Source organism: Glandiceps talaboti, chromosome 8 (assembly GCF_964340395.1).
Source record: "Glandiceps talaboti chromosome 8, keGlaTala1.1, whole genome shotgun sequence".
NCBI classification, from domain to species: Eukaryota; Metazoa; Hemichordata; class Enteropneusta; family Spengelidae; genus Glandiceps; species Glandiceps talaboti.
In genome coordinates, this window is record NC_135556.1 from 9218301 (window position 1) to 9290389 (window position 72089).

The window sequence follows — 72089 nt, forward strand, 5'->3', positions numbered from 1 at the left end:
AATCAAGGTAAACCGACCTAATCCGATAGATTATAAGAAGCGAGTAAACTTAAACTACTGAAACTGTGTTGGTAAAAGAAATGACAAGTTCTTTTGTCTAATATACGTTAAACTTTATTACCAATGTTTCGACCTGACACAGGTGACAGGAGGTCTTCATCTTCAGGGTCTAAAAGCAATAAAAAAATAAACGAAACGAAAGTGTGTAAAATAAACAAAACAATCGATAACAGAGGTCTACTACAATAAAAAGTGAAAAAATGAATATACAAAGTGATAAAAACGCGGTAAAAAGTACTGGAAGAAGTTGAAGACAAAATTTGAGATGTACATATGTAAAACCAATCATAAAATCTGGTATAAGAATGTTAAAAATGAAGAAGAAACAAACTAAAACTTACAAAGTAATATATTGTGTCTAGCTAGTAAAAACCAGCAGTGGAAAATGACAACTGCTGGTAAAAACTAAAAAAAAGTCAATTGTACAAATGTTGCATTGCCAGTGTCCTAAAAGACGGACTGGATTAGCTTTTCCGGTCTCCCTTTACCCTTTTACCTAAGAATGTAAAGTATTTCTTCTTTTTTCAATGCTGTAACAAATGGGTAATAAAATAAATGATAAAAAATACCACAGGTAAAACGGTGCCCCCTAAGTTATTACAAAACAGAAGTACGAGGATCCCCAGATGTGTAGTAATGGATATAGGCTAAGTTAAGTTCAACTATTATTTTAAGTTCAAGTTGTTTTCGGCAACAAATTTAAACTTACTTAAAACTGTCCACTTTGGTTTTAACATGTTAACATCCCGAACGTCTCAAGCATACGGATATCTTCAGACTGATTAACTGACGAGCACAGTCTTGTTACCATTACAAAGCCGTAACGATGCCATTGAATTATGATAATCATGTTCTCATTTTGTTTTTTACGCATCGAAAGAGGTTGTAAAAAGCATTTCAGAGTCTTATTAAGGAAGAAAAAGTGAAAGGTTTGCTAGCAGCCAAACAATGCATGACGTCAATTGATCACAAAACGCAAAACAAAACACAGTCTATTTCTCTAGGGCTCTTTTTCATGTAAAAGGTGCCGCTGCAAGCCTCCATACATAACAACGAGAGATTTCTTTACAAATATATGTGGGCTTTGCGAAAAAGGGGTGAACTAGGAGATACTTATTATTAGTCAGCACGGTCACTATCTTTCAATCTTGATTATGGGCAGAAACAGCATCCCACATGATAGCTAGTGGGGAGGGTGTGTGAGGGGGTGTAAAATCTACTCCCATGGTAAAACCAAAAAAAACCCCACTCCATGGTAAAAAAACAAACTTCCATGGTGGTGAAACAAAAAAGAACTACTCCCATGAAATAAAAAACTACTCCCACGGTAAAAAAAACTATTCCCATGAAATAAAAACTACTCCCGTGGAAAACTAACATACTCCCATGGTAAAAAAAAAAACTTTGGGGGTAGTTTTTATTTCATGTGAGTATTTTTTTTTTTTTTTTTTTTTTTTTTTTAAAAAACCTACTCCCATGAAATATAAAAACTACTCCCATGGTAAAAAGACTACTCCTGGACCAATGGTAAAACTAAAAAAAAATTACTCCCATGGTAAAAAAACCTCCTGTTCCCATGGTAAAAAAACAACTCATATGGTTTAAAAAACACTCATGTGTCATCATTAAGCTTCCGCAGGTTTCAACCTGTAAATCTCTAACTATCGTTGTTGTTTTTCTTGTATTAATCACAAACATGGTTTTAGCATTGATGAGATATCCATGGTTTCAGAAAACGCGCACAATCAATCAAACGTTTGACCTAGTGCTTTGACCCCGGACTGAACATCAATCGCGCTCTAACTCTGGTGACACTGCTGACCTATCGATCGACATGCCTCCAATACGACGTAGAATCAACCCGTATATCAAATCTGGTTACCATGGTAACAAAGCAAAACAAAAACAAAGTACTTAATTTAATGCGTGATATGGAATTATGGTCAGTATGTAAATTTCATGTGAATACCATACCAGTCATAATGCTTCCAAGTGTTAGTTTCATTTCGAGCAGTTGAAATCAAATCAACTACGGAGAAAATTAAAGAAAAGATGCTGAAATTACAGCAATTTTGTAAATCTATTACAGCAAGTCGTAGCACCTTCTAAATTTAGAGGAAAATAAATCAACAGCAATACGGACAAATATCTGTCAGCTGATATTTGGGAGCTTGGCTTAATTCAATGGGCATTTTTAGTATACACTCCGTATTACTCTGGGACCTCAGAATTGAACCCTGTCGAATTTGTTTTCGGAAAACTAAAGAAGACACTTTCAAGACCAGAATACAACGCTTTAGCAATATAGACCTTCATCTTGCCGTTCGCCAAGCTCTATGAGAAATCAAACCGTCAGATGTATTGGGTTATTATCGTAGTGTTGGGTTTTTAGAAATTAATCTGTAAGACTACCTTCCAGCGGAATATTAAAGCGAACAGACTATTTGTGTAAATTTCTACAGGATATAGGTTTTCTAATTCTCACATTTTCATGAGCCATGTTTGGTTTACTTTGTAGTTCATTTACGCAGTACTGACATTATGGGCTTGAATATTTGAAACTTTCCCTCGTTTGTACGGATTTCGGTAATGATTACATGACTCTGGCCCACACACACCATGGAAGTATACCCTCCATGCACACACGGCTTACACGAACGTTTCACACAGTGACTAAAGTCATGACAGTTGTAGAAATACACACAGCGATGGCACTCTAAAAAGTGGATTGAATTTTTATGAAGTATTAAACTTTATTTCAACTTCTGAAAAACAAAACAGTTCGATGTGATAAATAAAACCCCACCGTCAACAATATAACATGACAACTTCAAGTGAAATTGTTCGCTGTAGAACATTATACTGTACAATGCAGTTGTTGTAAAAACACTATCCAATGAATATTACTGTACTGGAACAGTTACAAATTATTGAACCATGAAACACTTATCAATAATCAAAATTATCTCTAAATTTGGAAGTGGCTGTTATATTGTTTTGATGAACGGTATGGTATCATACTATCTGCTTCATGTGAACGATCAGAAAGAGTGATGTCATCACTAGAGTTAGAACTAGGATCGACCTTTGACCTGATTATCACACTACTAAATACAAACATCGAATGTGGTCGAAACCTTGATGCATTAAATTTCACCAAACTGGCATTTGACATGCAACATTATGCCATTATGAGATCTATTCATGTAAACTTTTTGTATCTTCAAAACTTCATAAAATTGTAGACTGCAATATGTTAATGGCTTTGTCATAACTCACTCACTGTTATCATAATGTGAACTGAACTGAACTTAGTTTGAAATTCTTTGATAAGAACGAATATCAACATATGAACATCAAAAACAAACACTTATGATTCAAGTTTGAAAATGTACCTTTAGAGAACCAACAAGCAACACAATAAAATTCAGTTACTATAACAAATCTCTTTTTTGAAACTCAAAGTATGCCATATGATTACAGTAACTTCAGTAAAATCAGCCACTTCTGATCACATGGTGGCTATAAAGGGCAGTTTCTGAATAATTGACTTTACAAAATTCAATGATTATGGTCATAATTTTGATAATATTTGTGAACTGAAAAATATTCAACCCCAAATTTGATAATTTTCATACATTTGACATCCAGGCATAAGTTTATCAATTATTATTTTTTTTTTCAGAAAGATTGTTTGGATGAATGCAAATAACTGATAATTTTCCATTTTGATTATTTTAAATGGTTTGTTGTGTTCACCATAAAGCTTTGTATGGAAGCATGGTTCAACATAGATAACTAATTTTTTAATTTTAATGATAATTATTGATTATTACCAACAAAATAATTACACATGTTTACCAGTTGAAAAAAAAAGATACCACGCTGTAGTAATTAATTGGTGTGAATTACAGAGTATAATCAATGTCACCAAGTATAAAGTATTTGGCATATGTCACTTGTTTAGACACGACAGGAAACAACACTCTCCAGTTCAATTGTTCTTTTACCCTAACATGTGGGTCATAGGTACAGGGTTTGGCATCCCCTTATCAATATTGCTATTATGTTCAGGTTTAACATATACTAGAAAGTCTATGCATGGAACGCAAACTGTTTTTGCTATTATATAAAATACTAGTAATTCAACTGACAATCTAATTCTCACTTCAAATATATCAAGTTATCCTTCATTCCAGATATCACTTTAGAATCTCAGTAGAAGTCACCCTTTCACATAAAAATGTTTACAAATCCCAAAGGAGACGAGCTGATTCATATAATGCTAACCGATTGGTTGTATTTCCATTTTCTACATTTTGTGTCTGTAGTGAGGGTGATGTTTCGACTGACTGACTGACTGACTGACTGACTGACTGACTGACTGACTGACTGAGTGTTTTCAGGTAGACATTGTGAATTGACAGTTACAGTGTTTCCATGGTTTATCATACTTGTAGATCCTACAGGTGGACATAGACTAGAAGCTGGCAGGGTGGTAGATCCTACAGGTGTGCATAGACTAGTAGCTGGCAGGGTGGTAGATCCTACAGGTGTGCATAGACTAGTAGCTGGCAGGGTGGTGTATCCTACAGGTGTGCATAGACTAGTAGCTGGCAGGGTGGTATATCCTACAGGTGTGCATAGAGTTGTAGCTGGCAGGGTGGTAGATCCTACAGGTGTGCATAGACTAGTAGCTGGCAGGGTGGTATATCCTACAGGTGTGCATAGACTAGTAGCTGGCAGGGTGGTAGATCCTACAGATGTGCATAGACTAGTAGCTGGCAGGGTGGTAGATCCTACAGGTGTGCATAGACTAGTAGCTGGCAGGGTGGTAGATCCTACAGATGTGCATAGACTAGTAGCTGGCAGGGTGGTATATCCTACAGATGTGCATAGACTAGTAGCTGGCAGGGTGGTAGATCCTACAGGTGTGCATAGACTAGTAGCTGGCAGGGTGGTAGATCCTACAGATGTGCATAGACTAGTAGCTGGCAGGGTGGTATATCCTACAGGTGTGCATAGACTAGTAGCTGGCAGGGTGGCAGATCCTACATGTGTACATAGACTAGTAGCTGACAGGGTGGTAGATCATATAGGTGTGCATAGACTAGTAGCTGACAGGGTAGTAGATCCTACAGGTGTACATAGACTATTAGCTGGCAGGGTGGTAGATCCTACAGGTGTACATAGACTTGTAGCTGGCAGGGTGGTAGATCCTACAGGTGTGCATAGACTAGAAGCTGGCAGGGTGGTATATCCTACAGGTGTGCACAGACTAGTAGCTGGCATGCAGGTGGTAGATCCTACAGGTGTGCATAGACTAGTAGCTGGCAGAGTGGTAGTTGCTACAGGTGTACATAGACTAGTAGCTGGCAGGGTGGTAGATCCTACAGGTGTGCATAGACTAGTAGCTGGCAGGGTGGTAGATCCTACAGGTGTGCATAGACTTGTAGCTGGCAGGGTGGTATATCCTACAGGTGTGCATAGACTAATAGCTGGCAGGGTGGTAGATCCTACAGGTGTGCATAGAGTTGTAGCTGGCAGGGTGGTAGATCCTACAGGTGTGCATAGACTAGTAGCTGACAGGTTGGTAGATCCTACAGGTGTGCATAGACTAGAAGCTGGCAGGGTGGTATATCCTACAGGTGTGCATAGACTAGAAGCTGGCAGGGTGGTATATCCTACAGGTGTGCATAGACTTGTAGCTGGCAGGGTGGTAGATCCTACAGGTGTGCATAGACTAATAGCTGGCAGGGTGGTAGATCCTACAGGTGTGCATAGACTAGTAGCTGGCAGGGTGGTAGATCCTACAGGTGTGCATAGAGTTGTAGCTGGCAGGGTAGTAGATCCTACAGGTGTGCATAGACTAGTAGCTGGCAGGGTGGTGTATCCTACAGGTGTACATAGACTAGTAGCTGGCAGGGTGGTAGATCCTACAGGTGTGCACAGACTAGTAGCTGGCAGGGTGGTAGATCCTACAGGTGTGCACAGACTAGTAGCTGGCAGGGTGGTAGATCCTACAGGTGTGCATAGACTAGAAGCTGGCAGGGTGGTATATCCTACAGGTGTACATAGACTATTAGCTGGCAGGGTGGTAGATCCTACAGGTGTGCATAGACTATTAGCTGGCAGGGTGGTAGATCCTACAGGTGTACATAGACTATTAGCTGGCAGGGTGGTAGATCCTACAGGTGTGCATAGACTATTAGCTGGCAGGGTGGTATATCCTACAGGTGTGCATAGACTAGTAGCTGGCAGGGTGGTAGATCCTACAGGTGTGCATATACTAGTAACTGGCAGGGTGGTAGGTCTTACAGGTGTGCATAGACTAGTAGCTGGCAGGGTGGTAGATCCTACAGGCGTCAACAGACTAGTAGCTGGCAGGGTGGGATGAAAATCAGTGACAGACTGCAGGTGTACTTGCTCAAGTACCTGTTGGAAAAAAATCAACATGGCCTTGCGTAAATGCATCTTGTTGTAATCTAGTTTATACACTACTTCAATTTGCATGTTCCCTGGTATTTGGTCCTGTTCCCGGTGTTGGGTATTGCCACCATATTGCTGACTTCTGCCTTGGCTATAAATGTTAGGTATATGCATAGGAAGTGAGTAGGATAGCCCTTTATACATCTTATCCACGTTGAGTGAATAACCTTTATTCTATTGTGGTCCAATGTTTTGTTCTGACCAAGCTGTTTGGCGTTGGCTGTGACAATATGGTCTCCATAGTGAACATACTTTTACGTGGTCTATGGGTATCGTCACTTTCATTTCCATCCTCAAATTTATCCGCATCAAATGCCGAATCATCAGAAAGAACAATCTTAGACATAAGCTTACTTTGCTGTTGACGTGCAGCCTTCTGTTCCAAGGTCAATTTTTTCAGAGACGGGTTTGTTTTTTCTTGATCGACAGTGCTGCTGTCGAATTTCTGTTGTTGTTCAGTTAAGATATATATTTGTTGTTGCATATTTGACAATGCAACGAAAAAACCACTCCCATGGAGTCAATACAATCCGTCGCTCTACTTTCACGTTCTTCTTCATACGTCTTTATACTCTCTTCTATACCAAGTTTCAGAAGTAGTTCATCTTGCTGTTTTGTCTCCAAAACAACATCGCTTTTCAAAGTTCAGAGTTTTTTTTATCTTTCTCATAAGTAGTAGTAGTAGTAGTAGTAGTAGTAGTAGTAGTAGTAGTAGTAGTAGTAGTAGTAGTAGTAGTAGTAGTAGTAGTATCTAAAGCTGTCTTTTTCCATGCAGGCGGTCGATACAAAACACAGCTACAGGCCAGGTATCGCCTACATATTTTTTTGATTCACATTCACAATCGGATCCATGGCAAATTTCATCTTTCCTTTCAATGCTAATTCAACGATGTTAGTTCTCGAATATGTTCACACTCTGTTCACATTCTATGAATACTCCAGACTGCTCAAACGACGTCTCTATTGAAAGTCATTAATTACCACTTTTGCTTTCCACTTACACGGAGCATACACATGTAGATGTGTCATAAAATTTGTAGTAGGCAAGTAGAAATCAAAGCCTATTTGTTACATTGCGTACAAAAGAAGTGAGTATCAATGGTAGATGCGAACCCAAGGATGGAAATCCACAATTACAAAGCAATAGAATGTACCTATCACCTGGCCTGACTATGGGGTGAGATCCCCGCCAAATTTATAGATGTATTTAATTGACACAATTATTTCTGTATTTATTCACTTCTTTATTTTAATAAAATTAATGTATTTACTTTATTGTCAAATTAATTTATTTTATTATAATTATTTCTGTATTTATTGATTCACTTATTTATTTTAATAAAATAGATGTATTTACTTTATTGTCAAATTAATTTATTTCAATTATTTTTATTAAATATTTCCACAATTATTTCTGTATTTATTTATTCACTTATATATTATAATTATTTCTTTATTTATTCACTTATTTATTTTAATGAAATAGGTGTATTTCCCTTGTCAAATTAATTTTAATTATTTTTGAAATATTTCATTATTTATTTATTCATTTATTTATTTTGATTATTTCTGTATTTTGTTCTTAATTTGCAATTTGTTCTTGTTATTTTTATTTTTCTATTATTCAAGATCAATTATTTCACTTATGTCAAGAAACTTGCTTATTTAATCATTTACCTTTATTTCTTAACATTCAATTAGTTTTTTTAAAATTTATAATTCCGTTATTTAAGTCTGTATTTTGCATCTGATTTCACTTTTCCTCACAATTATTAAGATTTGAATTATTTATCGTATTAAATCATTTCATTATTTCATTTGCCAATTTAAACATTCTCAGCAATATATTTTAATTATGATGTTCTCTTAAGCTTATCATTAAATTATTTTTTCAATTCAGTATTTTGTTATTTAAGTCTATATTTTGATTCTTATTTGTGCTTTTCATCAATTGTAATTGTTTAAGTTTAAGTTATCAACTTGAAATATTTAATTTATTCACTATGCTTGCAAACCATGTTCCGGGGCCAAAGATATGTCATTCATGACGTAGTACACTGTTAGTAAATCAAGTATCATGAGTATGGCGGAAAGTGTACGACAGTACAGCGACTGATCTCCATGACATTTTACCGGAAAATTATCCCAAACTGGAGGAGGGGGGGGGGGGCGGCTATGAAATTTGCCGCACGCATGTTGATGGGTGGCATTTAGACTGCATTGCTTGCCCGGCGGCACGGCACTTCAGATTACCCATACGGAAGACATAAACAATGTTGTTGGTTCTACACATGCATTACGTTGTGTCATTTTTGAAGAAAATATCTGACGGCTATCGCGTCGTCCCAGCTGTCCCAAAGTAATCATTAAAAAGAAGTAAAATTTACTCAGTCATGAATTTATTTGTCTCTTTCTTTTTGCTCAAAAGCCAAGGTTTAGTACACATAATTTACCGAGCTGTGGTCACAGTCGCTTGTAAACTGTTATTCCTTTCCTAAATGGTTTTATTCTTGTCTATGACGGTCCTAATACAGAACAATGACGTTATTATAGGGATTGGCGATATTCTTATAAAATCGGTAGCGATGTCATACCCCCTACATACATACAACACCCGGTATTAGGACCGTCATAGACAAGAATAAAACCATTTAGGAAAGGAATAACAGTTTACAAGCGACTGTGATGGTAGTGTATTGAAAGTACAGCACTTGTGCAAATGTTGAAGAAGATAAACGAATCCTGTACATGCGTACATGATAAATGGTTGGAAACTATTCACCGGGGACCCCGTTTGGTGGTAATTACACGACGGTTATAACCATTTCAATTCAGCAAAAATACATCCACTGAAACGCAACTGGATACGAATTGAAAGAAATTATTTCAATTAATCTATCGGCCTTCAACAAAGCGTAATGGCAAAGATCGTGTTTCTTGCAAGCAGCTGACAGTATAATTACTAATTTAACCATGACTGTGAAATCTGGGTAATGACGTATTCAACATCCCATGTTTCTTGGCTTGATCGCTTTTATAATGTAGGGAATCAGTGATCTTAAAAGTTTAACATATGCTGGGCGAGTTTCTCTTCTTGTTTAGGTAGTCTTCAGAATTTGATAGATTTTAAACCATATCGATTGTACAATTGTTGGATGTACTGCAGGTAGTAAGTTGCGACGTGTGGTCAGTTTCAAACTAATTTGACGATTAGATGTATACCTTTTGGACAACTAGTATTCCGGGATACGCACATTAGAAATGCTATTATGTCTGTGGTCTATGATTGACAGTACAAATATGTCAGATTTTGAACAGAAAATGGGAAAACACAGATGTTAACATTATTTCAATTAAAAGCCCGTTGTATGAAATGTATAAAACATATTTGGTATATCAATTGATTTGTTATCACGATTACAGTTTGTATGGTGTATATCATCCCTCCGACGTCTAGATTTTACAAATCAGTTTTAGTCTATATATAGTCATATGTTTCAGTTTATATACGGTCACGTGTTTCAGTCTAAATATGGTCACATGTTGCAGTCTATATATGGTCACGTGTTTCGGTCTATATATGGTCACGTGTTTCAGTCTACATATAGTCATGTGTTGTAGTCTATATATGACCACGTGTTTCAGTTTATATATTGTCTCATGTTTCGGTCTATATATGGTCACGTGTATTAGTCTATATATTGTCACGTGTTTTCAATCTAGGTATGGTCACGTGTTTTGGTCTTTATGTGGTCACGTGTTTCAGTCTATATATGGTCACGTGTTTTAGTCTATATATGGCCACGTGTTTCAGTCTATGTATGGTCTTGTGTTTTGGTCTTTATGTGGTCACGTGTTTCAGTCTATATATGGTCACGTGTTTTGGTCTATGTATGGTCAGGTGTTTAAGTCTATGTATGGTTACATGGTTTAGTCTATATATGGTCATGTGTTAGAGTGGTCCGTGGTATTACGATGAATTAGATTCATATTTATAAATGTATATTAATTATATTCATATATAATGTATATAAAATTAAGTGCGGATATTATTGAAATTAATGAAATTAATACATGTGTAATATTCATACCAACTTCAACTTGAAGAGGCTATTATTTCACGTAATACTGATTAATTATCATTTTAATTAATTTAAATTGACCTTCTCGTAGTGTCACATAACTTGTGTTAGTATAGTATAAGTACATACATTTACTCACAGTTATAAATTTTACTTGTCTTATTTCTCACTCAAAGGCCAGAATATAATATTGTTACATGATACAATTTACGATTCCAGGCATATACATCACATAGATTTATAAGCTCAGTCACCATGATGCATATGATAGTCAGTTAGTGATCAATCGTGATTGGAGAGAAGTGATGCAAATACGTCATATGACGTATCGTAGGCCCCTGAACATGGTTTGCAGGCATAGAGAATAAATTAATTATTGTATTTTGGCGGAGATCTCACCGTAGTTGAAGAAATTTATTCACTGTGCTTGATAACCATGTTCCGGGCCAAATACGTTGCACGTTGCAGTCATAGGACGAATCTATGGCCCCGAACCATGGTTTTCAAGCATAGTGAATGAATTACTTTAAACTGCACCGGTGAGATCTCCGCCAAAATAAAATATTTATCAATTGTAATTGTAATTGTTCAAGTTTAAGTTATAAACTAAACATGGTTTGCAGGTATAGAGAATAAATTACTTTAAACTACGGTGAGATCTCTGCCAAAATAAAATATTTATCAATTGTAATTGTAATTGTTCAAGTTTAAGTTATCAACTAAACATGGTTTGCAGGCATAGAGAATAAATTAATTATTGTATTTTGGCGGAGATCTCACCGTAGTTGAAGAAATTTATTCACTGTGCTTGATAACCATGTTCCGGGCCAAATACGTTGCACGTTGCAGTCATAGGACGAATCTATGGCCCCGAACCATGGTTTTCAAGCATAGTGAATAAATTACTTTAAACTGCACCGGTGAGATCTCTGCCAAAATAAAATATTTATCAATTGTAATTGTAATTGTTCAAGTTTAAGTTATAAACTAAACATGGTTTGCAGGCATAGAGAATAAATTACTTTAAACTACCGTGAGATCTCTGCCAAAATAAAATATTCATCAATTGTAATTGTTCAAGTTTAAGTTATCAACTAACATAGAGAATAAATTACTTTAAACTACTGTGAGATCTCCGCCAAAATAAAATATTTATCAATTGTAATTGTAATTGTTCAAGTTTAAGTTATCAACTAAACATGGTTTGCAGGCATAGAGAATAAATTACTTTAAACTATAATAATAATAATGGTGATGAAAAGAGAAATCAGATGCAAAATACAGACTTAAATAACGAAATTATTAATTTTATAAGCAAGTTTCTTGACATAAGTCAAGTAATTCAACTTGAATTAATAATAGAAAAATAAAAATAAAAAGCAAATTAAGAACAAATACAGAAATAATGAAAATAAATATAAGTGAATATATAAAGAAATAATTATAATAAATAAGTGAATAAAAATGAAATTGTGGAAATATTTAATAACGAAATTATACATTCTAAAAATAAAAACAAAAATAATTATAATAAAAAGTGAATAAATACAGAAATAATTGTGGAAATATTTAATAATGAAATATAAATTTTAAAAATAATTACATAAATAATGAAAATAAAAAAAGTTAATAAATACAGAAATAATTGTGGAAATCTTAAAATACATTAAATATATTTATTTTGACGGGGATCTCACCCCATACCTGACCTGATTCCTTTCATTTTTCCACAAATCAATTACTTTACTTTCGCTTTTTCTTGCTGTGGTATTTTTTGAAGTCGATTTTTCGTCAAAATAATACGCTCTTGGATATCTTAGGTTTCCACAGGCGTATTACCACCCAGAGCAGTCTTCAGTTTTCGTGCACCGGTATTGACTTCCAGCGTGTGCAGACAGATATTTGTCCGTATTGCTGTTGATTAATTTTCCTCTAATTTTAGAAGCGTTGGTGCTAGGACTTGCTGTAATAGATTTACAAAATTGCTGTAGCTAGCTGTAGCTTCTTTTCTTTTCTTTTCTCCTTAGTTGCTTTGTATCTTTCTTTTTTCTTTTCTGTGTTCACTTCGACCGATGTCTTTGCAGAACGACGCACTTTCACACTTCGGAAATTTGCAGTTCAACACCGGGCTTAATTTTTGGTGACAATTTCTGCATGACAGGTCGTGTTTCGTGGTTGTAGTTGTAGGCCGAAAGGATTCCTGCATACAACATAGGTCTTTTTCTAGTCTTTGCAAATTTTCGGCCCTGTCCATATCAAATTTCACTTTCTCATTAACGTATCATTCTGTGACTGGACGGATTGTTGCGTATCACTTCTGTGTGACTAGACGAATTTTTGCTGTGTTGTCGTTTACCTGTATGTGACATAGTAACTTCGTTCGTTGGCGAACGTGACCACTTCCCCTTGGAGGAAATATTTATTTCTGTTTTGGTCATGGTAGTGGGTTGATTGACAAAGTGGGGATTCGCACCAACATGCAGTTGCTCAATATTATTAAAAGATTCCACCTTCGAGTTAATTACTGCTTCATTGTCAGACTCAAGTGATGACTTGATTGCACCCTGCTTTATGGGGATACGCAACTTGGAAGACTCGTCTAGAATAATAATAATAATAATAATAATAATAATAATAATAATAATAATAATAATAATAATAATAATATTTATTTCTTTAAAAACGCTTTACATGTAAAACAAAACATCTGAAAGCGCTTCACACAACTTGGTAAAAAGAATTAAAAAACCATCAATAAAATACTTTCATTCAATAAAAAGGTGTGTCTTAAGATTTGATTTAAAAACATCAATATTTACGCTAAGACGGAGTGAAACTGGTAGCCGATTCTAGAGACGCGGAGCACACACCGAAAAAGCCCTGTCTCCATAAAAAACCGTGTTGGCAATTGGCTGGTGAAGTGTATGAGCACCTTCGGTAGAGGAACGAAGGGTACGACCAGAAGAACGGATTTCTAACAGTTCTCTGAGACAAACAGGGGACATGTTACTTAAAACCTTGTATGTTAAACATAGAATTTTGAAGTTTATCCGTTTTTGTATGGGCAGCCAATGTAAATTATGAAGTACTGGTGTAATATGGTCTGTTCGGGGTGTTTTCATGACTAGGCGTGCAGCAGCATTCTGAATTGACTGGAGCTTATGGATTTGATAATCTGGCAGGCCATAAAGTAGAGAATTACAGTAGTCAAGTCGAGATGTAACGAACGCATGCACTAATTTTTCTGTGGACTGTTGATCTAAAAGATTACGGATTTTTCCTATTTTCCAAAGAGCAAAGGACGCTGACTTACATATACTAGCAATGTGAGATGTCATTGTCATTGATGCATCAAGTGTGACACCAAGGTCTCGAACAATCGAAGAAGAATGAACTATGGCACTCCCAACTTGTATGTCGCACTCCCGTGGCCTGTCCCCATTTCCAAACTTCGAGGAGAATTTTATTACCTCTGTCTTGCCATCATTAAGTGCAAGCATGTTGTTATCCATCCACTGACGAATTTCGTAAATACATCCCTCAATTTTAATTAATTTAATAAATAGAAGCAGCCGTTTATGACTCAGGGGTATTTCAGGTAGAAAGTCTTGGATGTCTTCAGACGTTAATCGTGCAATAGCTCACAAACTCGTGTAACCAGCCTTTTTAGGGCCTCGAAATACTTGTCCAGACACTGGGCATGGTTTTCTCTTTTTGATATGCCGACTCCATCTTTTCTGTTTCGCGCTTCAAACTTTTCTGTTTCGCGCGTCAATGTTCTGCTTGGCAGGTTGATGTTTTCATTTGAAAATTTAAGTGACAGCTACTGATAAGTAGTGGTCGTAGGCCGTAGGCGCTGGCGGCGGCACCTTTTATTTTGTCCCTTGAACACTTCGGTAATTTCCGCAGTAATCATGTTTTACTTGTCTTATTCATTCTTTTACAGTTCATATCAAACTTAAAACAACATTTATAAAATGTGTACCGACTCTGATAGTGGTGGAATAGGGGGAGCAATGACATGTAAGTATACAATAGGCCTTTCCAAAACTTGCCATGGTGGCATGCGCACTCTACTTCCTGTCTGTGTGTACCTTGGGGCTATACATGATATAGGTTATTCGGTTAATCATAAAGCACTGCTGCTTTCCTCGATGTTTAAACAATACGAAAAATATCTCTGATTATATTTACACTTCTACAGAGTACCAAGGGACAAAGCTCTTATGAAACGGTATTATGAGGTAACGATACTCCAATTTGAGCGAGAGCGCTGTATTCTCAATTTCCTGTTTGCAGTCTGAATGGCCAATTCTTTTGTTCTCCGTTCTCTTGGAAATGGGGTAAAATACTGACAGAATGAATAGCAATCTCGATCAACAGTGCCGTTTCCACCACACAAATATACCAATATTTGTTGCGATTTAAGAACTTCATGGTGATTCACAAAAAAGAACGAGAATGAAAGTGTAGTTGGATATTTCAAGTTGTTTACGATGTATTTAAGGGAAGAGAACCCCATTCGTTGCGTCAAGGCTAAAAGAATGCGACTACACAGGCTCCGTATACATTTTCATTTATAAACTGAATTTATTCAGCTGCACATGGGAATTTGGAGTTACGAAATTGGCGACTTGTCGATTTACATTCCCGGTTTACATTATACATGTATCATTTGATATTTCCATTGGCAGGGCGACAATCCTCAGTCAAAGATAGTTTCAGAGTAGCTAAGAAGGAATTCTGTGTGGTTCACGTAACAAGATATCTTCTTAGCACAGTATATGTATGTTAGGCTAGACTGACTGGTCGCATTCCGAGTATGTATGTATGTATGTATGTATGTATGTATGTATGTATGTATGTATGTATGTATGTATGTGTGTGTGTGTGTGTGTGTGTGTGTGTGTGTGTGTGTGTGTGTGTGTGTGTGTGTGTGTGTGTGTGCGTAGCTATATATTAGTGTGTGCAGTTTTCAAAGGACAACCACACACTTGATATTTAAAACAGTGGTGATACAAGTTGAACGACACATATAATGTTGTAACTGCTTTGTTTTATAGCTGTCTTACTGGGAGGTATCATTATAATGGGCATAATGACAGCGATACCTATCACAATGATCGTCATGGGTAAGTCTATTCACACTTCTTCTCCGCTTTCCAAATATATGATTTTGATTTTTATCTATCTATTCTCATTCCCCAAATATTTACACAAAAAACATGACTGACTTGCAGAATTGCGAATCGTGTGTTATATGTTTGGGTGCTCAGAATTTCGTGTAATGATAATGTAATATTTGTTGGAACTAATTAAGCGGGTTAATTTTGTCTTAGGGACGGGCCAGTTTTTTTTCAGTCGGGGATGGGGTGGGTGGGTAGGGTGGGTGTTTGGGGTGATGGACTTTTCCATCGAGCCGAAAAAGTCACTGATTCCCCTCTCTGTAAAACCACAGGGGCCAGCAAGCATGTAATTGATTAATCGATCGATTGATCGATTTATTGTTTGATTTATTATTTGGTTGAATGATTGATCGATTGAAACTTATTTTGTGTTTGATAACATTGATCAATTGACTCCTTGACTTTTGTGGTGATATAAAACTTTGTCTTCTTCTTTCCCTGGCTACTTTTCTCTCTTTCAACTGTATATAATTCTCTCTTTATTGACTAAATAAAGACACCCTGTCCATTCTTCTTCTCTTATCTAAATTAAAACACCTCTAATCTCATAATTACCATGGATCTATTACTGCGAAAATTTGCTTTATGTCTTATCTTCTGGGAGATTATCATGCCAGACAAACAATCAATCATGCACATACTGGTATGTGCATGATTGATTGTTTGTCCAGTGTGATAATCTCCCAGAAGATAAGACATAAAGCAAATTTTTGCAGTAACCGATCTGTTGGATATTTTGAGATTAGGGGTGTTTTAATTTAGATAAGAGGAGAAAAATGGATAAGATGTCTTTATTTAGTCAATAAAGAGTGAATTACAGAGAGAAAACTAGCCAGGGAAGGAAGAAAAAAAAAGTTTTATATCACCACAAAACTCAATGAGTGAATTGATCAATATCACACACAAAATAAGTTATATTTCACCACAAAATTAATCATTCAATCGATCAATCATTCAACCAAATAATAAATCAATCAATAAATCGATCAATCAATTAATTAATTACATGTTCGCTGGTCCCTGTGGTAAAACCGAAAACAGGCTAGGTATTTCACCGTGACTTAGAGTGGTCAGCTGTCTCGCAAATGTTTTGTAAGACAGCACCATCATGTAATAATCAACATAGGGTTCAAATATTTTCTAAAAAGTTTAATAGCATGGGGGGGGGGGGGTCATAGGGGCCCCCCTAGAAGGTCTGGAGGATTTTTACATTTAAAACCAATTTTTAGGCTATTCAGGTTGACCTTTTCGGCATTAATCTTTCAGCTTTACAAGACGGCATCTTCATGTAATTAGTTAGTAACATATACATTGGGTTGGAATGTTTTTAAAAAAAGAAAAAAGTTTAATAGCATCTTGACAGTAAAAGGTAGAGGGAGGAGTTTGAGACAGTGATGTCTACCTCTAAAGGGGAGGGGTCACATGGGGTATCCCCCTAGAAGCTCTGGAAGTGTTAAAACCAATTTTTTAGGCTATTCAAACCCTTTCTTACAATAATTTCCAAGCCTTACAAGTCAGATCTACCATGAATCAGAAACTCTTTATAACTTACATAGGGTTGAAATTATAAAGATGTTCGTGAAAATTTAAATGTCACCATTGTATTAAAAGCCAACGCATCTGAATCTGATGGTTGTGTACGTAGGGGAGAGTCGGAGAGTTGTAATACTCTCTTTTAAAAAGGCATTTTAGAGTATCCACAACCTTTTAGGCAATAATTTCACAGCTTTAAAAGATAGTACCATCTAAGATTAGCAATTAATCTTTGTACATACTGTTAAAAAATTCAAGAAAAGTTTGATAATACTATGACAACAAAAGGCTGTTGCGTCCTGAGACCCTACACGTGTATTTGGCCTAAAGAAATGAACTTGAAAAAAATAAAAAAACATATTTAAAGTCTTGCATTTAATTTACTTCGACTTTGATAATAACGCTAAGGAAAATAGATAATACAAAATGCATTTAACGCATTGAATCTTTACAGGTGCCTTATATATGGACGACTGCCCAGCCGAAAAATACATACCCACATACCTGATCGTAGGTGGCGTATTTCAGTTCGTGGCATTGATTCTGTCGATGTGGAGCTCTCAAAAGAAGAGAAGTGGCAACGATGATGATGATGGTAGCACTGGTATGCTAGGAAAGTGTGTTCGCGTTGTATCTGCTCTTATCTATCTGTTTAATTTTGCATGGTTCATTGCAGGTAAGGATTGCTTACTTAAAAGTTTAATTTAGGGAAAAACTGACGAAAAGAATGAATAGGAAAAAAGAAAACATTGCTGCGAATATACAGATCATTTGAGTTTATACCGTTCAGCTGTTCTGAAGATTGTACAACCAGTTTCATGTTAGTGTTAACTGACTTTGTTTGATACAACTATGCAGAAACCAATAAGAAACTGTACATTCTACACAAGCAGTGAAATGAATCATTTAAACGTATAGTGCAATTTGACGTAGACACAAGGGAGCCAATGTTTTGATATCTGCATTTGATGTCTGCATGGTGTCACATCAACTCATTTTATTTAAACAAAATGTAGCAAGAAACTGATCCGCTGAACTTGAAACCGGCTATATGTGTGTATTTATAATTCTGTGGTTATTTTTTACGTTGCTAATTATGTAATTATTTCATTCTGTGGTCTTTTTACAGGCAATGTGTGGATCTATCGCACAGAACCAGATTATGACGACTCTACTGGAGGAAACTATTGTGATCAGACTCTGTATCTGTTCTCATTTTGGCTGATAACGACATCCTACATATTGATCGGATTGGGAGGCTGCATTGGTATAATCGTTGGATGCTGTATATGCTGCTCTCGGTAGAGGCTGAAATCAACAGTGTGACGATCGTGTCACCAATTCGACGATAAATGCTGCTAACCATAAGCTTAGGGGTGATATCAATAATTCAATGTAGGATAAAAAACTAAATTCTTATACTTAGGCCTAACCCCCCCCCCCGTCTTACTAAATTGGCCAAAATTGAAAATGCTTCAAACCACACAATCAATTTCAAATCAGTATGCAGCAGTATGTAGTGCTATGGATATAAAGCCAGTATGTAGTGAGTAAAAAGTAGTTCTTTTGCTGACACTTTATTCTTATTACCATGCATTTACTATCTTCCATTTCTCAATTCATCCATGTTTTAAAGAAATATTTGTACTTAGGGGTACAAAACATCTATCCAAAGTAAAATTTATTTTGTTGGATGAGAACTAAAATGGCACAAACCCCCACCCCAAAGTAAAAGAATTTAATTTTTGTTTATCCTACCTTGAACTATTGATCTCGCCCCTTAATTTTCACCGAACCAGGCCTACACTTGATATATTCCGCCAGGACAAACCTCGGGCCAATATTAAATTGCTGCTCTTTAATACACACATTGTCTAAATGCAAAATATTGAACTTCCATGCATAGTACATATCAATGCATGCATCAAATTATATGAAATTTGAAGCGTGTGTTCTTAAAATATAAAGTTACTAAAAATCGTTAATTATGCAACAATGAAAGAATGATAACTAACCAAGCATTTTACAATGTAACATAAGTATGTACCAAATTATAATATTGGAATTGAATAGTGCATTCTTAAGATATAGCCTAATTACTGAAAATCATTAATAACACAAATAACCCATTAAAACTAAAATCTACATCAACAAGCTTTCCAGATTAACGTTATGTTCGAACTGTGTACCAATGAACTTTGAAGTGTGCATTTTAAAGTAGCCTAAATACTGAAAATCATTAATTATGCAAATGAATCATTAAAACTGAAAGCTACATCAACACACTTCTTGGAACCCTTGCGTTTATAATGCACGTTGTTATATTTGATGTATGTAATCAGTTATATTGAATTTGAAGTGTGCATTAGGTATAGCCTAATTACTGAAAATAATTAATTATGCAAATGATTCATTAATATTAACGTATACCACAACCTAATCAGTTCTAGCCATTACACAGACAGACAGACAGACAGACAGACAGACATACACACAGACAGACATCCCATCACCTCATTACGGAAGGAAATAATTGACTGTACTAAAATTGAATGTCTTTTTTTCAGTTTACACCGCTATAGTTGATTTACATTGTCACGGTTGCCAGGGTTACAAATTAAAGCTAATTCTCATTTCTTTAGTTTTAATATAGTTGTTAAGATTTCCTCAAGTCAAGTTCTATAGACACTTTAGTCATTTGAGTGACAAACGCTTACATTATGATAACAGTATTTCCTTGTAATGATAACAATTCGTGATATGATATTTTCAAATGTTGAATGAAAAACATGTTTATTTAGACAAACTATTCAGAATGTTTAAGTTTCTGGAGAGAATTTGCCGGGGAGTATCATCAACTTTAAATTTGCCATCGTTTCAATTTAATTATCCATGATTAATTTTCATACAATCATTTTAATGACTTTATTGTAACCAGTACAGGCTGAGATATGTAAAATTATTAGAATAGGGCATGCGTAATATAATAAACGCTAAGGAAGAACTAGAAATCGGGCTGGAGTGGATCTAGACGATGAATTGGTTTTGAATTTGGTTAAGGGTGGAAGTGACCAAAGCTGCTAAAAAAACCTAGTTTAAGATCTGAGCCCGATTTCTTAGAAGTAACCTTGGCTTAAAAAAGTTGACGGTGTACGAACTCAGTTAATTCCAAGTAATGTTCGATTGATTCCGGACCTGTGTTGGTGTTGGTGTTTATCAAGCTAAGGGAGCCGTCATTATTTATGACCTGGGGGCTCAGAGGAATTGTTTTGAAAATCCAGAAATTTTGGTTTGCATAAATGGTTTGAGTCAAACCCCCTCGTTGACACAGAATTATTTAGTAGCCCCCATAATTGTACATTCATAACTGTTAATGACGTTCTACAAACACGCAAATTGAGTGTAGCTAGTAAACTTGGAAATTAGGCGGTATAAATTGAATCGCAGTTTGAAATTCAAGGACTAAAGAATGCTTTCTGGTGTTATTTTCACATGTCAAGGTAGTAATAATACGATGTAAAATTTGAATCAAAATAAAATGGAGCACTGTGTGAGGATAGGTACGGGTGGGGGGGGGGGGGTATTCCCCTCGCGCCTCTAGAATTTTTTAAAATTCAAGGACCAAAACTAAAAGAGCTCTAGTGCTATCTAGTTTTATTTTAACATGACAAGGTGATAAAAATACCCTCTCCTAATCAGAATACAACACTGAAAAAAATGCTCAAAGTATAGTTGCATGCCATAGCATTTAAAATTATTTCATCCCTATGAAAAATTATTATAACAGTATAAGCTTGTATATTTCTTTTCATGTAACAGTATTTACCAGTTATAGATATCTGTACAATGAAAACCTGTGAGAAATTTTCAGCTCACCACATCGTCCCAGTATCTGGTATGCTTTCACTGACTGGCATATAGTCTACATCGTGATATTCTAGATGAGTTTGTCATATTTTGGTGGCTTCTTGACTAACTACACACTGGTTTTGTATATATATATGTGGCTTCAGCTGTTTATTTCTCTAACCAGGTTATTCCTTACTACTTTATCAATTAGTGACTTAATTGTTTCATGTAACAGAACTCAATGTACTGGTATCGGTTTGATCAATTTATGTTACAGATTGCTATATTCCAGTGTACTGGCTTTAGAAACTACATGTATATGTCGAATATGTGTATGCATTTTCATAGGGGCTATGCATATGCAAAGTGAACTGAAAAATTCTAACAGGAAAAACACTGTTAATAAAATATGTTTGCAACTTAAATTGTGTATATATATGTTTATCCGACATTAAACTATCGACCTCCCCCTTATGTGGTAGATAACGGTACATACAAAGCAACACTTTTAGCGATGTGAAGCTCCAAGTACTGTGAGGCAGTCTAGACACGGACCATCGAGTATAAGCTAGTACACATTAGTTTTTAATACACACTCGCGTACCAAATATCAGAAAAATCTACTTAGAGGTGCATCTATATTAATGAGTAACTCGGCAAAATGCTCTTAAACAGATCAAACACATCACTAAGTGATATTTCCTGTAATGAGTTAACTCGACAAAATACGCTCAGTTAAATTAAACTGACAATTGGAATGCCGAGACAAAATGTGACTGTCTTTCTCAGACTCTCTTACAGTCCCCGGGGCTTCGCATTGCTACGATTAAAAGGGTCGGTTTACCCGGTATCATCTACTGCATAATTGTACTTGAATATCCTTGCACTGTGGGCCCTAATCGATCAAATAGAGCTAACTATTTCAATTCGTTGACGTGTGATTGCGACGCTTCTGGGGGAGGGGTACCACTTGTCAGATCTGGTAGGGGTATGTGGTCAATGTTGTCAACCCAAGACACCATTTTAGACCCATTTTGGCCAAAAACCAATACCTCATTTTATACCAACCAAAGTTTTACGAGACCCCATTGTAGACCAAAATACATAATCACCTATATGGAAATGTCAACCAGTGAATTACCGGGAGGAAATTCCGAGGAAAATTTCCGCAAATTTTTCATTCATAACACAACTCTATGACTATATTTTCCTACTTGATAAAACAATGAGAAACAACGTTTCCATGTTTTCAACTGAATAAAGTAGTAAAGGATAGAACTTGTCTGCAAAGTTTGTTATTGTTAAGTACAATAACAAACATTTTACACGCAGGAAAACATGGTAAATCTGTTTCATGAATAAAAATCCCCCCAAAATACCCACATGTCATCCATATGGTCACTTTATTAAAAGAATATTGATGCTTTTACTATCATGGTTGATATCAATCTAATTAAAATATGATGTGGTGAAAATTGTTGAATTTCTTTATTTACCTCTATTTAATTTGTTTATTTGTAGTTTGTTTTGGGTTTTGTGAATGATCGTCTTCTTCCATGCATGTGGTAAGAGCCGAATTCACTAGATCAGATTAGGTTGCTAGATCAGAAACAATGTCGAAATATTTGTTGTTTGAACGCACTCACAAAAATATCGGAACAATATCCTTAGAAGTGTGGAACTCTCTTCGTCAACAACCGCTTCATGCAGATGTCACTAGTAGATACGTAAATTAAAACTTTTTGAAAAATCTTTAATTCAGCGATCCTATACATATTACTGCGATTAATTTGCTTTGAACAATCGCTCATGATCATCTTGCATACAAAAAGTAATGGTCATACCAAGGCACATTGCGATTTTTCCATCCACTCAAACTTGACAGACAGAGAGACACCTTCTGTTATCTTTCTGAACATAGTGGATTTATTGCTTCAACCACTTTAAGGCAATTAATGCATAAAACGTTGTTACATGTGTATACAATTAAATCACATAAGTTTAATATTGTTAGGATATGCATGTATAGTATACAATTCTAGTAACACAATCTGAAACACATGTGAGCAGAAGTTTATATCTGAATATTGCAGACATCCCTGCGTAAATTACAATTCATGTGAATAGACTATAAATATTGTTGCTTTTTCCATTTTGTGCTGATCACAAAACTGTAAACTTTGTCATTTATTCCATCTTTGATTCCTAACAAGTGATAAATTTGATGAGTCTAGCACTATTACAGACATCACTGAAGTGTACAGGATACGTTCATTGACATGAACATTTCTTGGTACATTTGACGTTATGATTTGTAATATCACTCAGTCATTAAATATAAATTACACCACGTTTTTCAAGCACAGACTCTTTGCCAATGTGTATAAGGCTGTATCCACATTTCACCTGCATTGCGATGAAAAGGATAAGATATGATATACTAAAGAAATACGAAAGTATAAAAATAGTATGACTGGCCATGGATTATAAATATCATAGCTTCACCAACAACACTGTTGTCTATACTTGGTCTACTTCACGTCAATTGTCCTAGAAAAAAGAAAAGAATGGAACGACATTAATAGCATGGCAATGAGAAGACAAAAGAAACAACTGTTATATCAAATGATGATACAGGTGCAGCCACAAAGCAGATTTGTGGTTTTCATTCGACGAAAAATGACATTTTAATATAATCACTAAATCTAAAAAGATCATGGGGAGGGTGCTGTTCTTAAGTACCTCCCTGCTAGTGGTGAAGGATGTCTGCCCTCCCTCCCTCCCTCGCTCCAATTTTCCTGCCAGCCCACTGCCTACTCAATATTGTGATGATTTACCCACTCCCACCAGGACAAACTGTATGCCTTCCACTGTACCAGCAATTCATTTTGGCATACACAATGAGTGTTACCTTACTGACAGCATCCCCTCCCACTGTAGCAAAATCAGGACTTCCCATCGCAATTCTTCCTTGTTTGCTCCCCTCCCGCTACCGATCGAAATAAAGTACCCACCCACCCACTAAATAATTGTTTAAGAATTTTGCAAGAATAGTTTCGCTGACTGCACATGATGATCTGAACAAAGAAAATCAGGAAGTCAAAGAAGAGGAAAAATGGAGCACATAACTTAAGTAGGTATAGTTTTGTACTTTTCATACATCTTTTAGAGTAAGACATTGTAGTTTGCTATAGAGAGTTGATCCTAGCGAATATTATATCTTTGCGAAGTACATTTCGACAGAGATGAATGGGTAATCCTCTATGGTTTAATAACATAATTTAGTATAGTATGAGAAACTGAAACGTTACTGGACGAGTTCATTACACTGCAACAGGACATTACAACTCTTGTTAGCATTTGTTTACATTCCCTATTACATTGAACTACTGTATGCAGTATCAAATTACCTACCATATTCATCTCCACTACATTGTTGAACTCCATTTGGCCTGACTCCAATGGGGAAACTGTTGCCTTATGGGAGCAAATCGATGGAACATCAAAAACTGATGGGTCTTTGATTCCTTGGGTGATGTTAACATAGGTTCCACCCATTGTATATTTGACTGAAAGAATAAAATTAGCATGTCCCTGTACAATTATATTTAAAAAAAATAAACATGATGTAGTCACAGTCCTTCTATACGTCATCTACTCACATTTGCCTAAACACATGCCAACCTACTCAACGATATACAAACAAGATAACTTTAAGATAAGACAATATCTTATCAATGCCTGAGGGATATATATATATACTCGCACAGAAACATATATAATTTCACATCACATATACAATGCACGTATACATCGTATGCAGCACAAAAATAGACTATTGATAAAAATAACTGACATAACACATCAGTAAGATTACGAAGAAATTGTAAGACAAGCTAAGCTAAGCTAAAAACAGTTGGCAAATTGATGATAACAACGATAATCGGCATAGAAAATATATAAAGAGCCGGACCAGGCTCTGTTGTGTCTTTGGTATTAAACACTACAAGTGGTAAAAAAAACTTTCTATAGTAATTTGTAGAAACCAATTGTTCTTAATCGACTGCTCCTCTCAGTGTGTCTACAAAGTAACAAAAGACCATTTACACAAGTCACCGTGAACACGGCTTGATTTCTTTATTTACACTATTTCCTAAGTTTATTGTCGTTAATGTCTTTCATTTGTTCAATGAACAACACAAATGTAAACAAACAACAATAAACAAACAACACAGAGAGGTTCAATAAAGAAATCAAGCCATATTCACTACCTCATATTTTAACCGCATGACTGAAACATACACACATGTATTTGTCAGTTAATGTGACAGTGTTGTAACATGCTGTAAAGACCTGTGTTTTATTACAAGGATGGTAATGACTGTTATCAAAATGTATGTCAGTACTGACATTAGTTGAGTGTATTCTCTGTCATATTAACTTACATGTCCCAGCTTCATCTCCGCCCACTATTTGCGAAGCCAAGGGTATACAATCTTCCGTGACAGTCGTTACATAAGTCTGTGTCTCTCCCAACTGTTTCATTGTGAATTTGTATTCACTACCATTCAGTTTACCCATTGCATAATCATATGTTCCAAGCAATTCTGCACCATCTAAAATACCATAGCATTTGTTGTTTGTTAAATTCATGTCAATCATTCAATGCCATATTACAATGATTGAGTACATGGCACTGTGGTATGCTAAATGTATGGGGTAACATGGGATACATGTACATGATGGGCATACTATAAAATATTACCAACATGGATAATCGTAATGATAACAATTTTGGTGCACGCGCACATACACACACATACACACACACACACACACACACACACACACACACACGCATGCATGTATACACACATGCATACATACATACATACATACATACATACATACATACATACACACACATACATACATCCATCCTTCCTTCCATACATACATACATACATACATGCATGCATGCATGCATGCATGTACGCACGCACGCACGCACACACGCACGCACGCACGCACGCACTCACTCACTCACTCACTCACCCACCCACCCACCCACACACCCACACACACACACGCGCATATATACACACATGCATACATACATACATACATACATACATACATACATACATACATACATACACACATACATACATACATCCATCCTTCCATACATACATACGTACATGCATGCATGCATGCATGCACGCACGCACGCACGCACACACGCACTCACTCACTCATGATCGCCCACCCACCCACCCACCCACCCACCCACTCACTCACTCACTCACTCACTCACTCACTCACTCATTTTGTACATTCATTCATACATACCTGGAATACATGCAATATCCTCAAGTGTCGATTCTGTTGGTAATTTTATACATGTAGTGCCATCAATAATCATGTATTGCACTCCCTGAAACCAAAGAGAACATAAAGTTAATGTTTACAACATCTAGGTGATAATGATATTGTATGGATACAATCATTACTTTAACTTGCAGTAAAAAATGCATCACGTGACATTTAAGATAACAACCACAAAAAGACAATTAACAATTAAAACACTCCGTTGATAATCAATTTAGACGGTTGAAACCTGAGACTCGAGACTTGAATGCATATTTGTCTACCGAGTTCACAGAAAACACGCGTGTTCAGTATTTTATCGTCCCATCCAAACTTGAAAGAATCAGTGTAAAAGTTTAACCTGTCTTTCAAAATAACTTTAACGTTGTGAAGGAAATATTAAAGTCTAGTTCCTATACGGTATCATTACGATTTACACCTCCACTCACAGTTACCAAGTTAGAAAGCAAGTTGGCATCCAGACTAAACATGTCTATTATTATGAAATCTATGTACTACTATATCACAGTCCCTCTATCATGATAGGTTCATGTAGAGGCGCTCGTGAAGTTGCTAATCACAGCGAATTACGTACGTTGATGACGTCACGTCAGGCCGAACAGCAAGCAACACAATTCAAGTAGTGCTGTTTAACCGTCGAAGATCTCCGTTGACGTTGCTCTCTATGATCCACGAACGTATCCATATGTGGGCCGTGGGTTCATGCATGCACCCCCCCCCATGCGCTCTTATATAATATATCTGATAGTGATAGACACATTCTGATACATATCTCAGGAAAAAGGGCGTTTTCGACATGTGTCGAATCTCGTAGCATATAATCCAGAGCTAGTTGCCCCCCCCCGGGATACTTCCATAGAAGGGTATATACGTATGTTCCGCGGTTTTGACCCCCCTTTTTCGGCTCATCTAGACTTTTGAGTCTTAATTTTAAAGCATTATGTAGAGGTTTGACCCATCTCTGTGAATGCACGTACGACCTTTGACCCCATATTTTGAACAGGTTGTTTCCAGGGTTGTTTTCAGTCATCTTTATCGAAGTAGGCGCCCCTCCCCCGGCCCTGGGCAGCAAATGAACTAGCGATGACTGAAGAGCGTGTAACGTGAAAGTGTATCAATACAAAAGTGTTCAAAACTCATGATATTTGACCCCTGTTTCTGGCTAAAATGTAGACTTTTGACCACTAATTTTTGAACTTTTGTAGTTTGTGGTTGTAATTTTTGGTCACCAGGGTACATATGTACCCATTACCCACCCGAGTACCCCCCCCCCCCCCGCCCGGGCTAGTCGCTTACCTGGTTGAAATCTGCAATCGACTTCATGTGCGTCACTGTACCACTAGTCTGTATGGTTTCTTCGAAGGCCACCCTATTGTTTGTGATATCGGCATGAAGAATCAACTTTGCATTCATCAATGCGGCTGACTGTGTTGTTGAGTGGTAGATACCACCACGTAAGTTCATACGACTCTTGTATTGTTCAAACGGGGGACAGCAAATGGAAGCTGTGGCATAAACAACAAAACTGAGGATTAGAAGGATCTCCATGGTTGTTCTGGTGGTCTGAGCGCACTAAACTCAGCCCTGCAGACCTCGACCTTTACATAGTCTGTAAGGTACGCCGTGACAGGGCGCCCTCACACATCGGTCAACAAATGCCTTTCAAGTCTATATAACGTCATTGTCATATGATCGGATCATGTTGGGATGGTGTGAAATAAACATTGGTGACATACTTCGGAATATTCCATTATTTTCAAGGGATCGACATATGTTATGTCTAGGACGATTGCTGTTGACCACAATAGGGAACTTGCAATCCAAACTGAGCATGCTCAGACGCAAAAGACTATGGGATTATCTCTGGTTATCGTAATACCTAATCAGGAGCTACCGATAAAGTGAATATCCCACAATGGTCAGGGTGAATATGAATTGGTCATTTGTGGTTAAAAACTATGTAACAGTATTGTTTACAATACTATTTGATTAGTATTTATTATCACCTTTCTCATGATACACTGACATTCAACATGGCAGGTTTGCAAGTTCCCTATTATAGGAGTGGATGACAGCAGATTTTTGAACCTGGCCTAAATATCTCATATAGATTATTTTTTAACCCATCCGATTGGACATTTGAAAATCCAATTTCCATATTTTACCTATAATTTGACAGAGTTGTCCGATTTCGGTGATCCTAGTGTCACAAGAGACTGTATTCATACAATCTTGCTATTATAAAGTGTAGCATGTCCAGTGCTGATTGGTGCTGAGAGGTTGTATGAAACAGAACCGTGGAAGGGTAACTTGAAACCGGCTATACGTATGTATTCATAGATCTATGTTTATTTTTCATATTGCTAATTATATAATTCGTTGGTCTTTTTTCAGGCAATGTGTGGATCTATCGCTCAAAACCAGATTATGACGACTCTATCGGAGGAAACTATTGTGATCAGACTCTGTATCTGTTCTCATATTGGCTGATGACGTTATCCTACATATTGATGGGATTGCACGCTGTTTTGGTATGATCAATGGATGCAAGACCTACTGTTGAGGCAACATGACTGAAAAAACACAGTGTGACGAATGACGATCATGTCATCCATTCGACAATAAATGTCGCTAACTAACCATAAGCTTAATTCCGTTATCAAACCAGATATAGGGCCTAAACTTAATATATTCCGCCAGGGCAAAGAGCGGGCCTATTAGATTGCTGCTCTTACACCCATCGTCTAAATACAAAATATTGAACTCCCATGCATGATACATATAGACATATCAATGCATGCATCAAATTATATGAAATTTGAAGTGTGCGTTCTTAAAATATAACCTAATTACTAAAAATCATTAATTATGCAAATGAGATATAACTAACAGTTACAACAACAAACATTTGACATATAAATTTATGTTATGTTTGAAGTTTTGGATTTGAAGAGTGTATTCTTAAGATAAAGTCTAATTACTAAAAATCATAAATTACGCAAATGACTCATTAAAACTATAATCTGTATCAACAAGCTTTCCAGAACACGTGATTAACTTTTCGTTTGAAGTATGTACCAAATTAATAATGAATTTACAGTGTGCATTTAAAAGACATGCTAGTACTGAAAATCATTAATTATGCAAATAAATCATTAAAACTGAAAGCTACATCAACAAGCTTTTTGGAACCCTTGCGTTTATAATGCACGTTGTTATATTTGATGTATGTAATCAGTTATATTGATTTGTAGTTTGCATTTTAAGGTATGGCCTAATCCCTGAAAATTATTAATTGTGCAAAAATGACTCGGTAATATTGATGGCATGTATACCAATACCTTAACAGTTCTAACCATAACACAAAAGATATGGGCACCAAATTTCGTTTGGATTGTGTCAGCCATTTTGTGAGAAAACGATGACACAGATAGACAGAGAGACAGAGAGACAGACACACACACACAGACAGACAGACACACAACCTCTCACCTTTCCATTACGGAAGGAAATAATTGATTGTACTAACATTGAATGAGTCTTTTTTTCAGTTATCACCGTTATAGTTGATTTACATTGTCACGGTTGCTAGGATTACAAATTAAAGTAGCTTCTCATAATTTTCTTTTCTTTTAATTTAGTTGCTACGTTTTCCTCATTCTAAGTTTTATGGACACTTAGTAATTTAGTGACAAACGCTTATATTATGACAACAAACCGTAGTATTTCCTTATTATCATAACAATACGTGATATGATATTATCGAATGGTGAACGAAAAACATGCTTAAATATTTAGACAATTCAACTATTCAGGGTGTTTGAGTTTCTGTAGACAATTTGCCGGAGTATCATCAACTTTGGCGTGCGTTTTAATTTAATTATCCATTTTTAATTTTCATACAATCACTTTTATGATTTTATTTTAACCAGTAGAGGGTGAGATATGCAAATGTATTGGAATAGGGAATGCATAATATACGCTAAGGAAGTACTGGAAATCGGGCTGGAGTGGATCTAGACGATTAACTGGTTTTGAATTTGGGGATTACTGCGATTAATTTGCTTTGAACAATCGCTCGTGATCATCTTGCATACCAAAAAAATAACGCTCACACCAAGCCTCGTTGTAATTGTTGTCCATATTCACTCAAATTTGACAGAGAGACACCTTTTATTATCTTTCTGAATATAGTGAATTTATTGCTTCAACTGCTATAAGCGTTAATGACAAAACGTTGTCAGATGTACAATATCCCATATGTTTAGTATTTTGAGGATATAAACGTATTCTAGTAATATAATTTGAAACACATGAGCAGAAGTTGATAACTAACTATAATATATTTGCAGACAACCATGTAAATTGTAAGTCATGTGAAAATAGACTATATATATTCAAGTGTTGCTTTTTTTCATTTTTTGCTGATGACAAAACTGTAAAATTTGTCGTTTATTCCACATTTGTGACATGATTCCTTACAAGTGATAATTTGACGTGGGTCAAGCACTATTACAGACATCACTGAAGTGTACACGTTACTTTCATTGACATGAACATTTCTTGGTACATTCGACGTTATGATTTGTTGCATCACTCAGTCATCAAATATTAAATACACCATGCTTTTCAAGCACAGACTCTTTGCCAATTTGTATAAAGCTGTATCCACATTTCACCGGCATTACGATGAAAAGGTAAGATATGATATACTAAAACAAATAAGAAAGTCTAAAAAACAGTATGACTGGATTAATATCATAGCTTCACCAGCAACACTGTTGTCTATATTCGGTCTACTTCACGTCAATTGTCCTAGAAAAAAGAAAAGAATGGAACGACATTAATAGCATGGCAATGAGAAGACAAAAGAAACATCTGTTATATTAATGATGATACAGGTGCAGCCACAAGGCAGATTTGTGGTTTTCATAAATTATATATTCTTTTCGACGAAAAATGACATTTTTAATATAACCACTCAATCTAACAGGATTATAAGGAGGTTACTTAGCTGTTCTAAAGCGCACCCTGCTAGTGGTGAAGGATATCTGCCCCCTTCCCTCCCCCCAATTTTCCCGACAATCCACTGCCTACTCAATATTGTGATGATTTACCCACTCCCCACCAGGACAATGCTTGTGCTTTCCACTGTACCAACAATTCATTTTGGTGTACACAATGAGTGTTACCTTAGACATCATCATGTTTTCCCCTCCCACTGTCAAAATCAGGACTTCCCCCTTGTTTCCTCCCCTCCCACTACAGATTGAAATAAAAGTGCCCACCCACTAAATAATTGTGTAGGAATTTTGCAAGAACAGCTTCGTTGACTGCACCTGATGATCTAATCAAAGAAACCCTGGAAGACAAAGAAGATGAAAAATGGCGATTGTAACTCATGTAGGTACAGTTTTGGTAACAGTTGCCAACAATGTAATTTTCCTAGATTCTCGAGAGTAAGACATTATTGTTTGCTAGAAAGAGTTGATCCTAGCGAATATCTTTATGAAGTACATTTAGACAGAGTTGAATGGGTATTCCTCTATGGTTTAATAAAATAATTTTAGTATAGTATGAGAAACTGAAACGTTACTGGACGAGTTCATTACACTATAACAGGACAGTGCTAGCATTTGCTTACATTCCTAATACATTGAACTACTGTATGCAGTATCAAATCACCTACCATATTCATCTCCACTACATTGTTGAACTTCATTTGGCCTGACTTCAATGGGGAAACTGCTGCCTTATGGGAGCAAATTGATGGAACATCAAAAACGGATGGGTCTTTGATTCCTTGGGTGATATTAACATAGGTTCCACCAGTTGTATATTGGTCTGCAAGAATAAAAATAGCATGTCAATGTACAAATATGTTTAAAAAAAATAAACATGATGTACTTACAGTCCTTCTATGATAGAGGGATGTGTGAGATGTCACTTCTTACTTACGGCACCTACTCATATATATGCTCGCACAGAAACATATATAATTTCACACCACAAATACAATACATGTATACATCGTATGCAGCAAAAAAAATAGGCAGTTGATAGAAATAAATGGAATAACACATCAGTAAGATTATGAAGAAATTGTAAGACAAGTTAAGCTAAGCTAAAAAACAGTTGGCAAATTGATGATAACAATGATAATCGGCATAGAAAATAGATAAAGAGCCGGATTAGGCTCTGTTGTGATTTTGATATTAAAGTATAGTAAACACTACGAGTGGTAAAAAACCTTCCTATAGTAATTTATAGAAACCAATTGTTTCTAAATCAATCGACTGCTCCTCCCAGTGTGTCTACAAAAGACCTTTTACACAAGTCACCGTCAATACGGCTTGATTTCTTTATTTTAATACATCATTTCCTAAGTTTATTGTTGTTATTGTCTTTCATTTGTTCCATTACTAAGCACCTCCTTCACTCAAAGAACAACACAAATGTAAACAAACAACAATAAACAAATAACACACAGAGGTTAAATAAAGAAATCGGGTGATATTCACTACCTCAGATTTTAACCGCATGACTGAAACATACACACATGTATTTGTCAGTTAATGTGACAGTGTTGTAACATGCTGTAAAGACCTGTGTTTTTAATACAAGTATGGTAATGACTGTTATCACATTGTATGTCAATACTGACAGTAGATGAGTATATTCTCTGTCATATTAACTTACATGTCCCAGCTTCATCACCGCCCACTACTTGCAAAGCCAAGGGTATGCAATCTTCTGTGACAGTCATTACATAAGTCTGTGTCTGTCCCAACTGTTTCACGGTGTATTTGTACTCACTACCATTCAGTTTACCCATTGCATAATCATATGTCCCAAGCAATTCTGCACCATCTAAAAATACCATAACATTTGTTGTTTGTTAAATTCACGTGAATCATTCAATGCCATATTACAATGATTGAGTACATAGCACTGTGGTATGCTAAACGTATGGGGTAACATGGAATTCGTGTACTTGATGGGCATACTATAAAATATTACCAACATGGATAATCGTAATGATAACAATGTTGGTGCACGTGCGCACGTGCGCGCGCGCACACACACACACACACACATGCATACATACACAAATGCATACATACATACATACATACATACATACATACATACATACATACATACATACATACATAAATACATACACACATACATACATACATACATACATACATACATACATACATATATAATGCATTCACTCACTCACTCACTCACTCACTCACTCACTCACTCACTCACTCACTCAGTCACTCACTCACTCACTCACTCACTCATAAATTTATTCATTTTGGACATTCATTCATACATACCTGGAATACATGCAATATCCTCAAGTGTCGTTTCTATTGGTAATTTTATACATGTAGTGCCATCAATAATCATGTATTGCACTCCCTGAAACCAAAGAGAACATAAAGTGAATGTTTACAACATCTAAGTGATAATGATATTCTATGGGACTGCATATAATCATTAATTTAACTTGCACTACAAATTACATCATGTGAGTGAAATTTTAGATAACAACCACAAAAAGACAACCAACAATTAAAACACTAAGTGGATAATCGATTTAGTTGAAACCCGAGACCTGAGATTTGAATGCATATTTAATTTGTCTACCGAGTTCACAGAAAACACACGTGTTCAGTATTTTATCGTCCCATCCAAACTTGAAAGAATCATTTTAAAAGTTTAACCTGTCTTTCAAAATAACTTTAATGTTGTGTATGCATATTAAAGTCCAGTTCCTATACGGTATCATTACGATTTACACCTCCACTCACTCACAGTTACCAAATTAGAAAGCAAGTTGGCATCCAGACTGATACATGTATATTATTATGAAATCTATGTACTACTATATCACAGTCCCTATAACGATAGGTTCATGCAGAGGCGCTCGTGAAGTTGCTAATCACAGAGAATTACGTTGACGCCGTCACGTCAGGCCGAACAGCGAGCAACACAGTTGCTGTTTAACCGTCGAAGATCTCCGTTGTCGTTGTTCTCTGTGATCTAGCAACTTCACGAACGCCTGTGGTCCGTGGGTTCATGCATGCACACCCCGTGCGGTCTTACTACCTCTGGATGTATATACTTAGATAACACGTCAATATTATCAATATTATCGACATTGTATTGTATTCTGATACAGTGATAGAAACATTCTGATACATATCTCGCGAAACAAGTGCCTGTGTTTGACATGTGTCGAACGTCGTAGCATATATCCAGAGCTAGTCGCTCCGGGGTCGGGGGGGGGGGGTACTCCCATAGAAAGGGTATATACGTATGTACCGCGGTTTTGACCCCCTTTTTCGACTCATGTAGACTTTTGAGTCTTGATTTTTACAGCATTATTGTAGAGGTTTGACCCACCTCTATGATGAATGCACGTACGACCTTTGACTCCATATTCAGTGAACAAGCTTGTTTCCAGGGATTGTTTTCAGTCATCTTTATCGGAAGTAGGCGCCCCCCCCCCGGCCCTGGGCAGCCAATGCCGATCGAAGCGTGTACGTGTAACGTGAAAGTGTATCAAAAGTGTTCAAAACTCATGACATTTGACCCCTTTTTCTGGCTATAATGTAGACTTTTTAGTGGGGTGGATTCTTAAATCGGGCAGACAAAATGTCACTGACCCCCCTATCTGTAAAACCAAAAGCAGACTGACCCCCTATGACTTAATTCAAAAATATGATGAACCCCCATATATGATATTCACATGACATGTATTTTTGATCGTGACTCAGTGTGGACCACTTGACTGTCTTGCATCTACTTTATAAGAACCCGGGTTAGCAATATCATAATTATAATTGTTGTCTACACAGGGTAAATATATTCCAAAAGGAGTTTAATAGCATCTTGACAGTGAAAGGTAGGGGGAAAGCTTGAGAAGGGAATATGTACATTTCTTATGAGGGGTCTCCCCCTAGAAGGCCAGGAGTATTTTTACTATAAAAAAGTCAATTTTGAGACAATAATTTCCAAGCTTTACAAGACAACACCAATATGTAAAAAGCAACTACATAGGGTTGAAATACTTTTGAAATATACTTTTATAGCATCTTGACAGTAAGCGGGGAAGGGCTTGAGACTGGGATATGTCCACTTCATGTGGGGGGGGGGGGGTCCGAGAGGTCTCCCTCTAGAAGCCCTGGATGATTTTTACTCTTAAAGCCAATAGTTACTATAGGCTATTCAGACCCTTTCAAGCAATAACTTAATCCATGCTTTACAAGACAGCACCATGAAGTATCAGAAACTATATAACTTACACAGGGTTGAAATATGTTCTTAAAAGTTAAATGGCGTCATCATATACATGTAGTAAAGGTCAGCACATCTAATGGTAGTATCATTGGTAGGGAAGATTTGGAGTTTAAGGCAATTTTGGACTATCTTGGTAAACGTTTCACATCTTTAAAAGACAATATCATCTGAAATTAGAATAGGGTGAAAATATTTAAGAAAAAAAAGTTTAATACCATTTTGACATTAAAAAGGTTGTTGGTGCATCTGATCGTTGGTTGATTGCATGAGTGACCTCTGGGGGTGAGGGAGTCATTGGGGGTTTTCCCCTGGCAGATCTGTAGTGTTTTGTTTCTATTAATTATTATAAGGCATTGTTTAGGTTATTCATAGCCTTTGAGGTAATATTTCCAAGCTTCGAAAATCTAACGTAAATGTAAGTTCTAAATGAGTTTCTCATGTCACATAAAAATAGGCCCGCAACATTGGTATAGGGGCATTAATATTGTATGTATAGTAAAGTCTTCGTTAGGTTAGAGAACTTTAGGTGGTCATACCTAGTGTATAATAGAAACTGGAATCTGATGAGATGAGGTGATTTGTAGTGTCGATAACATGTGTTGTCCAAAATAGAAAGTGTATTAATCCCTTGACAAGTTCATAGTGACGAGTAGATCATTTTAAATTAACTTCTTTTATAAACTATCTAAGATTACCATTACGAAACCTTCAAGTTCACTTTTGCCCCAAAGTGCAATATAAGTGAAGCATTGATTGTGAAACAGCCAAGCATATACATGACATGTTCTGTAACTAGTGTGGTAGCTAGGTAATACATATACATATGTATATGTATATATTTATAGTTATGTTTGAACTAATAAGTAATATTAAAGAATTCATTTAAGAAGCAGGGACAAGAACGAATATTTACATGTACCACATTTCGAACAAGGCTATATGCCATTATAGAAAATACAATGACCGTCCTAGCCACAATTTTCAATTTCAAAAACAGGGTGAAATCCACCGCCCCCCCCCCCCCAGCCAAATAAACTGACTGGTCCCTTACCAACCCGAGTAACCCCCCCCCCCGGGCTAGTCGCTTACCTGGTTGAAATCTGTAATCGACTTCACGTGCGTCACTGTACCACTAGTTTGTACGGTTTCTTCGAAGGCCGCCTTATTGTTTGTGATATCGGCATGAAGACTCAAATTTGCATTCATCAATTCGGCTGACTGTGTTGTCGAGTGGTAGATACCACCACGTAAGTTCATACGACACTCGTATTGTTCAACCGGGGGACAGCAAATAGAAGCTGTGGCATAAACGACAAAACTCAGGATTAGTAGGATCTTCATGGTTGTTCGGAGGTCTGAGCGCACTGAACTCAGCCCTGCAGACCTTTACATAGTCTGTATAAGGTACGCCGTGACGGGGCGCCCTCACACATTGGTCAACCAATACCTTTCAGAACTATATGACATCATTGTCATATGATCGGGTCATGCTGGGATCATGTGAAATAAACATTGGTGACGTACTTCGGAATGTTCCATTATTGTTTTCAAGGGATCGACATATGTTGTGTCTCGGACGATTGCTGTTGACCACAATTGTAGGAGTGGATAACAGCAGATTTTTGGTGGAGTCTTTCAAATTTTGATACAAGCATGACCTTGGCCTAAATATTCCTTATAGTTTATTTTTGAACCCATCCGATTGGACGTTTGAAAATCCAAGATTACCTCATATGAATTTCCATATTTTACCTATAATTTGACAGAGTTGTCCGATTTCGGTGATCCTAGTGTCACAAGAAACTGTATTCATACAATCTTGCTATTTTAAAGTGTAGCATGTCCAGTGCTGATTGGTTTCTAAGAGGTTGTATTAAACAGAGCCGTGGAAGGGTAACTTGAAACCGGCTATACGTATGTATTCATAAATCTATGTTTATTTTTCATATTGCTAACTGTAAGTCATTGGTCTTTTTACAGGTAATGTGTGGATCTATCGCATAAAACCAGATTATGACGACTCTACTGGAGGAAACTATTGTGATCAGACTCTGTATGGATCTGTTCTCATATTGGCTGATGACGTCATCCTACATATTGATGGGATTGGAGGCTGTCTTGGTATGATCAATGGATGCATGACCCACTGTTGAGGCGACGATGACTGAAAAAAACCGCAGCGTAATTACGATCCTGTCAATAAATGTCGCTAACCACAAGCTTAATTCCGTTATCAAACCAGATATAGGGGCCTGAACTTAATATATTCTGCCAGGGCAAAGAGCGGGCGTATATTAGATTGCTGTTCTTACACCCATTGTCTTAACACAAAATATTGAACTCCCATGCATGATACATATAGACTATATCAATGCATGCATCAAATTATATGAATTTTGAAGTGTGCGTTCTTAAAATATAACCTAATTACTAAAAATCATTAATTATGCAAATGAAATATAACTAACAGTTACAACAACAAACATTTTACATATAAATTTATGTTATGTTTAAAGTTTTGGATTTGAAGAGTGTATTCTTAAGATAAAGTCTAATTACTAAAAATCATCAATTACACAAATGACTCATTAAAACTATGATCTGTATCAACAAGCTTTCCAGAACATGTGATTAACTTTTTGTTTGAAGTATGTACCAAATTAATAATGAATTTTAAAGTGTGCATTTAAAAGATATACTAATACTGAAAATCATTAATTATGCAAATGAATCATTAAAACTGAAAGTTACATCAACAAGCTTCTTGGAACCCCTGCGTTATAATGCACGTTGTTATATTTGGTGTATGTAATCAGTTATATTAATTTGACTTGTGCATTTTAAGGTATGGCCTAATCACTGAAAATAGTTAATCATGCAAAAATGACTCGGTAATATTGATGGCATGTATACCAATACCTTAACAGTTCTAACCATTACACAAAAGATATGTGCACCAAATTTCGTTTGAATTTTGTCAGCCATTTTGTGAGAAAACGATGACACAGATAGAGAGATAGACAGACAGAAAGACATACATACAGGCAGGCAGACACATATCCCATCACCTTCCCATTACGGAAGGAAATAATTGATTGTACTAAAATTGAATGTCTTTTTTCAGTTAACACCACTACAGTTGATTTACATTGTCACGGTTGCTCGGGTTACAAATTAAAGCTAATTCCCATTTCTTTTGTTTCAATATAGTTGTTAAGTTTTCCTCATTTCAAGTTTTATAGACACTTAGTAATTTAGTGACAAACGCTTATATTATGACAACAAACCGTAGTATTTCCTTATTATCATAACAATACTTGATATGATATTATCGAATGTTGAACGAAAAACATGCTTATTCAGATACACTATTCAGAATGTTTAAGTTTCTGGACTAGCGTATTATCAACTTCCATGCGTTTAAATTTAATTATCCAGTATTAATTTTCATACAATCATTTTTATGATTTTATTTTAACCAGTAGAGGCTGAGATATGCAAACGTATTAGAATAGGGAATGCATAATAAACGCTAAGGAAGTACTAGAAATCAGGCTGCAGTGGATCTAGACGATTAACTGGTTTTGAATTTGGGGTGGAGGAGAGCAAAATTGCTAAATAACTAGTCTAAGATCTGAGACCGACTTCTGAGTAGTAATCTTGGCTTAAAACAATGACGGTGTACGAACTTAGTTTAATTTCCCGAAACGTGCGATTAATCCCGGACCTGTGTTGGTGTAAATGAAAATTCCTTGTCAAGTGTAAAGTAGACACGGACTAGACTAGACTCTCTCACAGTCCTCGGAGCTTCGCATCGCTAAAAATATCATTGTTCTGTGCGCCCTCGTCGATTACATAGGACAGACCATTCGTTAACGTGAACTACTGCTATTATCAGGGTAGGCCGTCACTATTTATGACCTAGGGGCTCGGAGAACTTGTATTGAAAATCCAGAACCCCCCCCCCCCCCTGCCTTGCATGAATGTTTTGAGTAAAATCCCCTCTTTGACACATAATTATTTAGTAGTTGCAAATTGTGCATTGAGAGACACACACACCCACCCACCCACCCACCCACACACATACATACATACATACATACATACATATATACATACATACATACATACATACAGACAGACAGACAGACATACATACATACATACATACATACATACATACATACATACATACATACATACATACATACATACAGACAGACATACAGACATTACGAAATATTTGTTCTGTCAACGCACTCACACAAATATCGTAACAATATCCTTAGAAGTGTGGAACTCTTTTCGTCAACAACCATGCACATGTCACCAGATACGTAAATCTTAAATTCAGCGATCCTATACATAACTGAGATTAATTTGCTTTGAACAATCGCTCAAAAAATAATGCTCATACCAAGCAAGCCCCTTTGCAATTTTGTCCATATTCACTCAAACTTGACAGACAGCGAGACACCTTCTATTATCTTTCTGAATATAGTTGGTTTATTGCTTCAACTGCTATAAGCGTTAATGCACAAAACGTTGTCAGATGTACAATATCACATGTTTAGTATTTTGAGGATATAAACGTATTCTAGTAATATAATTTGAAACACACATGAGGAGAAGTTAATATCTAACTATAATATATTTGCAGACAACCCTGTGTAAATTGTAAGTCATGTGAAAATAGACTATATATATTCAAGTGTTGCTTATTTCATTTTTTGCTGATGACACAACTGTAAAAGTTGTCGTTTATTCCACATTTGTGACATGATTCCTTACAAATGATAATTTGACGTGGGTCAAGCACTATTATAGACATCACTGAAGTGTACACGTTACTTTCATTGACATGAACATTTCTTGGTACATTTGACGTTATGATTTGTCGCATCACTCAGTCATCAAATATTAATTACACCATGATTTGCAAGCACAGATTCTTTGCCAATTTGTATAAGACTGTGTATCCACATCTCACCTGAATGTTACTGGATGAGCTCATTACACTGTAACATGACAGTTCATTGTGAAACGCTTGCTAGAATATCTTTACATTCCGATTACATTGAACTACTGTTTGCACTATCAAATCACCTTCCATATTCATCTCCACTACATTGTTGAACTTCATTTGGCCTGACTTCAATGGGGAAATGGGGAAACTGTTGCCGTATGGGAGCAAATTGATGGAACATCAAAAACTGATGGGTCCTTGATTCCTTCAGTGATGTTAACATAGGTTCCACCAGTTGTATATTGGTCTGCAAGAATAAAAATAGCATGTCCCTGTACAAATATGTTTAAAAAAAATAAACATGATGTACTTTCAGCCCTTCTATGATAGAGGGATGTCTGAGATGTCACTTCTTACTTACGGCAACTACTCATGTTTGCCTAAACACATGCCAACCTACTCAACCATATACAAACAAGATAACTTAAGATAAGATGATAACTTATCAATGCCTGAGGGACATATATATGCTCGCACAGAAACATATATAATTTCACACCTCAAATACAATGGATATACACATCGTATGCAGCACAAAAATAGACAGTTGATAAAAATAAATGAAATAACACATCAGTAAGATTATGAAGAAATTGTAAGACAAGTTAAGCTAAGCTAAAAACAGTTGGCAAATTGATGATAACAATGATAATCGGCATAAAAAATAGATAAAGAGCCGGATAAGGCTCTGTTGTGTCTTTGGTATTAAACACTAAAAGTGGTAAAAAAACTTTCTATAGTAATTTGTAGAAACCAACGGTTTCTAAATCGACTGCTCCTCTCAGTGTGTCTACAAAGTAACAAAACACCATTAACACAAGTCACCGTGAACACGGCTTGATTTCTTTATTTACAATATTTCCTAAGTTTATTGTCGTTATTGTCTTTCATTTGTTCCATGAACAACACAAATGTAAACAAACAACAATAAACAAATAACACAGAGAGGTTAAATAAAGAAATCAAGTCATCACTACCTCAGATTTTACCCGCATGACTGAAACATACACACATGTATTTGTCAGTTAATTTGACAGTGTTGTAGCATGCTGCCAAGACGCCTGTGTTTTTATTACAAGGGTGGTACTGACTGTTATCAAACTGTATGTCAGAACTGACAGTAGATGAGTATATTCTCTGTTATATTAACTTACATGTCCCAGCTTCATCTCCGCCCACTATTTGTGAAGCCAAGGGTATACAATCTTCTGTGATAGTCGTTACATAAGTCTGTATCTGTCCCAACTGCTTAAAGGTGTATTTGTACTCACTGCCATTCAGTATACCCATTGCATAATCATATGTCCCAAGCAATTCTGCACCATCTAAAATACCATAACATTTGTTGTTTGTTAAATTCACGTGAATCATTCAATGCCATATTACAATGATTGAGTACATAGCACTGTGGTAAGCTAAACGTATGGGGTAACATGGAATTTGTGTACATGATTGGTATACCATAAATATATTACCTCCATGGATAATTGTAATGATAACAATTTTGGTACACACACACACACACACACACACACACACACATACATACATACATACATAGTATACATACACACATACATGCATACATACATACATACATACATACATACATACATACATACATACATGCATACACACGATACATACACACATACATACATACATACATACATACATACATACATACATACATAGTATACTTACATGCTATACATACATACACACACATACATACATACATACATACATACATACACATACATAATACATACATACATACATACATACATACATACATACATACATGCATACATGCATACATGCATAAAAACACATCCACTCACTCACTCACTCACTCACTTATTCATTCATTTTGTACATTCATTCATGTATACCTGGAATACATGCAATATCCTCAAGTGTCGATTCTGTTGGTAATTTTATACATGTAGTGCCATCAATAATCATGTATTGCACTCCCTGAAACCAAAGAGAACATAAAGTGAATGTTTACAACATCTAGGTGATAATGATATTGCATGGGACTGTTTGCAATCATTAGGGAGCGATCAGTTTTTACGGCCGGGGGGGGAGGGGGTAAATCAGGGTGGGGGCACCTCAATTTGGGACTGAAAGAGGGGGGGTCATCATTTTTACAAAGTGAATAAAGGGGGGGGGGGTCACCTTATTTTCAAAAACTGAACGATATCATGAACCACCCTGCTATACTTAAATTTCCATACAACAAATATATGTGCATACAATAAACCATAAACAATGGCTATAAATATACGTTCAAATATAACATAAACTCTTTGTCTCTTGATACATCCCAAGCATATTACATGGAATCATAACATTGCATCTTTTAAGCAGCAGTTTTGTTAGAAATGACTTCTCAATATTGCAGGTCATTGGTTGCATTGTATCTAATCACCATGTGGTGCATGTGTAGCTGTACACGTATCACATAAGAAATGAAATACCTTGAAATTTACTGGATGGACTGACTGTAAAATCTGTGCCTCCATTGACCTGAACATGTTGAATTGTACACAAACATAGCCAATAGAGACACACTTTCAAATATTGTAATGAATTTGTATCTCTAAATGGTAACTGACCTCCACTGTGCATGTTTTCCTCAAATTTTCTCACTTTCTACTTGATCTTTTTATATTTTTATTTGTGTCAGTATGACTTGAAATGGTTTAAACTTTCGAACCCCTAAAATTAGTGATAGTTTTAATGGTATAACTAAGTTGTGTTTCACTTCCGAATAGTGCTCTAAATGGCCTCCAAATTAAAGGATGTTCATTTTCCAAAAAGCTCTTACATGGGAGGGGCGACTACCCCTCCAAAATCCTCCCCATGCCACAGGCGGGGCACGACTTGAAATGATTTAAACTTTTGAAACCCCAACATTAGTGATAATTTTATGATATAACTAAGTTGTGTTTTACTTCGATGGTGCTCTAAATGGTCTGCCTCTAAAAGGTGTTCATTTTTCAAAAACTGAGCTCTTACCATGGGAGGGGACACCCTCCCAACCCCCCAACCCCCGCACTTGTATAGCAGGCATGCACGCGCGTAGCGTGCACTTCTCCCCATACTTTTTTCCAGTTCCAGAAACTTACTGAAACCCCCAGGTAAATTTACAATTATATTAACTCCATTTCTAATATTGTACATTACAATTAGCTGAATTAATCTATAATGGTAATAGTTCACTCAATCTAAGAGATATCCTAGAACTTTTGGTTACTAAACCATGAATATTTTGCATGTCCATGAACAGACAATCATTCTTCTCATAGGGTTCCTGTGTAAAGAGCTTTGTATATGTGAAGCAATGGATTTGGGATAGCAATTCACCAGATACACTTCAGTAAATGCAACAAGTAAAATTAACTATGCAGTGTGCTGTGTTGTGCTTTGAGAATCTAAAGTGTCTTTTGCAAGAACAAGAAGAATATTTCTTGTCAACAGATGTCAGGGGGGGGGGGGGGTCAGTGTGTTTTTTATTTGTCAGGGAAAGGGGGGGGGTGGATTGTTTTGTTGATGGATCGCAGGGGGTCACTGTTTTTAAGTACAACATGAAGAAGAACTCACCAGCCCACCCCCGGCCGTAAAAAACTGATAATCGATTTAGTTGAAACCTGAGACCCGAGACTTGAATGTGTATTTGCACAGAAAACACACGTGTTCAGTATCTTATCGTCCTATCCAAACTTGAAAGAATCATTTTACCTTTAACCAGTCTTTTAAAATAGCTTTGTGAAGCAAATATTATTATTAAAGTCTAGTTCCTATACGGTATCATTACGATTTACACCTCCACTCACAGTTACCAAGTTAGAAAGCAAGTTGGCATCCAGACTATATTACATGTATATGTACTACTATATCACAGTCCCTCTATCACGATAGGTTTATGCAGAGGCGCTCGTGAAGTTGCTGATCACAGAGAATTACGACGAGGCCGTCACGTCAGGCCGAACAGCGAGCAACACAGTTGCTGTTTAACCGTCGAAGATCTCCGTTGTCGTTGTTCTCTATGATCTAGCAACTTCACGAACGCCTATGGTCCGTGGCTTCATGCATGCAACCCCCTCCCATGCGCTCTCATGTCGCTTACTACCTCTGGATGTATATACTACGAGGCTCGACACCACAGGCACTTGTTTCTCGAGATATGTATCAGAATGTTTCTATAGACCGTATATTCCCGGACTATATCTCGTGGTGAGTGGACTTGCACGATCACAGAAACAAGTGTTATTTTACCCCTTTCATACACAATTGGCTAAAATACGTCAATATTATCGATACTATCGACATTTTATTGTATTCTGATACAGTACAGGTGATAGAAACATTCTGATACACATCTCGGAAAACAAGTGCTTGTGTTCGACATGTGTTGAACCTTATAGCATATAATTCAGAGCTAGTCGCCCGGGAGGGTATACGTATGTACCACGGTTTTGACCCCCCCCCCCTCCTACTGATGTAGACTTTTGAGTCTTGATTTTTAAAGAATTATGTAGAGGTTTGACCCACCTCTATGAATGCACGTATGACTTTTGACCCCATATTTTGAATAAGGTTGTTTCAAGGGGTTGTTTTCAGTAATCTTTATCGGAAGTAGCCCCCCCCCCCCCCCCCCGGCCCTGGGCAGCCGATGAACTAGCGATGACTGAAGCATGTACGTGTAACGTGAAAATGTAGATTTTTGACCACTAATTTTTTAATTTTTGTGGAGTTTGTTGTTGTTATTTTTGGTCACCAGGGTATATATGTACCCATTACCCACCCAAGTACCCCACCCCGGGCTAGTCGCTTACCTGGTTAAAATCTGCAATAGACTTCAAGTGCATCACTGTACCACTAGTCTGTATGGTTTCTTCGAAGGCCGCCTTATTGTTTGTGATATCGGCATGAAGAATCAAATTTGCATTTTGCAATGCATGAAACTGTACTGTTGAGTAGTAGATACCACCACGTAAGTTCATAAGATACTCGTATTGTTCAAACGGGGGACAGCAAATAGAAGCTGTGGCATAAACGACAAAACTCAGGATTAGTAGGACCTTCATGGTTGTTCGAATGGTCTGAGCGCACTGAACTCAAAAATCAGCCTTGTAGAGCTTTACATAGTCTGTAAGGTACGCCGTGACGGGACACCCTCACACATAGATCAACCAATACCTGTCATAACTATATGACGTTATTGTCATGTGATCGGATTATGCTGGGATCATGTGAAATAAACACCATAATCTTAATTCCGTTATCAAACCAAATATAGGGGCCTTAACTTAATATATTCCGCCAGGCCTATTAGATGTAGGATAAAAAACTAAATTCTTATACTTAGGCCTCAGACCCCCCCCCCCAAAAAAAAAAAAAAACTAAATTGGCCAAAATTGAAAATTGCTTCAAACCACACTAATCAATTGCAAATCAGTATGTATTGGTATGTAGTGAGTGTTATGAATATAATACTGGGTAAAGGAAATACATTTTTTGTTGACACTTTACTTTATTGCATTTACGTACTATAGCAAGCATTCTTCCATTTCTTAATTCTTTCATTTTCCAAAAGAAATATTTGTATGTATGGGTACAAAACATTCATTAAAAGTAACACCGATTTTGTAGTATGAGAACCAAAATGCCCCCCCCCCCCGAGTAAAATAGCTTAGTTTTTTAATTTACACTGAACTATTGATGTCGCCCCTTATGTGGTAGATATTGATACATACAAGCGGTGTGAAGCTCTGAGGACTGTGAGAGAGTCGAGACACAGACCATCGAGTGTACCACTAGGATCATGTTAGTTTTTAAGACAAACTCACGCACCAAATATTGGAACAATCTACCCAGAAGGCAGAAGCGTATCTGTATTAATGAGTAACTTGGCAAAGCCGTCACTAATAAGTTAAAGTGACAATTGGAATGCAGAGACAAATGGAGTTAAATAAACATGGTATATCTGGGTTTTGTCATAGTCAGGTGTATGACGTAACACCACGATACACTTACCTGTCGTCATTGGATCATCTTGATAGTGGTACAAGACATCACTCTTAATGTCACAAGACAGTACATGTACACAAGCATGGAGGTGGGAAGGACATAAGTATGCATATTACAATGAGTATGAAACAAATATGTAGTTTTCAAGGCGAAATACTTTTTAATAGATAGCTAATATGTGCAACCACAATAATTATAAATACATGTATAGCCTCCAAGCCGTGTAATGTTCAATGAAGTTGGGGTTCACGTAATAGAACATTCTGCACTATGTAAATAGTCAATAAATATACACATTGAGCCATTTGCCTTTCTTGGCGATATACTTTCTTTTTGTGAGACTTGTACACTATACACGCCAAAGTATTTGTAACTCTATCGTGTACTGGGGTTATTGGTAGCAATTTAAGCATAACGTTCTCCAAACACCGGACCAATGTAAAGATATAGAGCAGGTCCCGTGTTCAAATGTATGGTCATGCGTATAAATACCATGAAGCACATTGTTGTTTGTCACATATAGGCACATAACATTCAAATCTATATCACTTTCTGCATATTGCACCAACTTTGGCCATATTTTGTTTAATTTCGCCGACTCGGAATATCATACAGTCCCACTGTTCCTACTCAAATTTAACGAGTAATAAAAAGTTTAACGCTGCTATAGTTGCTTTTACTGTGTCTGCTGTCAATCTGATTAAAATCTGATGTGGTGAGTACTGCTTCATTTCTTTATTTACCCCTATTTCATTCGTTTTTGTCCTTTAATTGTTTCCGATTTTCTTGTTTCGGGATCGAGTGATTGTCTTCTTCCACATGGGAAAGAAATAGAGCCGTATTTACCACGTCAGATTTTAATCACAGTGGGTTGCTTGGATCATGGAAAATTTCGAAATATTTGTTTACCGAACGCACTCACAAAAATCTTGGAACAATATACCTCGAAGCCTGGCAGCTCTCTAAGCCAACAACCACGTGTCACCAGATATATGTAAATCAAAAGTCAAAATATCTTTTTGAATTCGAACCATCTTTAATTTAGAGATCCTAAGACACATAACTGTGATTACCTTGCTTTGAACAATCGCTCATGATCATCTTGCATACAATAAATACCGCCAATGGCGTTGTAGCACAACTGTACAGTTGTTAAAAATGTTTATCAATATGTTAGTCCATGCTAACAATAGGTGTTCATTTGCTGAATGACTATCCAGTTGCCTCTCCAACCATGTTGCTATCTTTACGATGTATGCTATCATTTGGCGGTTGCTATGGGCGTGGTCATGTTGTTAGATATATTCGCATACATTTGTGTATGTTTTTGTTCACTTGTTTATGAATTCCTGATATTATCTTTGCAATATACGTGATCATTTGGCTGTTGCCATAGGTGTGGTCTTGTTGCTAGGCATATTTACATACATTTTTTGAATGTTTATTCAATTGTCTATTAAACCCTGTTGTTACCTTTGTGAAATACACGACCGATTGGCTGTTGCTATGGGCGTGGTCATGGTCGCTATCGAATTTGCATACATTTTTTTGAATGTTTACTCACTTGCCTCCCAGATGATGATGTTATTTGGCCAAAAATGCTGCCATTTGGTTGTTGCTAAGGGCATGGTCATGGTTGCCAATTTGTCAAAATGTTTTGAAGAAAATCTGCAGAATAACACTTTCAGAAACATCTCACAAAGTTTCAGACTCACTGACCATGTACTTTTTGAGATATAAGTTTTTGACCAAAAATGAACATTTTTACACCTAATATCACTTATGGAATCATTGTATGCTTAATATTTCTTTGTCCATAGATCCCTAGATGCATTCCCATTAAACTTCAGCCCAATCTGCTCAGTAGATTTGGAATTACATATTTTTAACCAGAAAGACACATTTTAGCCCTAATTTGCATATTACTGATGGCATTATCATGCCATGAACAAATCTTACTTTACACCCCCTTAAGAATGTTCCCACCAAATTTCCCACCAATCTGCCCAGTAGTTTCTGAGTTTAACTTTTTTGACCAAAAATCACATTTTTTTACCCAAGTCATGCAATCATTTTGATTTGAACAATTTCCCAACTAGACACCCAAGATAATGGACCCACAAAATATCATGGCAATCGGTTCAGCGGTTTTTGACTTAAGTTGTTTACACACATCCACACACACTGGCAGTCAGACAGAGGCCGGGCGATCCCTATAGCACTACTGAACCTCAGTTCAGTTGTGCTAAAAATAAAGCTTATACCAAGCCTCATTGCAATTTTGTCCATCCACTCAAACTTGACAGCCAGAGAGACACCTCCTATTATCTTTCTGAACATAGTGTATTTATTGCTTCAACCGCTTTAAGGCAATTAATGCATAAAACGTCACATGTGTATCCATATTAAATCACATATGTTTAATTTTGTTAGGATATACATGTATACAATTCTAGTAACATAATCTGAAACATATATGAGCAGAAGTTAATATCTGACTATAAAATATTTGAGGACAACCCTGTATATATTGAAAGTCAAATAGACTATATAGATAAGATCTCTTTTCCCCCCAATTTTGGCTTATGACAAAACTGTACAATTTATCGTTTATTCTGCCTTTGCGACATGATTCCCTACATGTGATAATTTGACGTGGGTCTAGCACTATTACAGACATTTAGAATATCTGGAAAAAGGGTGTTTTATGAGGCCTTATAGAATAAGAATTTCAAAGTTGCATTAACATGAGAAAATTGTGATGTTGTCAACATTTACTTGGCACTGTCCAATTTAGACAATGGAATTATAGGAAAATATAATAATAATAACAATAATAATAATAATAATAATCTTTATTTATACTGGATAATTCTTTAAGCATATAAACACTTGTCTCCCAAGAAGTCCAGTGAGGGTCATCCCTCATGGGTTCAGTGTTAATGCAGGAGGGAACCAGAGTACCCGGGGAAAACCGAACGACGCTCTTCTTACTTACAGCGTGGTAAATTTTATCGAACCCTGAATGGGCTTCTAACCCCGACCGCAGTGGTAAGAGGCAAGTGGTTTAACCACTCGCCCACCGACAACAACTGACAAAAAGTAAATGTGCAAAACCCTAGGTAAATGTGCGGGTGTTATAAAAAGCATATATAACTAGGCCAATATCATCACTTCATTAACAACACTATTGTCTATACTAGCTTGGTCTACTTCATGCTGCATTTCTCAATTGTCCTAGACAAAGAAAAGAATAGAAACGATGGTTAATAGCATGGCAATAAGAAGGCAAAAGAAACATATGATATAAATGATGATATACACAAGAAACCAGGATGACAAAGAAGATAAAACAAGGCGTATGTAACTTAAGTAGGTATAGTTTTGTTAAAAGTTACCACTGAACAATCTAATTTTCCTAGATCCTCAAGAGTAAGACATTATAGTTTGCTTTAACAAGTTGATCCTAGCGAATATTTTTGTGAAATACATTTAGACAGATTTGAATGGATATTCCTATGGTTTAAAGTGGCCATATGGAAGAGGATATGCATTTACTTTGGATTTTTTAATTCATTAAGTAATTCTTATCATAAATTCTAACATAAAAAAACACATGCGAAGTCTTTGTAACTCAATAAATTGCAAAAGTACATAAATGTGTAAAATGTGTTATTGTATTTACAATAACAAACATTTTACCAATTTTTAAAAGCTTTTTGCAATGTATTGAGTTACAAATACAAACTTAGTCAACATTGTTTCACATTGCTTTTTCAAGTAGGAATCCATGATAAATTTGTTTTATAAATTAAAAATCCAAAAGAAATGCACAATCCTCATCCACATGGTCACTTTAACAGAATAATTTTAGTAAAGTATGAGAAACTGAGGTACTTAACTTTACTGGAAGAGTTCATTACACTGTAACAGGACAGTGCAAGTTATGAAACTCTTGCTAGAATTAGTTTACATTCCTTACATTGAACTACTGTGAACACTATCAAATTACCTACCAAATTCATCTCCACTACATTGTTGAACTTCATTTGGCCTGACTTCAATGGGGAAACTGCTGCCTTATGGGAGCAAATTGATGGAACATCAAAAATTGACGGGTCCTTGATTCCTGGGGTGATGTTCACATAAGTTCCACCAGTTGTATATTGGACTGAAAGGATAAAAATATCATGTCCCCTGTATAAATATTTTTTAAATAAACATGATGTACTCACAGCTCTTCTATGATAGAGGGATGTCTGAGGTGTCACTTCTTACGGCACCTACTCATGCTTGCCTAAAAACATGCCAACCTACTATACCATATACAAACAAGATAACTTAAGACAAGATGATAACTTATCAATGCCTGAGGGATATATATATATATGCTCGCACAGAAACATATATAATTTCACATCACATATACAATACATGTATACATTGTATGCAAAAATAGACAGCTGATAGAAATAAATGAAATAACACATCAGTAAGATTTAATATGAAGAAATTGTAAGACAAGTTAAGCTAAGCTAAAAAACAGTTGACAAATTGATGATAACAATTATAATCGGCATAGAAAATAGATAAAGAGCCGGACCAGGCTCTGTTGTGACTTTGGTATTTAATTAAAGTATAGTAAACACTATAAGTGGTAAAAAAAATGTCATAGTAATTTGTAGAAACGAATTGTTTTTAAATCGACTGCTCCTCTCAGTGTGTCTACACAGTAACAAAATAGCATTCACACAAGACACCATGAATATGGCTTGATTTCTTTCTTTACCACTATTTCTTAAGTTTATTGTCGTTATTGTCTTTCATTTGTTCCATGATGAAGCACCTCATTCACATAAAGAACATCACAAATGTAAACATACAACAATAAACAAACAACACACAGTGGTTAATTAAAGAAATCAAGCCATATTCACTTCCTCACATTTCAACGGCATGACTGAAACATACACACATGTATTTGTCAGTTAATTTGACAGTGTTGTAACATGCTGGTAAGATGCCTGTGTTTTTATTACAAGTATGGTACTACACTAACTGTTATCAAATTGTATGTACTAACTGTTATCAAATTGTATGTCAGTACTGACAGTAGATGAGTATATTCTCTGTCATATTAACTTACATGTCCCAGCTTCATCTCCGCCCACTACTTGCAAAGCCAAGGGTATGCATTGGTTTGTGACAGTCATTACATACGTCTGTATCTGTCCCAACTGTTTCACGGTGTATTTGTACTCACTACCTTTCAGTTTACCCATTGCATAATCATATGTCCCAAGCAATTCTGCATCATCTAAAATACCATAACATTTGTTATCATTCAATGCCATATTACAATGATTGAGGACATAGCACTGTGGTATGCTAAACGTATGGAGTAACATGGAATTCATGTACATGATGGGTATACTATAAAATATTACCTACATGAATATTAAATCGTGATGATAACAATTTTGGTGCGCGCACACACACACACACACCTACCCACACATACATACATACACACACACACACACACACACACATGTTTGCATACACACATGCATATAATACACACACATGCATACATACATATATACATACATACATACATACATATATACATACATACATACATACATACATACATACATATACATCCATACATACATACATACATACATACATACATACATACATACGTGCACTCACTCACTCACTCACTCATTCATTTTGTACATTCATTCATTCATACATACCTGGAATACATGCTATATCCTCAAGGGTCGTTTCTATTGGAAATTTTGTACATGTAGTGCCATCAATAATCATGTATTGCACTCCCTGAAACCAAAGAGAACATAAAGTGAATGTTTACAACATCTAGGTGATAATGATATTCTATGGGACTGCAACATTTAAAACGCTCCATAGATAATCAATTTAGTTAAAACCTGAGACCTGAGACTTGAATGCATATTTGCCTACTGAGTTCCAAGCACACACACACCTGTTCAGTATTTTATCGTCCCATCCAAACTTGAAAGAATCATTTTAAACTAGTCTTTCAAAATAACTTTAACGTTGTGTATGCATATTAATGGCTAGTTCCTATACAGTATCATTACGATTTACACCTCAACTCACACTTACCAAGTTAGAAAACAAGTTGGCATCGAGACTATTATATGCATATTATCGGATCTATGTACTACTATCACAGTCCCTCTATCATGATAGGTTTATGCAGAGGCACTCCTGAATTTGCTTACAGAGAATCACGACGATGCCATCACATCAGGCAGAACAGCGAGCAACAAAGTTGCTGTTTAACCATCGATCTCCGTTGTCGTAGTTCTCTATGATCTAGCAACTTCACGAATGCCTGTGTGCCATGGATTCATGCATGCACACCCTTCTGTGCTCTTATGTCACTTCCTACCTCTGGATGTATATACTACAGGTTCGACACCACAGGCACTTGTTTCCCCGAGATATGTATCAGAATGTTTCTTTATACCCTTTAGTTGTCAAAATTTGACTAGGTGTTTGACGTACAGGATTAGCAGTCCTCTACCGGAGCTAATATTACAGTTTGTGTGGTGGGGTGGGGTGAGGGTTTGGGGTGGGGTGTACAACAACAGACAAGTGTCTATGGTATAACGTCAGACCACTAACGTCTGAGGTATAACCAACTCCTTGTCTGAGTTGCAGCTGAAGCCTTATCAGTATTGGATAGTGTAAGACAAAGGGGGATTTAGAAAGTGTGAATTGGGTTGACCTTTGCAGTTCAAGTAAAACTCAAACCACTGACAATGTTTTTACTGGTCTGAGAGTAAAACTAGTCCGGCAAAGTCAGAAACCATATCATATGCCTGCACATGGAAGTATACGGGAAGCCTCCATGGTCTCAAGAATGAAATGCAAGAGTACGGCCCGGACCAAAGTAGTTTGACAAAATTACGAGGAGAACTTAATTAAATTACGGAGAAAAATAGTTGTGGCCAGTAGTATTAAAAATCGGAGTGTCTGGTGACCGGCGCTTGTCAGCAGCATATAAGTCATACCACTGCATCATGAATGGAGTACTGACTGCACAGTAAGGAGGGCACAACTATTACCATTCAAAAGAAATGGTAAACATTTAAAAAACGAATTTTACACATATCTTCATATGAGCTACACTATAATATAAGAGACGTCTCGTTGTTCAGCCATATCAAGGCTTGTGAATGTTGTAATACAACTTGTATGGCTTATTTGTTTCGCCATGAACACTGCATGCTGTGTGTGTCCTCATCCCAGTGTGTACACTTTTATCTCAGGACTCAGTATTACCATGGAAGTATAAGTGGGTTATACTTCCATGGTATTACATATCATCACCTAGCCTGGCAAGGGGTAAGACAGTGTGTACTTTATCATATACAAATTACAATATCCCCGAACTGTATCTCGCGGTGAGTGGACTTGCGCGATCACAGAAACGTTATTTTACCCCTTTCAATTTCATACACAATTGGCTAAAACACGTCAATCAATATTATCAACATTGTCGACATTTTGTCGTATTCTGATAGAAACATTCTGATACATATCTCGGGAAACAATAGTCCTGCTTGCACACGGAGTAATGCGAGACTAGATTCTGACAATTGTCCCTCTTAGAGTCAAGTAAGTAATATAGACTCGTGCACCGTCTGTAAGCAGGACTAGGGAAATAAGTGCCTGTGTTCGACATGTGTCGAACTTCGTAGCATCTCACCACTAGCGAAGTGGTATGAGGTATATACATGATAATAGATATACATCCAGAGCTAGTTGCATACCTGGTTGAAATCTGTAATCGACTTCAAGTGCGTCACTGTACCACCACCACTGCGTATGGTTTCTTCGAAGGCCACCTTCTTGTTTGTGATATCGGCATGAAGACTCATGTTTGTATCCTGCAATTCGGCAAACTTATACGCCGGGTAGTAGATACCACCACGTACGTTCATGCGACACTCGTATTGTTCAAACGGGGGACAGCAAATAGAAGCTGTGGCGTAAACGACAAAACTCAGGATTAGTAGAATCTTCATGGTTGTTCGGGTGATCTGAGCGCACTGAACTCAAAATTTAGCCTTGCAGACCTTTACATAGTCTGTGACACACCGATCGCTCAACAAATACCTGTCTGTGTCCTATATGACGTTATGGTCATATGATCCGATCATGCTGGGGTCATGTGCAGTAAACATTGGTGACGTACTTCGGAATGTTCCATTATTTTCAAGGGATCAACATATGTTATGTTTAGGACGATTTCTGTTGACCGCAATTGTTGGAGCAGATAACAGCAGATTTTTGGTGGAGTCTTTTAAATGTTGATACAATTATGAATTTGGCCTAAGTATTTCTTATAGGTTATTTTTTAACCCATCCAATTCGACATATGGAAATCCAAGATGGCGGACATTTCCCAAGATGGCCGCCATTATCTCATGTATTTCTATATTTTACCTATAATTTGACAGAGTCGTCCGATTTTGGTGATTTTAGTGTCACAAGAAACTGTATTCATGCAATCTTGCTATTATAAAGTGTAGCATGTGCAGTTCTTATTGGTTTCCGCTGAGAGGTTTTATTAAACAAAGCTGATGAACGGTAACTTGAATCTGGCTATGTATGTATTTATAATTTTATGTTTATTTTTCACATTGCTAATTATGTAATTCTTTGGTCTTTTTACTGGCAATGGCTGGATCTATCGCACAAAACCAGATTATGATGACTCTACTGGTGGAAACTATTGTGATCAGAATCTGTATCTGTTGTAATAATGGCTGATGATGTCATTCTACATATTGATGGGATTGTAGGCTGTTTTGGTATGATCAATGGATGCGTGACCCACTGTAGAGGCAACGATGACTGACAAAAACACGTACAGCGTGACAATCCTGTCATCCATTCGACAATATTAAATGTCGCTAACCATAAGCTTAATTCCGTTATCAAACCAGATATAGGGCCTAAACTTATCCACCAGGGCAAAGAGCGGGCGTATATTAGATTGCTCTTCACGCATTGTCTAAATGCAAAATATTGAACCCCATGCATGAAACCTATAGACTATACCAATGCATGCAAAAATGCATTCTTAAAAAATTAACTAATTACTAAAAGTCATTAATTATGCAAATCAAACAACTCTAACAGTTACATCAACAAACATTTAACATATGCGCTTATGGTTGAAGTATGGACAATTGTGATATTGGATTTGGAGAGTGCATTCTTAAGATAAAGCATAATTACTGAAAATCATTAATTACACAAATGACTTATTAAAACTAAATTCCACCCTCGAGCCCCTATAAATTTGTTGAAATTCAAGGACTTCAACTAAAAGAGTGCTGTCTGGTGTTATTTTAACATGTCAAGGTGATAAAAAATGCCCTCTTCTGAAAATAATTGAAATTTTCGTTCAGAATTCTAACACCGAGGAAAATTCTCAAAGTATAGTTGCATATGCCATACCATTTAAAATTGTTTTAGCACTCATATGAAAAATTACAGTATACTTATAGTTTCACTTCATGTAACAAAACGCCACATGTTAGTATCCGTGCCATAAAAAGTTAGCTATATATATTACCAGCTTTGTTTTCATCATGTATTTAATATTTATAATCAGTATTTACAAGTTATGAATATATCAGTGCAATGAAACCTGTCAGAGATTTATTTTCAGCTCACCAAGTTACAGTATCATCCCAGTATCTGGTATGCTTTCACTGATTTATATTCTAGATGATTTGGTCCCAATCCCATGTTAGTTTTTAGACAAACCCACGCACCAAATATCGGGACAGTCTGCTTAGAAGTGTATCTATATTAATGAGTAACTTGGCAAAATGCTCTTAAACAGATCAAACACGTCACTATTAAGTTAAATTGATAATTGGAACGCCGAGACAAATGGAGTTAAATAAACATGGTATATCTGGGTTTAGTCATGGCCAGGTATGTGACGTCATCACTTCATTAATCATTTCCCCTTTTTAATGTCACTCGACAGTACATGTAACAAGTATGGAGGTGGGAAGGACACAAGTATGCATATTGCAATGAGTATGAAAGCAAATATGTAGTTTTCAAGGCCAGATACCTTTTAAATAGATAGCTATGTGTCAGCATTACAAGTATAGCCTACAAGCCGTGTTATGATCAATGAAGTTGGGGTTCACGTAATAGAATATTCTGCACTATGTAATAGTCAATGAATATATAGTATCCTAGTATCTGATCTCTCCGATAAAATGGATGATGGATACACTACCTTCGGTATATTTATTGACCTAAAAAAAGCTTTTGACACGATTGATCATGACATTCTTCTTCAAAAACTATCCCACTATGGTATCAGAGGACATACTCTCCACTGGTTCCGTAGCTATCTTGAAAACCGACAGCAAGTGGTTAATATAAATGGAATTTCGTCATCCCCAATGCAGGTGAAATGTGGCGTACCTCAAGGATCCATACTTGGATCTATTCTCTTTCTCTTATACATTAATGACATTACCTCCTCAACTGATGCCTTTACTTTTCGTCTTTTTGCTGACGACACCAACCTCTTCAGATTTATGGATACCCCCTCCATTGATTTAAATGATATCAATGGTCATTTTAACAAGGTGTATGCGTGGTGTCGCGCAAATAAACTCACTATTAGCTTAGATAAAACCAATTACATGATCATCAAAACCCAACAGAGACAGGTAAATGCTAATGGTTCCCTGGCTATTGGCAACACAACTATAGAAAGTGTATCCTCAGCCACATACTTGGGTGTCTCAATTGACCCATCATTAACTTGGAAATCTCATGTTGAGAAAGTACGTAACAAGGTTAGTCCTATAATAGGCATTATCTCACGTATCCGTCATTATGTTCCAAAATCAGTTCTTCTTTTAATTTACAACAGCCTCATCCTGCCCCAATTCAGCTATTGTATAGAAATCTGGGGAAATACATATTCGACCACTTTGAAACCTCTCCTTCTTCTTCAAAAGAAGCTTGTCAGACTTATAACTTTCTCTAGTTTCGATGCCCCCTCCACTCCCCTGTTTTCCCGACTTGGTATTCTTAATATCCATAAGCTTTGTAAACAATATTCCTGTTTGTTCTTATTTGACCTCAATAACAGTCATTACGCCCGTAATCTTCACCATTACATACCCCAACCCGTGCCTCACAATTACTTAACTCGTTCATGTCTCAGTGGAAACCTGCCAGTCCCTAAGGTAAAGCTCACGGTCAGCAAACACAACTTCAAATATGCTTGTACTCAGCACTGGAATTCACTCCCAACAACAATAAAACTTATTTCTAATAGACACCAATTAAAAAAACAGTTAAAAATACATCTTTTCACAGAGTAATGTTTTTTTTTGTAACTTGCCAAATGTTCCTTTGTACTTAGACTTATCCGCATTTTCCAATTAGCCCTCTAGTCACATTGTATTTATTTTCACATTTCTTGTAAATAGTAGTTTTTAGTAGTTACATTGTATTTCACTATTTCTCGTATCAAGTATTATAATTTAAGTAGTAGGTTGGATCATGGACACGACTAGGTATGCTTACCTATTTCCATGGTCCCCACCAGAGTTAATATATTTTATTATCATTTTTTTTTCTGTATTCGAACTTTTGTCTTTTCTTTCGTGATTGTTTAACTTTGGTGAAATAAAGATTCATTCATTCATTCATATACATTGAAATGATATGTATGCAGACATTTGCCTTTCTTGGCGATATACTTTCTTTTTGTGAGACTTATGCACACACCAATGTATTTTTAACTCTATCGTGCATCGTGGTTAATTGGTACCAATAGGGAACTTGCAATCCAGACTGAGCATGCTCAGACGCAAAAGGACTGTGGGATTATCTGTGGTTATCGTTATACGTAATCTAGAGCTACTGATAAAATTAACGTCCCACAATTGTCAGGGTAACTTTGAATTTATTATTTGTGGTTACAAACAATATATCAACATTTGTTTACAATAGCAATTGATTGGTATTTATTATCACATTTTCCATGATGCAATATTCAACATGGCGGGTTTGCAAGTTGCCTATTTAAATTTAACGTTCTCCAAACACCGGACCAATGTAAAGATGTAGAGCAGGTCTTGTATTCAAATGTATGGTCATGCATACCCATGCACATAAACATACATACATGAATTCATAGCCTAATATTCCTTCCAGACCTTAAAGACACAAACTCATTTAGAAGAGTTAGTTTGACCACCGTTCTTTCCACGATAACACTCTCGCAAAAAAAATATTTCGATCGACTTTCCTTTATCCGTTTGAATCTTCACAACGTTTTCAAATACAGTCTTGTGATGGAAACTGACCTCCTTTAACTTTTCATCCACAAACACCACTTGTTTTGTAAAAGTTTCGTTTGAGGACCTCACAACATGTTCAACCCAGCTGATATTTCTTTTCTTAATGTATTCAGAAATTTTCGAGAATAAGAATAATCGAGCATTGTTTCATATAAATCTGCATATTGCCCCAACTTTGGCCATATTTTGTTTAATTTCGCCGACTCGCAATATCATACAGCCCCACTGTTCCTACTCAAATTTAACGAGTTATAAAAAGTGTAACGCTGCTATAGTTGCTTTTACTGTGTCTGCTGTCAATCTGATGTGGTGAGGACTGCTTCATTTCTTTATTTACCTCTATTTCACTGATTCATTTATTGTGGTTTAATTGTTTTCCATTTTCTTGTTCTGTGAGAGATCGTATTTACCTAGTCAGATTTTAATCAGAGTGGGTTGTTTGGTTTAAGGAAAATTTCGAAATATTTGTTCTACGAACGCACTCACAGAAATATCGTAACGATATCCTTAGAAGTGTGGAACGCTCTTCGCCAACAACCACGTCACCAGATAGGTAAATCAATAGTGAACAGATCTTTTTGAATCCTCTTTAATTCAGAGATCCTAGGACACATAACTTCGATTAATTTGCTTTGAACAATTGCTCATGATTATCTTGCATACAAAAAAAATTGCTCATACAAAGCCTCATTGCAATTTTGTCCATCCACTCAAACTTGACAGATGGTGAGACACCTTCTATTATTTTTCTGAACATAGTGGATTTATTGCTTCAACCGCTTTAAGGCAATTAATGCATAAAACGTTGTTACATGTGTATACAATTAAATCACATATGTTTATTGTTGTGAGGATATAAACGGAAACAATTCTAGTAACACAATCTGAAACACATATGAGCAAAAGTTTATATCTGACTATAATATATTTGAGGACAACCCTGTATATATTTTTGGCTTATGACAAAACTGTACAATTTATCGTTTATTCCGCCTTTGCGACATGATTCCCTACAAGTGATAATTTGACATGGGTCTAGCACTATTACAGACATCATCGTACATTTTAGACATGATGATTTGTAATATCAGTCATCAAAGACTTTTTGCCATTGTTTTTATGGTTGTATCATCATTTCACCTTTATTATGATGAAAAGGTATGATATACTAGGCTAAAGATTAGGAAAATTGTTGCTGGTCAAGACATTTTGTCTAAATTGGTGATACAACGGAAATTTAATCAATATATTATATTGTTTTCATTCTAAACAAATCATGATCAAGTCACTTAGTCTACTATTAATGGCAGTTACTGTTCTTTTTATTTAAATTAGTACTTTAGAGCAAGTTCGTATGTGGATGTGGATTTGCTTGTTCATAACTGGCGAAGTTGTCTTCACTGATGTAGGGAGGGTTATTTTTGTGTTCCCCCACGGATCTGCAGACTGTATGATGATGGCCACACTGACCAGAACAATTTTTTTTGTTTATTTTGTAAGAGACATGAAAGTATAATTTTAAAAGAGTGTGACTGGGCCAATATCTTCGCTTCATTAACAACACTATTGTCTATACTAGCTTGGTCTACTTCATGCTGCATTTCTCAATTGTCCTAGACAAAGAAAAGAATAGAAACAATGCTTAATAGCCAGCCAATAAGAAGGCAAAAGAAACATATGATATAAATGATGATATACACAGGAAACCAGGACGACAAAAAAGATAAAACAAGGCGTATTGTAACTTAGGTATAGTTTTGGTAACACTTGCCAACAATGTACTTTTCCTAGATCCTCGAGAGTAAGACATTATAGTTTGCAATAACAAGACTAGTTGTGAATATTGTTGTGAAATACACTTAGACAGATTTGAATGGGTATTCCTATGGTTTAAAGTGGCCATATGGATGAGGACTGTGTATTCACTTTGGATTTTTAATTTATAAAATAATTTTTATCATAACTTCCTACTTGCAAAGTCTTTGTTTGTAACTCAATAAATTGCAGAAGCACATAATGTGTAAAATGTTTGTTATTGCATGTACAATAACAAACATTTTACCATTTTTAAAAAGCTTTTTTCAATGTAACAGAATAATTTTAGTATAGTATGAGAAACCGAGGTACTGGATGAGTTCATTACACTGTAACAGGACAGTGCAAGTTATGAAACTCTTGCTAGAATGTGTTTACATTCCTATTACATTGAACTACTGTATGCACTATCAAACTACCTACCATATTCATCTCCACTACATTGTTGAACTTCATTTGGCCTGACTTCAATGGGGAAACTGCTGCCTTATAGGAGCAAATCGATGGAACATCAAAAACTGATGGGTCCTTGATTCCTTCAGTGATGTTAACATAGGTTCCACCGATTGTATATTCGACTGAAAGAATGAAAGTATTATGTCCCTGTATAAATGTGTTTACATAAATACCTGATGTACTCACATCCCCTCTATTATAGAGGGATGTTTGGGGTGTGTATTATTTTCTTTTCTCAAGGCACCTACTCTCATTTGCCTAACATTTGCTACACCTGTCATACAATATACAAACAACAATGATCATATCCTATCTATGTTGCCGGGAAATTTACATGATTGCAGAGAAATATATATACTTATGCATCACAAATACAATATACATCACACGGAAAAAAATAAGGCAGTCTATAAAAATAAATAAATGACACATCAGTACGAAGAAATAGTAAGATAAGCTAAGCTGAAAACGGTAGGCAAATTGATGATAACAATAACAATCGGCATAGGAAATAGTTAAAGAGTAGGATACAATCAATCTCTGTTGTAAACTTTGGTAGTAAAGTAAAAACTGCAAGTGATAAAAAGCCTTTATATAGCAACTTGTAGAAAACAATCCTATCTAAATCGACTGCTCCTCTCAATGCATCTACAAAGTAACAAAGACCATTCACACAAGTCACAGTGAATATGGTTTGATTTCTTTATTTATACTATTTCCTAAGGTTATTGTCTTTCATTTGTTCCATGACTAAGCACCTCATTCACATAAAGAACAACAAAATTGAAACAATAAACAAAAACAACACACAGAAGTAAATAAAGAAATCAAGCCATATATATTCACATCGTAACCTCAGATGTTAACCAGATGACCGAAGCCTACATATATGTATTTGTCAGTTAATGTGGCCAGTGTTTTAATATACTGCAAAGAGGCCTGTGTTTTTATTACAAGGGTGATGACTAAAATGTTATGTCAGTACTTGTAAATGGGTATATTCTCCTCATATCAACTTACATGTCCCAGCTTCATCTGTGCCCACTGATTGCAGAGCCAATGGTATACAATCTTCTGTGACAGTCAGAGTAATAGTCTGAATCTGTCCCAACTGCTTAAAGGTGTATTTGTACTCACTACCTTTCAGTTTACCCATTGCATAATCATATGTCCCAAGTAATTCTGCATCATCTGTAATACCATAACATTTGTTGTTTGTTAAATTCATGTGAATCATTCAATGTCATATTATAATGATTGAGTACATAGCACTGTGGTATGCTACACATATGGGGTAACATGGAATTCATGTACATGATGGGTATACTATAATACATTACCTACATGGTTAGTGTAATGATAAAAATCTTGGTGCATAATACATACATACATACATACATACATACATACATACATATATACATACATACATACATACATACAGACAGACAGACAGACAGGCATGCATACATACATACATACATACATACATACATACATACATACATACATACAGACATACACAAACATACATGCACTCACTCACTCACTCACTCACTCACTCACTCACTCACTCACTCACTCACTCACTCACTCACTCCCTCACTCTCACTCACTCACTCACTCACTCACTCACTCACTCACTAACTCACTCACTCACTCACTCACTCACTCACTCACACAGCCATCCATTCATTCATTTTGTACATTCATTCATACATACCTGGAATACACACACTATCCTCAAATTTCATTTCTATTGGAAATTTTGTACACGTAGTCCCATCGGTAATCATGTAGTCAACTTTCTGAAATCAATGAGAACACAAAGTTTACAACATCTAAAATTATATTCTATGGGACTTTACTGGGTCTATTATTGAGACAATAGATGTGTTCATTTGATGAAGCTTTGTATACGCAATGTAGTAGTTGAAGTATATTACATTACATCATGAGAATGGCATTTTAGATAACAACACATATCCACAATAGGACAATTAAAAAATACTGCAAATGACATTGTAGCACAACTGTACAGTTTGTAAAAATGTTTATCCATATGCTAACAATAGGTGTTCATTTGCTGAATGCCGGTTGCCTATCCAATCAAGTTGCTATCTTTGCGATATACATGATCATTTGGCTGTTGCTATGGGCGTGGTCATGTTGTTAGATATATTTGCATACATTTTTGAATGTTTTTGTTCACTTGTGTATGAATTCCTGATATCTTTGCAATATACTTGATCATTTGGCTGTTGCTATAGGCGTGGTCTTGTTGCTAGGCACATTTGCATACGTTGTTTGAATGTTTTTTCAATTGTCTAGGAATCCCTGTTCTCTTTGTGAAATACACCACCGTTTGGCTGTTGCTATGGGTGTGGTCATGGTTGAATGTTTACTCACTTGCCTACAAGATGATGCTATTATTTGACCAAAATATACGTCATTTGGTTGTTGCTAAAGGTGTGGTCATGGTTGCTAGGGCCAATTTTGTCAACATGTTTTGAAGAAAATCTGCAGAAAAACACTCAGAAAATCTAATCAAGTTTCATACTCATTGACAGTACTTTTTGAGATATAAGTTTTTGACCAAAAATGAACATTTTTACACCTAATTTGCATATCACTCATGGAATCATTGTATGCTTAATATTTCTTCGTTCATACATCCCTTGATGAAATTTCAGCCCAATCTGCTCAGTGATTCTGGCACATTTTAGCACTAATTTGCATATCACTGATGGGACCATCATATCATGAACAATTCTTGTTAAAAACACCCTGAAGAATGTTTCACCCAAATGTCAGCGCAATCTGCCCTTTATATTTTGAGTTTAAGTTTTTTGACCAAAAGTCACATTTTTTGACTCACATCACAAATCGGTGGTAAGATCATTTTGATTTTGAACAATTTCCCAACGAGACACCCAAGGTAGTAATGGACCACCAAATATCATAGCGGTTTTTGACTTTAAGTTGTTTACACACACATCCGCACAGATAGATAGACAGATAGACATATACACAGACAGACAGACAGACAGTCAGACTCCGGGCGATCCCTATATCACTACTAAACCTCAGTTCAGTTGTGCTAAAAAAACCATTCCGTAGATAATTGATTTAGTTGAGACCCAAGACCTGAGATTTCCTAGTTCGAGTCCTATATGGTATAATTACGATTTCCATCCCCAATCACAGTTACCGAGTCACTACGTTCATGCATGCACACACCGATGCGCTCTCTCGTGTCGCTTACCTGGTTGAAATCTTTGATCACCTTTAAATGTGTCACTCTACCACTAGTGTGTATGATTTGTTCGAAGGCCGCCTTTTTGTTTGGTATATCGACGTGTGAATACATGGTTGTATCCTGCAATTCGGCAAACTTATACGTCGGGTAGTAGATACCACCACGTACGTTTATACGATACTCGTATTGTTCAACTGGGGGACAGCAAATAGAAGCTGTGGCATAAACGACAAAACTCAGGATAAGTAGGATCTTCATGGTTGTTCGGGTGGTCTGAAGCTCTATGCGGCGAACAGAAGCTAAAATCCAGTCATGTACCTGGTACGCCGGTGAAGAGGCCTTTATATACAGTTCGAGAACTATGACGCAATCGTCATAAGATCGGATCATGTGAAATAACATTAGTGACGTAATCGGAAAATTCCATTATTTTGTAGGGATCTGCATCCGTCTGAAGGTTATGTCTCGGACGACTTGCCACGAACTACCGCAACATCATCATGACCGCGACGCGAAAGGTGCTCCTGTATCTTAATTGTTTACTAGTATTTTGTGTGATATGTATTATTGCCAGTCCGAATTGCCATTTTTGTTATTTTTAAATTTTAGCGTGTAATTTTGACTTGCCTGTGAGGAGGTGTAATAAATAAAAAAAAACCACCCTAAACTAAACGTCACTGTGGTAGGATCTTCATCTGCAACATGGAATTTGAAGCATGCAATAAGATATTGCCTAAGTACCAAAAAATATTAAATTATCAAAACAAATGTAAATGCTCAATGAAATTTAAATCTAGCAATATTCGTCATATTTGTTTTCATATATATATATGCATATATGTGTGTGTATATATAATGTACTTGTGTGCATATATGTGTGTATAATATATATATATATATATATATATATATATATATATATATAAAATGTACATGTGTGTGTATTACATTATCAAATTATGTGAAATTTTAATCTTAATTTAAGAAATTCATTCAAACTTGGACATTTGGCTTATCCTTGAACAAACCCGCCTTCACTGAGTAGATGTAAACTAACATTTTGTGTACTTTGATTTTGTTCTACAAAATATCCCCAGGAAGGAAAAATGGAGTTATTGTTGATGCACATTCATAACCCGGTGAGTACCCTTGGATGGACGTTCAATGGGACCACACAATGGTCCGATGTTTACATTCGTTTTCCAGGTGAATGCCGTGACTCGAATCATGATGAAATTGGTCATGCATCGTGTCATGTTAACATTATTACTCAATTTTGGAAGAGAGATATTGGTCTGTGAATGGGGGTCCTTCAACTACCACGAATGGTGTGATTTTATAAGCAGTGAACCTGATAAAGGCAGACAATTAAATTCAATGTACCTTGGATATTCGAAAGCATTTGATTCTGTAAAACCATCTACGTATTTCTCATACACGTACACAGGTTGAAATTCAATGGAATTTTCGAATGATTTCATTCGTATTTATGATTTTTATTCAAAATATGTACATGGAGAAAAAAGTTGTAGTTAGTCCAAAGTGGAAAGTCTTTTCATCTGAATGTTTATTACTGTCGTTCTTGCACTCTACGACTATTGTTGTTTGAATCTAGCTTTTCATTGCCTTTGTTGAGAAACAACAAAAGTGTCTTGCTCGTCTTGTATAGTCCTATAACACTGCATGCTAACGTTGTCTTTTTTCGGTATCGTGTACTTTTGAGGAACTGTTAATTTCTGATGAGTCACCAAGTGCATGACGTAGAGAAGATACATGAATGTTGACCGAAATATGTACTATGAGGTGTCTCAGCAAGTAGAAGTATTGGAACGGTTAACAACGTAAAAAATCATAGCTGACAAAAGAGGGCTGTATTTACACAGCCCGGAATCTATGTCGTAAAGTCTACACTGTAGTACAATACGGCATACGTCACTTACACTGATTGTTCGATCGATTTGCTTAAGAATTGGTTTCAGCGGCGTGAATAGCATCAATAGGTGTTTCTGTGTTAACACTGACCAAGGAGTCGTACTCAGTAGAAGGTGACAAAATGGAGGAAATGGGCGAAGTGAAGCAGGTCAGTGCTGTCTGTATATTTTGCAACTTGTACTCGAATAATTAGTATTAGATTACAATTGGGAATAACTCTTGATTTTTGCTGAAATTGATTGATTTCTATTGACACGGTCCAGAGAGGCATGCAAGCAAGCAAGCAACGGTAATGTTCAGCGTCACTAAATAAATTCCCCACTCGTATTGTGTAACGGTGGACGTTGTCGGTTTCAATACCATTTCAATTTCATGTTGACGTACAGTACGTAGGGACAAATACTGTGGCACAAAGGACTTCCACAGATATTGTATTTCAGCTATGCCTAGAAAATAAATTGAACGTGTAAAAATGGGGTAGTTAGTTGATCATAAGATGTAGCCTGAGGGAAGTCCTTGTAGTCGAAGCAGTAACATGTCGTTATCTGCTTAGATTGTAGTACAAGTGCTGATGACATAACACATGTAACAGCAGGCCAAGGTACTCTACTTTCTCGGTGCTGAGTAAGACTACATAAATATCATGCACTCTGTATATTCTTTTCCAAGTTTACTTCTTAAAGAATAAGTAAGGGTGGAAGAGAACGTGTATACTAAAGCAGTAATGGAACAATAGATTATAAAAATAAGTGAAAATGTAAGAAAATTCGATATCAAACAGTCTGTTACAATTAGCGACATCCAAAGTATTACTAATACAGCGATGTTCTAAATCACCTAGTTGAACCTCTGTTAATTACATAACAGCTAACCAATGCAATCCTGCTATACAAAATGCCGATCCCGCTAGCAACTCAAGTTAAATGTCTATTCTTTTGTTAGCGACTAACAGAACTGCTAGCAAATGCAAACGCCAGCAACAGCAAACACCATTTTGTCAACATGCATTCGAGTACGCCAAGGTGTGTCACATGACTTCTGAGTCTTTGTAAAAACGTTTATTGTTTGGGGAACACCTGCAACGTCAATATGTAGATACAGTTACACTGCAGTTCATTCAGCAAATCCCGGCTGGCCTTGTGCTACATGCACAGATGCGCCGGTTAGCAAATACCTGCGAAATGTCAACATGGATGACACAGGGGGAGGGGTGGTGACCCGGGGTGGTGACATATACCTGTCGATATACATTGTCATTGTGATTATTGCAGGTAATAACCCTAAAGTTCACTCTAGATTCTGTGTCTAGATCCCCTAGTAAAAAGCGTACGCCAAAACTCTTCTGACATTCTGCAGATCTGAAGTTCACTTGATGTGTAACTGGATACAATGCGTAGTATCGAGGAATGGAGAACAAATACAGTATACATTTACACCTACACACGTATTTGTTCGTTGTTTCAGTGCTTTGTTTTCTTAACCACACCTTGCCAATAGTAACCCTGTCACAAGCACGAGACTTTTACTATTTGGTGTATGACCTCTACAAGGTCGTACAATAGTGATTACCTCACGGATAAAAGATATAAATGTAGAAATGAGACTTGCTGTGTACATGCATATTTACAACTGCATGTTGTAATTGTTCGAATGACCTTCAAAAAGGGTAGTGACTCTCAGTTCCCTGTCATTTATAATGTGTCGTCAAATTGTATGAAAATCAATTGACCTTTGAATTACATTGCAATGATTTTGGAATTTTTCAACAGCGAATACATTGTTTGAAGGTTGACCCAAAATAGCCATTAAAATTGTGATATATTCTTTCAAGTGGTGTGATATTAAGAAAGTAAATTTTGGTATTTCTGCTTTTATGTATTAGTATTCTGCCATGAGATGTTGTACCATGCAATTAAGTGATACATAATCTTTATTTTGAGTAGACTCGGTATACGTTCCCCTAAAACTGGGGGTGGGGTGGGGTGGGGGTACGGTCACCCACGTGACATTATATAGGGCATCACAACCTAGATGTATACTTCACGTAGGTCCTATAATTATGGTGATGAGTCATAGTAATTTATACAGTAAGATGCAGACTAGGACATCACATGTCCGAAATTGCCCGAGGTTACCCGAATACCCTTTGACCTATTACTCACAGGGAGTAGTTTTATTCTTAGTTTGTGTTCAGACCACTATTTACTAGTAGTGGTCTGAGGTTTGTGATAAAAATAATTTGTTGCGTAAGTCACCTCTAGTCAAGCGGAAATATGGCAAGGACATATTACATTATATCACATTACATTAATTAAGCAACATATCGATTTTACACGATTATTACATATTATTAAATATTTCACCTTTTTAATCACTATGAAAGACAATGTTCCGGTACTATCCCCGAGACATACTTTGAGATAGTATATACGTCAATCGTGTGCCTTCAATAGTAGATTTTCCGGTTCCAAGATGCATTGCGCGAGACGACGTCGCTCATGTTGTTATATTTAGTCTTTGTTACGTTTGAAATAACATTTTCATCAGGAAATGATGGAACGGCATGTTGACCTCTTTGATTTTGATTGATTATGGTACAAGGACTGAACGCCATCAATGACAGACAGTGATTTTACAGGTGAACCCATGTACGGCCAGCTGACAACATCAGCCTGAGTAGCACGTGCTAACCCCTCAGCACGTACACAATACATGGTTGCATGGATAGACGCGCAATGCATCTCGGGACCGGTAACAGGTCATTCAATATGTTAAACATTTCTTACAAAGTAAATTAATCAATTGTATACAGCAAATGTGTTATATGAAATATTGGTCGTGCAGTAGTTCTGAGACAAGACACATTTTGGCATGGATTTCGAAAATGGCGAAATTGATATGAGAACTCAACGAAAAAGTCAATTCCAAATTAGAATTGAAATGGATATGTTCAAATGATAGTTACAGGCGCATACTTGCCCCACCCCACATGCACATACATACACATACACATACACATACACATACACATACACATACACACATACATACCGTGCCATACATACATACATACATACATACATACATACATACATACATACATACATACATACATACATGTACGCACACACATTATTTTTTAAAACTCAATCATTCTTGCTTGTCTGTTCTAGTACGATTCAATTACTGGTAATATTCGATTATGTATCCAATTAGACTGTAAGATACATCGTGTCCTTCCGCCCTCACCTTCGGGGTTGACAGATGTGTGAGGGCGTCCCGGCATGGCATACCTTACAGACTAATTAATATCCAATCAAACGTATATTTCTACGTGTGTGTGTGTGTGTGTGTGTGTGTCAAACAAATCATGTATATCAGTTATCTATCTAACACACACATTCATTCATTCATTCATTCATTCATTCAATCATTCATTCATTCGTTCGTTCATTCGTTCATTCATTCATTCATTCATTCATTCATTCATTCATTCATTCATTCATTCATTCATTCATTCATTCATTCATTCATTCATTCATTCATTCATTTAGTTATTAATGTTTTCCCTTTTTATTCTTTCAATCATGCACGTGTTAATACAGCCAGTGAATTCGGATGCTGAGGCTGGTAAAAGTCCCCCGACTTATGATGCAGCACAGTCAGGTACGGCTACTCTACATGATTCCTTGCAGTTGATTATTTCCCTTCTGGTAAAAGCAAATCACGAAGTACAAATACCAACTGTCAACAGTTCAGATTCCATGACATAATGTTGTTACACAAATACTTCTAAAGTGGCATTGTACACAACTGTGCACGTACGCTTTGCGTGATAAAAGAAGTAGTCTCTACCCGTAGGGGGTCTTGTGAAACAAGTTAAGCTCTTAGTTACTTTGTGTTCATTTACTGCTGCTGTGAAACAAGCTCTACGCATTGTTGTCCATAGTCGGTAACAATCCGCGTAAGACGGAACATAAATTCAATAGGACATGTGTTATCTTGATAAAGTAGTGTGGGAAATTATCTTGAACAAAACTCGCACAAAGACAGAGGCACATGCAAAATTATTTACTATTTTTAAAATCTATTAATATTGTTTATTTCGAGAACATTACACACTTACGAGTCTAAAAAGCCATAAAAGAGAACTTATTTAAAATCCCATAATCGGATAATGATGCAGTAGTATTTTCGCTCTTTTTAACGGTCAAAGTTAAACCGTTTGAAATTCGTACTCCCTAGCCTCCTAATACTGAACAATATTGTAATGGCATTGTTATAGGCAACACAGACATCGTTAATACATTTTTAAGAGTAAAAAACACTCCATGAATATGAAGTTTACGTAGACGAATAATGAACTTAAAATAGTACCCCTTGACAAGAAATGAACAGTTCCCAAAATTACGGATTATAGCATATTGGCTTTGGTATAAGGATATCTCATATGACGTTATTATCGTCACCAGTACAATTCAAGATAACTCCTAAATATATACAAATGGTTATACAAAGGACAACACACAGTGTTATTAAGTTTGATGTGAGGTATATTTTGAAATGTTAAATTTTCAGGTGAAATATATTAATAGAGAGATTAGGCTCCTTTGCATTGAAAATGATGATGTCTGGCATATTTCCATCAGGTTTGTAGAAGACACCTGAGGCACTCAACTGACGGACATACCAGAACAATGTCATCTGCGTACAAAAGACGATAGGTGCATTTGCCTCCAAGGCGACAACCAATGTTCGTTTCAGTTTAGCGAGTTACTTTCAATTATCAATGTACACGTGGAAGACGGGGCAATATAATGCCTCCCTGTCTAACACCATTACAGATAAAAAAAAAAACCCGTTCAAATGAAACAGAGCCCCATCCGACACAGCCCATGGATACCAATGATCTAAAATTGTGCCGGTAAAATTGAAAATAGGTACACCTCTACGAAGCAGTTTACGAAAACGTGTCCAGTGGTTTACCCTATCAGAGGCAATAGTATTATAGCATCTAATGAACATCCTTATTTATGATGATTATAACAACAAAAGTAGAAAGACACTTTTTCTCTAAACCCAAATTTATAATCAGTCCAAAAAGTACAAAAACGATCGCATACTAATTTAATACAGTTTGGAGATGACAGTAGTAATAGCAATTGGTCGAGAATTTCCGACATCTGTGACGTCACCATTTTTATCTTTAACTGAAATAATACTATC

General features: G+C 36.3%; 6 protein-coding genes across 6 annotated transcripts in view; 2 read left to right on the forward strand and 4 right to left on the reverse strand.

Annotated features, from left to right (window-relative positions):
- The first annotated feature begins 1894 nt into the window (after positions 1-1894).
- LOC144439143 (uncharacterized) lies at positions 1895-18655 on the forward strand. Its single transcript, XM_078128412.1, has 6 exons — positions 1895-1970; positions 4521-4571; positions 5541-5834; positions 15695-15763; positions 17805-18026; positions 18480-18655. The coding sequence occupies exons 1-6, from the start codon at positions 1895-1897 to the stop codon at positions 18653-18655; spliced, it is 888 nt and encodes a 295-aa protein (XP_077984538.1).
- Positions 18656-23248: 4593 nt separating this feature from the next.
- LOC144439110 (ependymin-related protein 1-like) lies at positions 23249-28195 on the reverse strand. The gene is made up of 5 exons (XM_078128375.1): positions 27887-28195; positions 26552-26636; positions 25645-25815; positions 24614-24768; positions 23249-23749 (listed from the first exon to the last, which is right to left on the reverse strand). The coding sequence occupies exons 1-5, from the start codon at positions 28136-28138 to the stop codon at positions 23741-23743; spliced, it is 672 nt and encodes a 223-aa protein (XP_077984501.1). The 5' UTR covers positions 28139-28195; the 3' UTR covers positions 23249-23740.
- Positions 28196-30839: 2644 nt separating this feature from the next.
- On the reverse strand, positions 30840-37327 carry LOC144438952 (ependymin-related protein 1-like). Its single transcript, XM_078128182.1, has 5 exons — positions 37001-37327; positions 33943-34027; positions 33290-33460; positions 32280-32434; positions 30840-31405 (listed from the first exon to the last, which is right to left on the reverse strand). The coding sequence occupies exons 1-5, from the start codon at positions 37250-37252 to the stop codon at positions 31397-31399; spliced, it is 672 nt and encodes a 223-aa protein (XP_077984308.1). The 5' UTR covers positions 37253-37327; the 3' UTR covers positions 30840-31396.
- An 11906-nt stretch (positions 37328-49233) lies between these two features.
- Positions 49234-55201, reverse strand: LOC144438588 (ependymin-related protein 1-like). Its single transcript, XM_078127680.1, has 5 exons — positions 54815-55201; positions 52745-52829; positions 52126-52296; positions 50996-51150; positions 49234-50216 (listed from the first exon to the last, which is right to left on the reverse strand). The coding sequence occupies exons 1-5, from the start codon at positions 55067-55069 to the stop codon at positions 50208-50210; spliced, it is 675 nt and encodes a 224-aa protein (XP_077983806.1). The 5' UTR covers positions 55070-55201; the 3' UTR covers positions 49234-50207.
- A 5065-nt stretch (positions 55202-60266) lies between these two features.
- Positions 60267-65257, reverse strand: LOC144439006 (ependymin-related protein 1-like). The gene is made up of 5 exons (XM_078128244.1): positions 64938-65257; positions 63396-63480; positions 62693-62863; positions 61640-61794; positions 60267-61014 (listed from the first exon to the last, which is right to left on the reverse strand). Exons 1-5 carry the CDS (start codon positions 65187-65189, stop codon positions 61006-61008), a joined length of 672 nt encoding a protein of 223 aa, XP_077984370.1. The 5' UTR covers positions 65190-65257; the 3' UTR covers positions 60267-61005.
- Positions 65258-66936: 1679 nt separating this feature from the next.
- Positions 66937-72089, forward strand: part of LOC144438794 (transmembrane protein 272-like) — a 10346-nt gene continuing 5193 nt past the window's right edge. Inside the window, exons 1-2 of the mRNA XM_078127966.1 lie at positions 66937-67011; positions 70469-70529. Coding sequence (XP_077984092.1) covers positions 66985-67011; positions 70469-70529 — 88 coding nt within the window. The 5' untranslated portion in view covers positions 66937-66984. The remainder of the gene's footprint in view (positions 67012-70468; positions 70530-72089) is intronic.

Bases quoted from the DNA above. Each gene is read 5' to 3' on its own strand.
- LOC144438588 (XM_078127680.1), bottom strand. From the start codon at position 55,069: ATGAAGATTCTACTAATCCTGAGTTTTGTCGTTTACGCCACAGCTTCT. The intron at 52,830-54,814 runs GTATGCAACTAG...CTTTGGTTTCAG, and splicing joins CGATTACAGATTTCAACCAG to GGAGTGCAATACATGATTAT. The intron at 51,151-52,125 runs GTAAGTTAATAT...TTATCCTTTCAG, and splicing joins CGGAGATGAAGCTGGGACAT to TCCAATATACAACTGGTGGA.
- LOC144438952 (XM_078128182.1), bottom strand. From the start codon at position 37,252: ATGAAGATCCTACTAATCCTGAGTTTTGTCGTTTATGCCACAGCTTCT. The intron at 33,461-33,942 runs GTATGTATGAAT...TGGTATTTTTAG, and splicing joins GGATATTGCATGTATTCCAG to ATGGTGCAGAATTGCTTGGG. The intron at 32,435-33,289 runs GTAAGTTAATAT...TTATTCTTGCAG, and splicing joins CGGTGATGAAGCTGGGACAT to ACCAATATACAACTGGTGGA.
- LOC144439006 (XM_078128244.1), bottom strand. From the start codon at position 65,189: ATGAAGATCCTACTTATCCTGAGTTTTGTCGTTTATGCCACAGCTTCT. The intron at 63,481-64,937 runs GTAAGCGACACG...CATTGATTTCAG, and splicing joins TGATCAAAGATTTCAACCAG to AAAGTTGACTACATGATTAC. The intron at 61,795-62,692 runs GTAAGTTGATAT...TCATTCTTTCAG, and splicing joins CACAGATGAAGCTGGGACAT to TCGAATATACAATCGGTGGA.
- LOC144439110 (XM_078128375.1), bottom strand. From the start codon at position 28,138: ATGGAGATCCTTCTAATCCTCAGTTTTGTTGTTTATGCCACAGCTTCC. The intron at 26,637-27,886 runs GTAAGCGACTAG...CTTTGGTTTCAG, and splicing joins CGATTGCAGATTTCAACCAG to GGAGTGCAATACATGATTAT. The intron at 24,769-25,644 runs GTAAGTTAATAT...TTATTCTTTCAG, and splicing joins CGGAGATGAAGCTGGGACAT to TCAAATATACAATGGGTGGA.
- LOC144439143 (XM_078128412.1), top strand. From the start codon at position 1,895: ATGCCTCCAATACGACGTAGAATCAACCCGTATATCAAATCTGGTTAC. The intron at 5,835-15,694 runs GTGTGCATAGAC...TTTGTTTTATAG, and splicing joins CAGGGTGGTAGATCCTACAG to CTGTCTTACTGGGAGGTATC. The intron at 18,027-18,479 runs GTAAGGATTGCT...GTCTTTTTACAG, and splicing joins TTTTGCATGGTTCATTGCAG to GCAATGTGTGGATCTATCGC.